The following is a 72,089-nucleotide window of genomic DNA, read 5'->3' as shown; positions in this document are numbered from 1 at the left end:
CAGAAAGGTTCCTGGTAGAGGCTCACAGAGAATGAACTGCCTACAAGAAAGTAGTCATGGGACAGATATGTGCTCTCTGCACATATGTAGTAGTTGTGCAACTTGGTCCTCATGTGGGACTTCTAAGAGCACATGTGTAACCATTGTGCAGATTGGTCTTCATGGGGGTATCTATCAGCAAGATCAAAGCTGTCTCTGACTCTTTTGCCTGCCATTGGATTCTTTTTCCATAATTAGACTGCCTTGTTTAGTCTCAATATCAGAAGTTGTGCATAGTCTTATTGCAACTTTATATGCCAAGGCTGGTTGATATCCAAGGGAGGCTCCTTTTTTTCTGAAAAGAAAGAGAGGAAGGGCACATGGATTGGCAGGTAAGGTGACAGAGAGGGACTAGGAGGAAAAGTGTGATTAGATGCTGCAATAGTACATAAATTAATTAATAATCCATTAAAAAGAAATAGTAAGATTGTAATAGAAATGAATGAAACAGAAACAAAGAAAATGCATAGAGTTAACTAAAGGAAGAACTGGTTCTTTCTGAAGAGAAAATTGACAGACCCATGTCTCAAGTAAATCAAAGAAAGAAATAGAGGACTCAAATTAATAGAATCAGAAGTGATGGAAAAACATTGCTACAGAATCCAAAGAAATTCAGAATATTCTAAGAGAAGATTTAGAAAAATTATATAGCAGAGTGCTTAAAATGCACATGAAATGGGTAAGTTTTAGATTTGCCCAAGCAACCATGACTCAAACATGAATTCAACTTTTATTCAACATCCTAAATAGACCTAAAGAGACCCATGAGGAAATTCAAATGCTCACGAAAGCATCTTACCAAAAAAGAAATTAAGGAAGCTAAAAGATTACAAAAGGAGACTCCAGTATGTTGGAGACCAGGGTGCGCCATAACTGAAGGGTAGAGGATCAGAGTCCCAAAGTCCATTGAGCAGATCCAGGGGTAGCAAACTATGGGCAGCCTGCCCTTCCACATACTGCAGTGAGTTTGGACCCCCAGGGTCTCTCAGCTGTAGCAACCAGACCTCAGATCCCTCCTGCTCCCCTGAGGTCAACATCAGGATTGCTGGGACAGAATCCCAGCCACCAAGCCACAGATTCTCTGGACAACTTGTGGACACCAGGGGAATAAGAGAAACACAGGGATCTCAGATCCAATATGGCAGAGCAGAGAGGAATCTGCATACAAGGAACACAGTTTTAGGCAGGCTTATAAGCTGCAGCCCAGCTTTCTTCAGATTAACCCCCACTGTTGTCACCTTGGCCTGGAGCCCTTTGGGGCACTTGCATATGCTCAGTGTTCATGACCAGCAGCAGCACCTGCACCCTAAACATCGGAGCTCCCATGCATGCACACTCCCTGACCTTCAATTCACCTGCCCCCATCTGTTTTTTTTTTTTTTTTTTTTTTTTTTTTTTTTTTTTTTTTTGCTCACTACCTGGCCTGTTCACTGCCCTCCAAGACACTGGCATCTGAATTACCAGCACCCATTCTTGAGCCACTGCACATTCCTCATCTTCCTGAATGCTACACTAGACTCCAAAGACAGGCTGGTCCAGTCTTTGGTGCAGGTTCCAGGAACAAACAGCTAAGGCTACAGAAAACCACATGGTAAAAGTCTAGCATAAAATAACAATCAACAAAAATCAGGACACCATGGCTCCACCAAACCCCCCCAAAACAATAGATATACTAATGTAGCTGTAACACAAGAAAATGACCTTAAATCTATGCGTATTCAATTATTTGTGGCATATGAAGAGGAAAACAACTAATCTCTCAAAGAAATACAGTCAAATACAACCAAAGAGAGGCCATCATAGACAGGAAACCACAATCAAACAGGTGAAGGAAATAAAATTACTCATGACCTTAGAAAATTAGAATTAATAAAGAAACCACAAAGAAAACTGGGTATGGAACACTTAGAAAAGTGATCAAGTACCATAGAGATAAGCCTCACCAACAGAATACAAGAAATTGGGGAGAGAATCTCAGGCATTGAGGATGTAGTTGAAGTAACTGGTACATCCAGGTTACCATGAAAAGATGAAACCTAAGAATAATAGCAATAAAATAAACAGATGATTCCAGGCTCTAAGGTCCAGAATCTATTTTCAATAAAATCTAGGAGTTTCACCAACCTTAAGAAAGAGATAGCCTTAAACATAAAAGGGGCTTACAGAATACCACATATTCTAGACCAGACAAGAAAATACTTGTGCAACATAATAATCAAAACACTAAATCTACCCAATGGAAAAAAAAAATAAAAGCAGCAAGGAAAAAGGTCAAATAAGATATAAAGGCAGACCTATCAGAATCACACCAGACTTCCCAACAGAGACTATGAAAGCCAGATGGGCCTCAGTGGATATCATGCAGACACTAAAAGAGCACAGATGCCAGCAAAAGTTACCCAGCAAAAGTTATAGTCAACACAGATGGAGGAAAGAAGATATTCCGTGATAAAACTAAATTTAAACAATATCTTTGCAGCTTGCAGATGTAGAGAAGCTACTACATTGGAAGGAAAACTCCAACCAATGCGATCATCTAAACTCAAGAAGCACAGGATATAGATGACATCACAACAAAAAAAATCAAGAGAACACAAGCACACAAACATACTATCAGCACCTGCCCTGACCCGCGGGACCTAGTTATTTGTGGGGGCGAAGGGGGTCAATCCTGGAAAAGATGGGTGAGAGAGAGAAAGGACACAAGCAGATGGTTGCCGGTCAAGTGTCAGCTTTAGTGAGCTTCAGTGTTTCTTTTAAAGCATGGTTCTGGCAGGGCGGGGGAGAGGGTCGAGAAAAGGGAAGTAGTAGTGGAAAAATACCAAGGCCCTTGGTGGGAAGTCCCCAAGATTGAGAAGGTGGGGTAAAAGGTCACAAGTCCCAAAGATAGTATCTGTGGTCACGGATGTGTCCCATAGCAAACAGTTTCGGGAACAATGGGTCGTAAGAAACTATGGCCTGCTGGTGTCCGGTGCTTATTTGGCAGGCCAGGCTCTTAGGGAGGGTCCCAGGGCTTAGTTCCCAACATCTCCTCCCTTTTTATCTCTTTAAAATGAGGGGACCCTTTAGGATTCTCAATGATCATAAAAAAGGCATTTTGGAAGAGCCAATTTGTATAGCCTACTCGGGGTTATCCACACAAGCAAGTTTTGGAGACCGCTTTCCCCAAAGCAGGACGTCACCACCATTGTCGACAGTCTATGCCACTTCTGGTGCAATGGGACAAAACCCTCAGAGTGCCAGGGCCATAGACAGCGTATATCAACAAGTATGGCGGGCATAAGTCCTCATTATGATTAGGGGCACAAACGGGGGTCTGAGCCTGGTGGAAGGCAATGCTTGGCCATTACCTGTCATTGGAGCAACCTCCTCTTATTGCGAGGCTGTCCTGTCTTAGGTGGGCGAAGACTGACTTGCACACAACCATCACTGACTTACCAGACCGCTCAGTTTGTGAAACTGTAACGCATTAACTCTCCTCAGAAAGAATGAGGGCCAACCCCGAGTTAAGAGCTACAAGACATTTGTCAAATATGTTTGAATTAATTTTAACGAAATTGGTCAGCCAATTGTGAGAATCGTAAAGGGTCCAGATCTAGTTGGGAGAGCAGCCCCTGAACTTCCATCTTGGGCCAGGGGATATTAGGGTGGAGAAATCGAGGGGGCGGGAAGCTGAGGCATCAGGTGGAAGCTCTACGGCAGATTCTTCTTCTCCAGCCAGGCGATGGTAATGGACTCCAATGGGCTTGATTGCAGAATCCACCTGACTCTTAACAAAGCTTGTTAATCTATTAAAGGCCCAGGGGCCAAAAGAGAGAAGTAAAAGGATACCTACAAAAGGTCCTAGCAGACTGGGAAGCAAAGTGGTTAGCCCTGGGGATGTGGAAAACCAATTTTGATATTAGGACTCTTGTTTCTCTCTGTTCCATTTTCGTTCCTCCAAAGTGGAGCGAACCTTACGGATACTGCTTTGCACTAAACCTGTTTTGTCAGTGTAAAAGCAGCATTCTTCCTTGAGCGCAGCACAGAGTCCGCCTTCCTGGAGAAAAAACAAATCTAGACCGCGCCTGTTTTGTAAAACTACCTCAGATAAGGATACCATAGAATCTTTTAGGTCCTGTAAGCCTTTTTGCAAATCTTGTAGGTCTTTGTCCACTGCCAGGGAGAGTTGGTTAAATTGTTGCTGGGAGGTAATTAGGGAGGCTATGCCTGTACCAGCTCCAGCAGCTCCAAGTCCTAGAATTACAGTTAGAGTAATGGCAGTTAAGGGCTCACGTTTAACTCGAGATGGACGTACCCCTTTTTCCCAAAACTGAAGGAACTCATCTTTAGAATGTATAGTCAGCCTTGGGAAAAGCCGTACAAGGACGCAGTAATCTCTATGGACTAAAAAGGTGGAGCTTACAAGATTAGGAGTAAGACCAGTGGAGCAGGCAAAATAAATGCCATTAGGTGCAGCAATATATGTAAAGCTTGAATTTACAAGAGTAATACTGCAAATTTCTTGTAAAGCCACCGGGGGAAGCATAGAAGGTCCCAATAGGCATGTTCCAATTCCGGACACCTGTGTTACTGTAAGGCTGACTCCCTCTGGGTCCTGCCACCATAAGGCATTAGAATTATTAGTTGTAATTACTTCTAAGGGTAAGGCTATGCCCTCATAGAAGGGTGGCCGTGGTGAGTAACACACCCAGCATTCCTGAAAATCAGTGGCGTTAATGCGTTAATTTGATGTATGGCCTCTTCATTGAAGGGCAGAAGCAGAAGGAATGTAATTGCCTTTGGCAGGCTTACTAAGTGACTAGAAATCACAGGATGGCCCACCAAGATGTGTTAATAATGGTAATTTGGAAAGTTCCTCAGAAGAGTTACTTAGGAAGCCCTGAGGGAGAGGAGGATTTAGCCTCTGACCTTTTCTCAGGCTTGCTCCTCAGAGAAGACACAGATTGAAGCTAATTGCTCTTCCATCTTTGGCTGTAGCCACATCCCCACTAGCAGGAGATTCTGAACATGAATTAAAGATCAGATATTCCTCAGGTGTCTGGCCAGGACTGACCAGACCTGAAAGTCAGCTACCTAATCCCTCATCCAATTATGAGTAGCCAGGATGGCACCCCTGAACTTCCCTGTGCTTCATCCCCTAACAACCTGAGGCTTATGTCTCTGGGGGCCCACTCTTAAAATTTTGAAAGCATATTTCCAACATAGCCAGGGCCATTATCTGTTTTAAGTTGTGTTGGAAGTTTTAATATAGCAATTTCTGACAGCGTATGAGCAATAACATTTTTTCCAGCTTTACCAGTTTGGAGTGTGGAAAATATAAACCCACTATTATAAGTGTCAACAAACACATGAACATATTTTAAATTACCAAATTTAGGAATATGTGTAACATCCATGTGCCAAATAACATTAGGTACAAGGCCACAGGGATTGACCCCAAGATGGGAAGTAGGCAAAAAGACAACACAAGAAGGACATTGTTTAAACAAGTCCGCTTTATAATTACCTTAGTTAAAGGTCCTGGAAGGTTAAAATGAGCTTGTAAATGTCCAATGTAAAAGGAAAACTTTTCTTTTTGTATCAAATTTTGGATTTGTAAAAATAATTTTAGCAGGAGAAGATGTCTAACTTTAATTTGCAGTCTTTAATCTAGGCAAAGACTAAGCTACATAGACACTATCTGTAAAAATGTTTAAAGACTGTTTATTAAAACTTTAAAACACAGCCAATACTGCAGGTAACTCTGTTATTTGCACAGATGTGCTAGACACTTGAAAAGATGCATCAACAGGTTGGACTTTGTCATAATAAGCTTACATATGTTAAAATGCCATATTTATTAGATTTCTGACAAGCCTGAAGGCCAGCATATTTGAGTTACTCTTTGTTTATCTTTATCATCTGCTCTAAACTGCATCCTATAAAACAGGATGCCATAATTTCTAATTTTGGTATATTTTTGATGCATGTTTTATAGCCAAATTTTAAGTAAATCTATATAGTCAGATTTTATGGTTACCCATTTTAGATTTAACCTTTTTAAAAACAGAACAACAACTTAAACAAAGCGACTAGGTAAATTATACTTAACTTAGTATAAGTTAAGTATACTAAGTGATATACTAAGTTATATACTTATATACTAAGTATAACTAGTTAATTATACTTAACTATAATCTTTAGCATAACTTTAAATATGCTTTTTTTAAACTAAAATCAAAGCAAAACTTTTAATCAGACATAGTTTGGGGGCTACCAAATCTTATTAATCCTACCATATTGCATTAAGACTTAATAGCAAAAAATTAAAGGACAAAAGTTTCAATTTAGCATTAAACAGAGAACTAAACTCAGCTTGTAACCCTCAGCAAAAATAGAGTATTTTGGCCATACCAAATCTATAGGCCAGAAAGAAACCACATTAGTTTATTTATTTAGGCGCTGGCAGCCAGGCATATATTTTATATAATGGTTAACAATGATCTGAAAATAACCCTGCATAACCCTGGACTAACATGGAACTGCAGTTCCTTTTTCCTTTTAAAAAACCACAAGCAAACATTTTGCATTAAAGAGTCTCCGACCTTTTTAAATGAAGAACAACATATTTTACAGTTCTTTCTCAAATCATATTAACTCTCTGGCTTTTTATAACACATTTACTAACCTTCTGCAACATCCTATATACCTTCAGGTTCCTAGCTTCCTTTTTCTGGCTTAACCAGACATTCTTACTTTCTTGCTCTCTCTCTCTTGCTTTTTAGACAACACAAAACTCTCATCAAAATCCTTTCTTTCCTAACATGATCCTGCTGGAGCCCAGCATCTACAATTTGTTTTTTAAAGGCAAAGCAAAAACAAGTTACATTATTACAAAAAGTTCTGAAACTGCCAAATATTTTTTAAATAACTTTCGTGTAGCAGTTAACATAAAGGTAACATAAACAAACTCCAAGGAACTTAGAACAAGTTTTAAGAAACTAGATGAAAACATGTTTTTCCATAAGCAAAGCAGCTTAACAAACAGCTCTCACCAAGATACATTTTAAAAACTGTAATTTTCTCAATTAATGCAAACCACATGGCTGTTGCCTCAGGAGACACTGAGTGGCACTCACTGGGACCAGGTGTACGGATTACCCACCAAAATACTGAAAATACTGATGAAGCTAGGGGTGTTCCCCTGAACTTCAGCAGCTGTGACCACCAGTGCGACCACTTTGATCACGTCTTGCTACCCAGACACAGACACCTTGAGCTCTGAGGAATTTTCAGAACAGAGAACAGAAAGTACTACACGCACAAACATTGCACAGAAACATTTAGACTCTTATGGCCCGCACACAAAAACAAAACACAGAGACAAAGACAAAAAACAACTGCGGTACCTGCTTTTTAAACATTTAAATATATATACAGAGCATAACCATGATTTTAAGTCAGAACTAGAAATATTTAGAATTTATCAGTGAACACAATTTAATCTTTAAAACTAGAAGTGGCTCCATTTTTCTGGTTTCTGTTTGAGAGCTGGCTGAAGCTGACACTGGCTGAAGCTGGTGGGAGGGGGCGAAGTAAATTGCAGTCCTGCTAAGCTCTCCAGCTGGCAGAGGCAGGTCTTAGGCCTCTGAGGGTTTAGGCGTTCTCATCCACCCAGTTCTCCGCAAGCCTGGCCCTTGGTAGGGGAGTGGGAAGGAGACAAGTAGAGTCCCCATTCCTCCTGCTCACCGAGCTATGGCTACGGCTCCAATCCATGCCCTTTGCCCCAGCCCACCTAGGGGCCTTTTTTGTTTTGGGTGGAAGGGAAGCAGCGCAAAGAAAGTAGGCTATGAGACTTAGCAGTTTCTTCCCCTGACTCTGTTTCATCCTCACTTTGTAATGAGATGAGGTCTATCTCTTCTTTAGGAGGCTTTTTGGTACCAGCTCTTTTTTATGTACTAACTCTTAACATTTGCATGCACTGCCAAGTGTAGGTGGCCAATCAGGGTTATGCTACCTGGAAGCCTCTTTCAAATCACTCTCCTCTGAGGGGTCTAATTGGTCAGGGCCTTCTTTGGGAAAAACGGTGGAAAGCTAGGGAATTAACAGTAATGACGGGGGGATAATTATTATCTTTATCTCGACCTCTTTCTCTAAGGTCCTCGAGAGGGCAGGCTCCAACCTGATCCTACTTTTTGGCCTATCTCTGGCCCATCAATAGCAAACCATGGACAAATGTCTGACACAAAAACAAAGAACTTAATTAAATCCTTTTTCTTTTAACCCGTATTCCTCTCTCTGTGAGAGAAGCCTTTAAATCCTTTACAAAAGCAGCTTCTTTAGACAAAGAATGGTCCATCTTTATGGGACGGAAATGTAAAATAGAAACTCACCAGGCATTGCTGCTCCTCGGGTGCCAAAGCAGGAGCCTCAGAAACTGCCTTGATCAAGGTCTTTACTCCGGGGGTCCGTCCGACTTGACCCATACCTCGTGCCCCATGTTGGGCCCCACTTGCCCCAACCCAGAGAAAGGAAGGACTCAAGCAAATGTGCACTTGTCAGGAGTCAAATTTTATTGAACCGAAGTAGGCTTTTAAGGCCAACCTTAGATAGGGGCAGGGCGAGGGAGGAGCGCAGTGCAGAATCCTTTTTACTCAGGGAGGGGTAGGTTGGGAAGGCCTATTTTAGAGCCTCTCAGATCAGGAAGGGGCAGGTTGGAAAGGCCTACTTTAGAGCCTCTAAGATCAGGAAGGGGCAGGGTGGAAGTTACAGAATCTTCTTGGCCCAGGGCCTGGAACACTTTGCAGTTATTTTAGGATGTCAAGGTACAGTTAGCACATTTCTGTAACTGTCAAGCAGGATTTTGGTCAACCAGGTGCAGCTGGGTGGGGGGAATGAGAAAAGGTCAGAAGTTTCTCGGGGCTTGTCTCCAACAGCCTTTCTCCCTGGCCTTTCTGTTCTGGAACCATATGTGGACAGTGTCCTCAGGCAAACCTGTGCTCAGGGCCAGTTGCACCCTCGTGGCATAGTCTGGGGATGGAGAGATCTCAAAAGCTTGCACTAGCATGCTGATCTGCGCTGGACTAAGCCGCGTTCGAGGCCTTCTCCGTTCTGAGGGTGGGCCTCTTGCTTGTTGTACCCTGGCGACAAGCTTTTCAGGAGGCTGTTGGGAGGCTTCAAGGCTGGAGCCTGCGGTGGTCTGTTTTGAGGTCTTCCTCGACACGCCAGTCCTATTTCTGCGGTTTTGAAACCACACGCGGATGCAGGACTCTGGAACCCCAAATTCCCTGGCCAGTTCCTGCCTGGTCCTGAAGCTCGGGTAAGGTGTCTTGGCGAAAACTGAGAGCAAGACCTCCTTCTGCTTGGCCTTCCAAACAGTCTTTCGACGCCGGGATGTCTTTGCCGTGCAGCAGCCACCCACATCTGCCTGATCTTCCATCCTGCCGAGGACACTTTGACAGGAGTTCTTCCTCTCCAGTGTCTACTCAGAACAACTCCCAGGACGGTGCAGGCTATGTCAAATGCGTAAAGGGGCCAGCTACTCCCCTTTAAATACAGACCTGAGGCCCCACCTACTACCCCGAGGCCTCCTATTACAGGCTAAACCGTGGAACACCCTTCTGCTTCCAATCTGTGCAACCCTTCCCTCCTCCTGCGAATTTTCCCATAGCCCACCCTAAAGCAGTCTTTCCAGAAACAGGTGGTCTTGTGTTCTACCTTAATTCCACTGCTTAGCTCACAATATGCACCTGTGTTGGCCCACAGGAGTTTGAGGGGAAAGATCAGGCAAGGAGAAGAGGCTTAAGCCACGAGCAGTCTTTGCCTACTTTAAGAAGGTCATTCATTCAGCTCTGGCTGATGCTCAAGGAGGATCATGGCTAGAACAGATCTTGCATTCTCCGTGTGCTGTCTGCCTTAAGTTCCTTTCAGCTCCAGTCTCCTGGTGTATGATTTCAACAATCTAAATATGGTTAGGACCCTGCAAGTCTAAGCATTTGGGCAGAGAGGAGACTTATCCTGCAGAAAGACACCTGGAATTATTTCTGAATTTCTCCTTCAGTGGCAGGCCACAGAAGGTGTCAACTTTCCTCTTGGCCCCTCTGGTTCCACCTATTTAATCCACCATACACTTTGTCCTACTGGAGAAATTTTACAGATTCCTAGAAACTGTGTATGAACCTCAGAAGCACACATTGTGGATCCCAAGACTTTTGGGAGAGGATACTGAAGTCATCTCCTGCTTTTCAACTAACACTACTTGTTGCTGCCATTAATTTGCATCTCTGATCATTAGGCACTGTTTTCCAGAACACACAATTTCCGGGACTGCCAAATGCGCCTGTCCTTTTAATGATGCGGCTTTGCCCTAGATGGAGGAGAACAGTAACAGCTGAGCAATTCTACCCCTGCCTTATTTTTGCATCTCCTGTTTTACATGCACCATAATTTTAACTTTTTTCTTGCAGTCCCCATCGACAGTACCTGGGCGTCCAATAGATCCTTTAGAAGTTATTCTGCTTCTTTCAGAGATCCTCTTTACCATCTCTGAATACACAGGTCCATAAACAGCTGTATTTCCTTTGTGACATAGAACTCTTGTGGATAGGGTCAGAGGTTTATCTGCAGCCAGATGCAAAGCTGCGCTGCTGCATGCAGTGGTGTGTATCAAATCTGAAATCCTCAGTTGAGATTTTCCTACCTGCCTAGTACCACATGGCTGCCTGATGGGAGACAGCTCATATTTTTGCATGAGGGGTGTAAGCCTGACAGGCCCCTCTGTTTGTTTACTGATGGCAAGAGGTTAGCCTGTATGTCCCTCTCGGAGCTGTGATCCCTAGACCAGTGCTTTCCCTTGCCACAGCTACCATGAATCCCCAGGAACCTTTGCATTCCCTTGGAGCCAGAATCTGCTTGTTCCCTTCTGTGAGGAAAGGGACCAATTGCCTCTGTGTTAACACACCTCCTATTTTGAGTTCTAGAGATTTTAACCTCACTTTTTTCTTTTTTTTTGGTAAATTCCCGCATTCACCCAAAATAGCACAACGGGTGATTTGAGAACTGGGAACTCTAGCTGTAGCTTCTCCTGTGAGGTCGGCATGATGCTCCTGAGAGTCGAAAGCAGTTGTCTCTCTTAATCATTCATTTCTTGGGGCTGCTCCTCCTTTTCATGCTCTAAATGCTCTCCTACATGTGATATTTACAGTATCATGCGCCAAGAATGGCATCAGTGCTTATCTGGTGTCAGTCTGGTACTTCCCTCTTTAGAGCTGAACCCAATCTCTGTGTGAAGTTGGTGAACAGTCTTCTCCAGGGCCTTGAATTACCTTAGTGAATGAGGCGGTTGTTTTCCATAGGCTCCTAAACAGCTCCCTGCACTCTTAACACTGCAACATGACATTATTCAGTGACTTCATCATCAGAACAAATGAGGGACCACCTGGGAATGAGAAAAATAACTGTGATTATTTGAATTGAAGCCAGGTGCAGATAGCTTTTGAAGGGTGGGGTGAACTGTTCTGAAAAACAACCAGCTGTAAAGTATAGAGCAAAAGTTATCTGATTTTCAGGCATAAAAACCCTGTGCTTTGCATGTTCAGGGTCATGTCCTGTCTTTGGAGGTGTGACCCTATCTCGACAGCAATAAAACCTTTTGCTATTGCATCGAGTTGTGGTCTGTGAGTATTCCTCGGAAGGGCACAATCCTGAGCTCCTGAGAAGTGAGACTCCAGGTCTTACATTTTGGTGCATTGCCTGGGAAGCAGCATGCCCTTCCTTATCCCTCAACAGACTGGGCTCAGAGGTCAAGTTTGGAACAGGTTAGTCTGATTTCTGGTATAACACTGTTTCTCTTTATGCACCTATCTGGACCTTTTTGGTCATCTGCTCAGTCACTACAATAGACAGACTTGTCAGAATATCGGTTGACTGGGAACTGGAGGATGCTTCAGATTCCATTTGGGGAGGCTAGGTCCGGGATGGTCCTCCTCCCATCTGTTTCTCTTCAGAGACAGCTGCTGTGAGACAGCCTCTCAATCAGAATTCTGTGGTACCACCCGTAAGGGTGTCCTTGTATAATTGCCTCTCTTGTTCTCTTTGTCTCTATCATTGCTGCGTATATGACTTTCTTGATGGACGACTTTATTATGGGACAGGCTATGACTATCATTTCTTGGAGGTGAGATAAAAGGCACATATTTGTTTGAATCTGTCCTATTCACCAGCCCAGTTGTGATGATTGCCAGAAACTCTTGCAGGCCCTCTTAACTACTGAGGAACGAGACGGATCCTCCTTAGGATGAGAAAGACTGTGCCTGGAATGGGCAGGAGGCCTTTCATCCTCCCTAATGAGATTGATGATGGCTTTTCCCTCACCCATGCCAACTGTGATTACAACACATCTAGAGGTAGGGAATGGCTGAAGGTCTACTGCCAGACTCTAATTGCGGGTCTCCATGGGGCCACTTGAAATCCCACCAATTTGACAAAGGTAAGAGAGACAGTTCAGGGTCCGGTTGAATATCCTGCAGCCTTGCTTGAATGGCTGATAGAGCCATACTGCTGGTTTACGCCCTATGACCCTATCTCAGATGAGCATAAGCCAATGGTGACTATAACCTTTATAGACCTGTCAGCCAGAGATATTTCTAGAAAACTCCAGAAAATAGAGGGTTTATAGGACAAGTCGTTGAAGGATTTAGTGCAGGTAGCAGAAAAGGTTTTCTACAGCCTGGAGATGGAAGAAGAGAAAGAGGAAAGAAAGCAGAAAGAGCAGGAAGTGAGAGAAAGAGAAAGGATAAGAGGCAAGACAGAAAGTTGACTAAGATCCTGGACACTGTAGTGCAGTCATAATGATATGGAGAGAGTTCCTGGAAATCAGAGGGGCCCTCTGTCTAAGGGTCAGTGTGCCTATTGAAAGGAGAAAGGACACTGAATCAAGGATTGTCCCAAAAGGAAGATGAAGCCCTAAACTGGAACCTGGTGCACCTCCGGGCCACCAATCCCCAGGTAACTCTTCTCCAATATATGGATGATATACTATTAGCTGCAGATTGTAAAGAAACCTGTTTTGAGGCCACTGACCAGCTGTTGCAAGAGATGGGTGAGCTCAGCTACAGCGAAAAAGGCCCATCTCTGCAGGAAACAGGTCAGTTATCTGGGATATATATTAAAAGAGGAAAAGAGATGGCCGTCGGAGGTTAGAAAAGAGACTGTATTTCATATTCCCCCTCCACGGACTACTGAAAAACTGAGGGAAATTTTAGGTATAGCAGAGTTTTGCCAGCTGTGGATTCTGGGATTTTCCAAGATGGCAGCCCCCCTGTATGCCTTGCAAAGGGAAATGACTCTTTCATCTGGGGAAAGGATGAACAAACTGCATTTGACAATATCAAACAAGCCTTAATATCGGCCCCAACATTGGGACTCCCTGATGTAACCAAACCCTTCCATCTCTATGTGTCTGAGAATCAGGGAATGGCCAAAGGGGTGATATCACAGAAAATTGAACCCTGGAAGAGACAGGTAGCCTATCTATCCAAAAAGCTTGATTTTGATTCAGCAGCGGCAGGATGCCCAACCTGCCTGTGAATAATAGCAGCAGTGGCGGCACTAGTAAAAGATGCAGACAAACTGACTCTGGGACAGGGCCTCACCATCTATGCGCCTCATGCCCTTGATAGTGTCATAAGGCAGCCACCCGATCGCTGCCTCATGAACACTCACATGACACATTACCAGACTTTGCTCTTGAATAACAAGAGAGTCACCTTTGCCCTGCCTATGGGCTAAACCCTGTCACCTTATTGCAGGATCCAGAAATCCAGCCCCTGGAGCATGATTGTTTGCAGGTTCTAGCAGAGGAACCAGGATGGCTAAAGGACTTGAAAGATCAGCCTCTGTCCTACTGTGAGATGACATACTATATGGATGGGAGCAGTTTGGGGAGAACAGGAAGAGAAAGGCAGGGGCAGCAGTGGTAGAAGGACATAAGGTAATATGGGTCCAGGCATTGCTGGAGGGCACTTCTGCTCAGCGAGCTGAATTGATTGCTTTAACATAGGCATTAACTCTGGGAAAGGGTAAAAAGAATCATCTACTCTGATAGTCAGTACACCTTTGCAACAGCCCATGTGCAAGCAACAATCTATCAGCAGAGAGGCTTGCTAACATCAGCCGGTAAATAGATAAAAAAATAAAATCAAGATTCTGACTTTGCTCAACGCCTTGTTGCTGCCCGACAAGGTAAGCATTATTCATTGCCTGGGACAGCAGAAGGGGACTTCTGAGGCAGAAAAGGGAAATAACATGGCCGATCAGGAGACTAAAGTAGCTGCTAGAGGAAACTCTGTCCAAGTGGTACTAACCACTGAACTTTCCAGAGAAGAACGACTAAACTACTCAGAAACTGACTAAACTTACTATGGCAAAACACAGGGTATATTTGACACCTATGTGGGTGCATGCATTGATTCTAAAGGTAAGATCATTCTACCACATGAAGACGCTGAGAGATTAATTACTCAGATGCATAAGTGGACTCTCTTTTGGGCAAAGAAATTGTCTGAAGTTGCCCACCAATCCCAGTACCGAATACTAAACCTCACCATCCTGACTGAGAGAGTGACTAGGGCATGTGAACCTTGCCAGAGAGTAAACATAGGTAATAATTTCCAGAGCCCAGTAAAGCGGCTGAGAGGAACTAGACCCACAATGCATTGGGAAGTGGATTTCACTGAAAGTAAACCATCCAGGTATGGCAATAAATATCTCCTGTATTTGTGGACACTTTCTCAGGATGGGTGGAAGCTTTTCCCACAAAGAAAGAAACCTCCCTGGTCATGGCCACAAAGATTCTGGAAGACATTTTTCCTCTGTTTGGTATTCCAAAAGTAATTGGGTCAGACAACCTTTGTTGTTCAGGTAAGCCACGAGGTGGTCAGGTTTCTGGGGCTTGATTGGAAGTTACATTGTGCTTATAGACTTCAAAGTTCAGGACAGGTGGAGAGAATGAATAGAACTCTCAAAGAGACTCTCACCAAATTGAGACTGATGGTGACTGGACAGTGATCCTTCCCTTGGCCCTCTTTAGAGTCAGAAATACTCCCTCCATACTAGGCTTAACTCCCTTCAAACTACTATATGGGGTTCCTGCTAACCTGACTCTTCTTGGGGACCCCCTTGACATAACTAATGGTAATTCTGACTTGTTGTCCAGGCTGAAAGGACTGCAACTTAATCAGAAAGAAATTTGGACCCAGTGCATATGCGCCTGGGTCCTTGGATGTGCCCCATCAGTTCCAGGTTGGAGATCTGGTGTATGTGAGATGACACCGCAGCCAGAATCTGGAACCTTGGTGGAAGGGTACTTATTGTGTCCTGCTCACAACCACAACAGATGTCAAAGCAGAGGGCATTGCAGCTTGGATCCATGAGTCACACGTCAAGCCTGCTCTTCATCAACCTGCTGACATGTGGAAATTCCAAGCCTCCAGCAACCTGTTAAAACTGAAACTCATCAGGGACAATGAACTCTTTGACCAGTAAAGTGGACAGACAATGGTACCTCTGGGTGGTGCTGTTTGTACTCAATTGGGTAACTATTGACTGGAGCTTTGGTGATCCTCACCAGGCTCACAAGGCCCTACAAGCAATGCATGCTAAACCCTGTGATTGCAAGGGTGGGTGATGAATGGCAGAGCCTTACTTAATGGTGAGATTTGGAGCCCTAACAAGGCCTATGCTCAAGTTGAGTGTGGCCATACATGAGCATATAGAGCCCTACAAACTTCAGGGGCCACCCCAAGTTTAGAATGGCATTGTGTAACCAAGCCTAAAATGGTTCCTTATGTAAATGGGTGCCCCAGGCCTTGCACTTGTGATACCTATCAACACACTGTGCATAGCAGTTGCTATAGAGTTGTGCAAAATGTTTTGGAAAAGATAACATCACCTATTTCACTGCCATAATGAACCAAGTCAGGGAGGAGATGAGGATAGACAATTGGTCCCACAATGTGCCAACAGGAGGCCATGGATCTAAATTACTCCAAGCCCCTTGTTTGGTGACGGTAGGGAAGCCTGTATGCTGAAGAAAGGTACCTCTCATTCACCTTTCAGATGGAAGAGGGCTGCAGGATCAGGGCAGACAAGAACAGGTTAAACAATGCATTGAAGAGTTAATTGAAAAAAGAATACTCATCCCTTAATTACCACCCTTTGGTTCTTTCTGATAGTAGAGGGAACATTATTTGAGACCCCCAGACTGTAGATGTTATTACTGCCACTCATAGCCTCCTAAATGACACCAATCCTTTGCTTGCAAGTGATTGCTGGCTCCACCTCTGACAAGGGCAGCCTGTTCTTCTGGATCTCCCCCCTCTAATGCCACTTACTCCACTGCTGAGGGGTCCTGCCACTCAGCACCCCCTATGAGAGTGCAGCCTCTCTTCAACCAAAATGTTAACTGTTTGACAAAACCCTACAAAAATGATAGCTCAGATATACCTGTAGGGGATGCTACCTTTGCCATTTGTGATTCAACAATTGACATCTCCACAGCTCTTTGCCCTGACAATAACACCGTGTTCTTACACAGGAATAAAAAAGCCTATACGTTCTTGCCCACAGATTGGACTGGGACCTGTGTACAGGCAACCTTACTCCCTGATATAAGCATCATTCCAGGGGAAAAGACAGTCCCAGTCCCGAGCTGTGACTTAATGGTTGGAAGAACAAAGAGAGCCGTTCATTTCATTCCTCTGTTAGTGGGAATTGGGCTCACTGCTTCCATAGGCACTGGGTCAGCTGGTTTGGGTTTTTTATTATATAAATACAACAAACTGTCTCAACAGTTAATTAGTGATGTACAATTGCTTTTGAGCATCATCAATGAACTCCAAGACCAGCTCAATTCCTTAGCAGAAGTAGTTCTCCAGAACCAGAGGGGATTAGACCTCCTTACAGCCAAAAAAGGAGGAATCTGCTTAGCCCTACAGGAGAAATGCTGTTTTTACACTAATAAATCAGGCATTGTTAAAGGAAAGATTACAAAAATTACAAAAAGATCTTGAAAAGAGGAGATGAGAATTAATAGAATCTCTTCTTTGGAATGGGTTTAATGGTCTGCTCCCCTATGTGCTTCTCTTACTGGGACCTTTTGCTACCCTTTTGCTCCTTGTCACAATAGTACCCTGTATTGTTAACTGATTACTCGCCTTCGTTAGGGAATGTGTAAGTGTGGTTCAGGTCCTGATGCTCCAGAGGAAGTATCAATCTCTCTCTGAGGTTGATCCACAATTTTAGGGTTAAAATTGGAGCACAAAGAAAAGGGGGGATGAGAACCCACCCTAGAATGAAAACAACTGTAAAAGAAAAACAGCTGTGACTATTCCTGTCCTTGAATTAAAGCCAGAGGCACATAGCTCTCAAATGGCAGGATGAACTGCTCCAAGATAGCCTTGAATTAAAGCCAGAAGCAGGCAGCTCTTGAAGGGCAGGGTGAGTTGTTTTGAGAAAAGTGACAAACAGCCAAAAACTGCAAACAACTAGCTGTGAACTATCTTCATGCTATTCTTGCTGACCAACCAATGTATAGAGCAAAAGTGGCCAGAATTTTAAGTATAAAAACCATGTGCTTTGCATGCTCGGGGTCATTTCCTGCCTTTGGAGGGATGACCCTATCCCGATTGAAATAATTAAAAAAAAAAAAAAAAAAACTCTTGCTTTTGCATCGAGTTGTGGTCTCTGGGAATTCCTGAGAAGGGCGTGATCTTGAACTCCTGAGCTATGAAACCCCAGGTACTACAGGATAAATATAAAAGAAGTGAGTCGGTGAAATAACAGTAAATTTTTGAAAGAGTTTTAAGCAATCATACTTTGAAATATCTACACAAAATCCCTATAATACATGTAAGTACATGCATGAATATAAACATGTTGCAACCTAAATAACTAATGCACATAGATATGTATAGTTCAACACTGATCAAGGAAGCTTTTCCTTGAACCACAATCATGACTGAAAACCACAACCAATCACAAGGCAGAATTCTGGAGAACAATCACATCTGATACATCTACAGAACAATTCCCAGATCTAAGACTAAGTGAGCATGCATAACAGGGGGTAATATATATATATATATATATATATATATATATATATATATATGTCAGAGGATCAGAGTATGTTCTGGTAATGTGTCTCCTAATAATATCAGAAGGTACACCCATAAGATATACCAATATAAAAAATAAAGACAAAAAAAGGCTTAGCAATATACCTGTATAAAAATGAGCTGAAAATTGGAAATACTAATAGATATGCAAAAGTGGTCTAGGAAGAAACCATTGTCCTTAATCCTATGAAAAAATATACAGCGAACTAATAAATGCTGAGAGTGTGAGAAAAATAAAAAACTATTTCCAGGAAAGTGCATAAAATCAGTTAGTTATCCAATACCAAGCAATCAACCCTGAAAACATGCATGGAAGTAACAGTATTAAACTGAGCAACTTATATTAAGAGCATAATACCAATTTGAAAAAAGAAGATGAATTTGAAAGAGAAATAAGAGAGGTCTGTGGGAAGGTTTGGAGGGAAGAAAAGAGAAGGCACAAAATGATGTAATTATTAAATAACCTTAAAAATGAATTAAATATTAGCTCTTTAGGTCATGATTTTAAAATGAATCACTATTGAGTAGTATAAAACATAAAACTTGCAGGTAGATAGATAGAACTAGAAAAAAATCATGTAATCCAAACACAGAAAGACAAACTTCACATATTCTCTCTTCTAAGTTTCCCAGCTCTAAACTGAATATGTGTGTACTCATATGTGAGTCTATATTCGGCAATAATTAAAAGACCAAGAATGAAATAGTGACCATTTCCAAGGTGAGAATGGAAGTGTGGGGGTTGCAGTAGAAAGTAGAAGGGTATAGAGATTTGAAAAAGTAAATGGGAAAAACTTGAAGGGGGTATAATAATTTTGGAGGTAAGACAGAAAGAAATACAAAAGGGAAGATGGTAAAATAACAGTAAGGATGTCTGAAAAAGTATTATGGAATCATACTAGTAACTATGTATAATCCATGTAAGCTGTTGTATAAAACTAAAATTTAGTTTAAATGAAATTTTGCCATCTGTGATGACAATTGTCCCTCCATTTAACAAAAAACTCCAACACCAGGCATGAGAAGTCAACTTTTGAGTTACTGGGAAGGGTTTTCTAAGAGAATCCTCAAAAATTATATGCTACTACCTATCTGAACTTAAAACTACAGTCCATTTCCAGCCTGAAAAGATGCTGTTTGATCGGTCTGAAATACCTGAAAATAACAGGATGCAGAATGAGGAACTTGGAAATTGAAGAGGTGCCATGCTAACTCTTGAACTTTGAATTTCCACCAACTGCCAGCTTCTTGGAATATAACCTTATAGTTTTCCTCAAGTGCCTGCTTTTTCAACAGTACATAACGCATTGAAGACATGGCATGTATGCTTATGGGTGCTCGCCTTCCACTTAACATTCAGCACAGTTCTGTCCAAAAGCTCCAATACCCCATCCACCCTCTTAAGAGCTGTCCAGGCTTTAAATCTATCTACCGCATTTCGGCTCCACATCTGGCCACTCACGTTGTATTATAGGTGTCTCATAGAGAAAAAAAAAAGGAAAAAAATCTGTTTTATGTCGTAGGACTGTGAACATCCTTACGAAAGAGCACTGAACTCATGAGGAAATGTCCCATACACGGAGAATTCTTAGAGCCAAGCACTCCATAGCCAGGGAACTACAAATAATCGCAGAGTGCATTGTGCCGGCTGGGAGCTTCTGTGAGAACTGCTTCAGAGCAAAGACTTCTGGGATTGTTTGTAGTAACATAGCCGGGGTCTCACTGTATTGTCCGCTTTGCCGAGTCGCAGACATAGAAATACAATTCCCAGAATGCTGTACGGACTGCATTACACCCTCACAAGGCATCCTCCTCCTCCTTACTTAGCCTAGAGCTTTGTCAGGACCCAGAAGTATCCCCCGGGAAGCGCTTTCCTCGCGCCACAACGCACACAGCGTTTTCCCTGGTCCCTTGTGTTCTGTAAATGTCCCCGTCCTGCGCCCCTCGGAGTCTACTGGATCAGGAGCCTTTCGGAGACAATTTGTGGCGTCATCTCCCCATCCCCTGGTACCGGAAGTAAACACACAGGGCTGCAGGAAGCCACTTGTGTGCAGGAAAAATGTGCGCTTTGAATTCTCCTGATTAGACGCAGTCCAGCTGGTCCCTGGTCTCTGAAGAAGGGATCCTGGGGTCGCACCCCCTTTTTAAAATTAATTTCGAGTCTCCCAGTCAAAGCAGGACTAGTCTTGGTAAGGCAGAAACTCGGCTTACATCAAAAATAAATCTTTTTTAAGATTAAAAAAAAAAAAAAAACTAGAGGCAAGAGAGATGGCTCAGAGGTTAACAATGCTGTCTGCTCTTCTAGAGGTCCTGAATTCAATTCCCAGCAACCACATGGTGGCTCACAGCCATCTGTAATGTGATCTGGTGCCCTCTTCTGGTGCACAGACAGAATGCTGTAAAATAAATGACTAGATGAATGAATGGATGGATGGATGAATCTTTAAAAAAAAAGCCGACCTTTTTCATCGCAACAGCCAGGGCTCTGTGACACAGAGAATCCCTCTCTCACCAAGGTGCCAGGTTTCATCCTATGGACCACACGGTGGCTATCAAACCATCTGTCAAGGAATCTTGTGCCCTCTGGTGGCACACACGTGTCACTTAATAACTAGATTTATATATATATAGCTTTATATATATATATATATATATATATATATATGTATACATATATATATGATGTTTTCATTTAATACTATGTATTTATTTCAATTTAATAAGAACAGACGAAGGTGTGTCTTGAGAGCAGGCTTCCCAGAGTCCTGTGGAGTAGGGACACAGGGGGTCTCTGTGCTAGAACAAAGCAGGGCCTGGGGTCATCCAACCTGTGTCCATCCTCCAGTGCTCTCCCCAACTTGATGGTAAGATTCTGTTGCTGAGGAAAACACCTTCACAAGTCATTGGATACAGCGAATCCCAGCTGGCACCTACCAAGAACTTTCACCCTTATAGATTGCTGTTTGCAATACGGGAACATATGCTGCATGCCACCAGAAAAGTACACACCAACCCAGCCATACACCCTTCACTCTCCAACAGTGACCTGCCTACAAAATTTGCTGGTGTGCTTGTGGCATAAAGGTCACGGAAGAGACAAACTAATATCTAGTTGGGTTTCAGGAGGCCCACTCCATGAGAAGGAACCTTGATCCAATACTGCTTGAGTGGCCAGGAACTTGAGTCTACAGAGGTCAAGGACATAAAAGAAATCTCAATGGTACAGTTGTGCTAAAGGAGCACAGCCATACTCACAGATTGGTGCATTGCTAGGCCATCATTGGAAACATCCTCCTGTGGCAGATGGGAATAAATACAAAGACCCACATCTAGTCAATATGCAAACAGTGAGATGCCTTGGACCATTCCACACTAGATGAGAAGTCTCCTAGAAACCTATGCCCCTAAGGGCTCAAGAAACTCTGTGTGCAGAGTGTAAGCACCAGAGTGGATGAAGGACACAAGGGTAACAAGGCCTTGTAAACACAGCAGGACCAACACACATATGAATTCACCCCGACCCACAAGCTAGCTCTTCTTTCACTTTCCCCTGTTGGGGTTGCCTCGCCAGGCAATGAGTATGGGCTCAGTCCTGATGCCACTTGATATGCTGGGGTGGGTGGGTGTGCACAGGAGAGGCAGGGTGATCCCCTCTCTGAGGAGCCAGGTGAGGGATGATAGGGAAGACAGGGAGGGTAGGACTGGGAGGAGAAGAGGGAGGGGTCTAAAACAGAGATGTAAAATGAATAAATAATAATTTAAAAAATAAAAATAAGAAATGAGGGGGCAGGAGAGATGGCACAGAGTTTAAGATCACAAGCTGCTCTTCCAGAGGTCCTGAGCTCAATTCCCAGCACCCACATGGTGGCTCATAACAATCTATTGTGAGACCTGGCACCCTCCTCTGGTGTGCAGACAGAATAGTGTACAAATAATAAACAAAGCTTCCATAATAAAAAGAGCTACACCATGAATCATAAATAAATAGTTTCCTCCAAAAAGAACACTCATTACCTTTTTAATAATGATAATAATAATTTAATAATAATAATAACCGATTCCCTTTTAATAATAATAATAATATTTATTATATTATATATTTAATAATAATTTAATATTAATACTAATAATATTTAATGATACTTAATTTAATAATTTAAAAATAATTTAATAATGGTTTGATAATAATTTAATGATAATAACTCATTCCCTTTTTAATAATAATAGTTTAATAATAATAATTCATTCCCTTTTTAATAATAATACTTTAATAATAATGATAATAATAATAATAATTTATACTTCTTAGAAGAGGGGGAAAAAGCACAAGGGTCCCTTAGTAAGTAAAGCTAGTCCATTGCACACACAGCCTCAGCTTAAATTTATGTATTCCCAGTTTACATGTGTCCAGTTTTAGTTCCCCTGCTCAGCCAGGGCCCAGCCAGTCCCTGCTCACTGCAGAAGGAATCCTGGGCTCCCTCCCCCCCTTTCTTTTAGTGAGTGCTGACTCTCCCAGTCAAAACAGGACTGGTCCCAGGAAGGCAGACTGAGATTATAAATCATTTCTAAAGACTATAACAAGAAGCCAGGTGTGGTGTCGCATGCCTGTGGCTGTCAGTGGAGCAAGCAGAGGCTGGTGTGAGTTCCAGACCGTCTGGGTTTGCAAAACGAGTTCAGGACATGCAAGGCCACAAGAGAAACCCTGTCTCCAAAAGCACAAGTTTGCACCCCTGCCAGCTCTTCACACTCACTTGTCTAGACATGTCCTAAGTCATAAAATATGACTTCAACCAGGCTATAAGAAAGTCCTGCCAAGCACAGTGCACACACCTTTAATCCCAGCACTCGGGAGTCAGAGGCAGGTAGATGTCTGTGAGTATTTCTGGGAGTTCGAGGCCGGCCTGGTATACAAAGAGGCCTGGACAGCCAGGGCTACACAGAGAAACCCTGTCTCAAAAACCCAAATTAATAATAATAATGATAATAATAATAAGATTGAAATAAAAAAAATCAGAGCCAGGCCTGCTGGCACATTGTCAGAACCAGGTTCCTTTCCCAAGGAAGGCACACAGTAGAGTTTATGGGAAAAATAGCAGATGGAAGAAAGATTTGAAACTTCATTTTATTTCATTTTTAAAATCTCAATTACATTAATTCTTAGTGGATTTGAGAGAGCAAAGACTTATAATCAGTGGGTATTGTTTTAAAGTTTAAAGCATAAGCATGAATAAAGCCTAGTTAGTTGGAAACATGTCCAGCCTCCTTTGGGGAAGAACTAGCCTTAAGGGGACAAATTAACCTTACTGCATTCTTTCCTGCCCACTAATTATACAGTTGCTAGGAAACTGGCCCATAGGACCAGGCAAGAACTGTTTGTGGTCTTGATGCCCAAAGTAACAAATCATTTCAAACTCAGTTTCCATTACACAATCATGTAAAGCCAAAGCTTTACATGATTATGTAAGTCCCTGCTTGCAGTTTTGCCCCATAAAAACCTTGCTTCCCTAGATCTCAGGGCTACATTCCTGTCCTGTGTCCACAGGAAGTTTGTGTCCCATGTCTGAACACGTATACAATTTTAAAAACCTCATGTATTTACAGCAGAGTGTATCCCAGGTCTTTTGGGGTTCCCAAAATGACATAACAGTTTCACTCTGAATAATACCATTATTAATTTATAAACATCTCCCAATGACAATAAACACTTGTTGCCACAGAAAACAACCAAAAACCTACCCAATCCCCCTTAAGGAAAATATGACATCATTCTCATTGATTTCTTCTAGCTGACATTTTGGACATGCAGAAATCCTGTTGGGGGCCCAAAGAAAATTGGAAAAATGTTTAATTAAGTAAGCAATATTTGTGGTCCAGTCTTTGAATGTTGAGAAAATAATAAAAGTCCTGTTTAGAACAGTTTAAAATGCTGGACCAATTAAGATTTGTAGCTTTCTTCAAAGCTCTCTTGGGAGCAGGCCGTGATGAGAAACAGCAATTGAAGTTGTTGAGTCAGGAACAAGCACAATTCTGGAACATGCAAGATACAAACAGATGTGTCAATGTCTCAGCATGCTGGAAGAAAAATTCTGTCAGGTTTGGTCCAGCATCTCCGGTATTCACTCCTTTTGTTCTAAACACATATAATTTCTCACAAGCATTACACAGTTCTAAAATTATAAATGTATGAGATGTTCAGAATAAAATTGAACTGTGAACCAATTTTGTCAATGCCAATTAAAAGAATGGCATAATAAATTTTGAGGATATTATAGCCAAGGATTTATTGGCCATGTACTGCTGAAGTTCTTGTTAGAGACTTTTTTTTATGTCTCAGTCAGTTTTAGAGTTGTTCCCATGTGAAGGGATAATCAATTTATATTACCTGTTCTGTTTCGTCTTCTTGATTTCTCTCTTCTTGTGTGTGGCCAAGGTCTTCAGGTGGTCTTCCTCTGTGATAGCTGATTTTTATTAGTTTTGAAGGAACCCATAATTTCTATCCTCCCGTGTGAACATATGCAAAACCTCTTCCCCAGTGTAACACATTCCCTACTGTCTATTGTGAAGTTGGGGTATCTTTGAAATATATAGGCTGAAATGATTCAGCAGTTTTTTTTTTTCTATAACCCAGTGTTTTTGTGCAGCTGTTGTTTGTTGTTTATTAACATTTAAGAAATTTAAGGTCAATAAAGCATTATGTAATCTATCTCTGTGGTGTTTTAATACCCTTCTCTGTTGGTTAAGCATGTCCCTTAAAGTACGTTTCGATTTTTCAATGACTGCTTGACTGGCAGGATTGTGATGTATACCTGCTACATGCTTTATCTTATAATATGTAAAAAAAAAACCTTCCATTTTATTAGAGACATATGCTGTAGCATTATCAGTCTTAAATTGTGTAGGCATAACCATAACTTCCATCATTTCTAATAAATGTGTAATAACTGAATCAGCCTTCTCAGAACTTATGGCTTTTGCTCATTGGAACCCTGAATATGTGTCTATAGTATGGTGCACATATTTCAGTTTACCAAACTCTATAAAATAAAATACGTGATTTGCCAAATTTCATTTTTTTGGTTACCATTAGGGTTACTTTCTGCAGTTAGTGGAGTTTAGTAACATAATGAACAAGTGGGACATTTTCACACAATTTCTTTGGCTTGTTGCCAAGTGTTAGAAAACTCTCTTTTGAAACCTTTGCTGTTAACATGGTGTTTTAATGAAATTCTGAGGCCTCTAACACACTTCCTATCAATAGTTGATCAATTTCATCATTGTCTTGTGCTAGAGGGCCTTGTGGACCCATATCATATCTGATCTATGTTATATACAGTGGATTATTACTATTTCTGATTACTCGTTGTAATTGAAGAAACAGTGAAGTTAAGTCCAAATTATCCTGAATTAGATCAGCAGTTTCTATTTGCAGAAAAACTCTTTCTCATATTGTGAGTCAGTGACTATATTAAGAGATTCTTGAAAATTTGATAACACCAAGAGAATTGTATATAATTTTGATTTTTGAACTGAATCATAAGGATTCAGTTTTTAAGTTTTTATTTTGTTTGTGTGTCAAAATATCCATTCTAAGACAGTCCTCCCTCTGCATAAGAATTCCTGTGGTGAATGAGTAGAAAACAAGATAACCAAAATACAGGCCCTCTTTGGATTAATATGGTCTATATATTCATCTTGTAATTTCCTTTCTGCCTGAGCCAATTCATTTTCATCTTCAGTTGATAACATTCTTGGACTTTTAAAGTCCTTATCATCCTGTAAGTTTTGAAATAAGTTATTTAGCTTTTGAGTAGCTAAATCAAATGTAGGTTATAGCCAGTTAATATCTCACAGCAATTTTTGAAAATCATTGAGAGTTTTAATTGGGTTCTTCTAATTTATACTTTTTGTGGTCGAGTTTTCTGTAGACCCATTTTGCATCCTAGTTAATTAATAGAATCTCATTTTTTACTTTTTTGGGCGCAATCTCTAAACCCCAACAAGGCAAAGTTCTATTTATTTCATGAAAAATATTTTCTAATGTTTTTCTATCTGAATCAGTTAATAAGATATCATCCATATAGTGGTAAATTATGGATTGAGGAAACTGCTTATGAATTATCTCCAACATCTGTTGTACAAAATATTGGCACAAAGTAGGACTGTTCAACATCCCCTGTGCTAAGACCCTCGAGTGATATCTTTTTATTGGACAGCTTCTATTCAAAGTGGGTGCTGAGAAAGCAAACCTTTCCCTATCATGCTCTTGTAAAGGAATTGTGAAAAAGCAATCCTTTAAATCAATCACTATAATAGGCCATTCTTTATGTAACACGGAAGGCAATGGGATTCCGGATTGTAATGACCCCATTGCCGGAATAATTTTGTTAATGGCTCTGAGATCTGTTAACATCCTCCATTTGCCAGATTTCTTTTTGATGACAAATATAGGAGAATTCCAAGGGCTCTTGGACTCCTCTATATGTTGAGCATCCAGCTGTTCCAGGACTAACTGTTCTAGTGCCAGTAATTTTTCTTTACTCGTAGACCATTGTTCCATCCAAATAGGTTGGTCAGCCAACCACCTTGGTAAGGTTGTGGGATTTTTACTAGCAGTGGCTTCCCAACATGAAGTTGAAAAGACAGCCTCTGTTGTATTTTGTTTATGGACAGCCTATAACTGTTTTTGATGGCATTTTAAAATAATTTTAACTTCTTTATCAGGAGTATTACCTGTTTTGCCTCTGAAATTGGGGGTTGTTAATTTGGGTCTCCCATTGTTGTAACAGATCTCTTCCCCATAAGTTTATGGCTATCTCAGCCACATATGGTCTTAGTTTTCTAATTTGACCTTCTGGTCCTGTACATTTAAACCATCTAACACTTTATTTCACTTTAGATAAAGTTCCAACTCCTTGGAATTGGATATCCACCTCTTGAATTGGCTAATTTGGGGGTCAGAATTTAGGAGTGATAACTGTGAATTCAGCCCCAGTATCCACCATGCCTTCAATTTCAATATTATTTAAAATTATCTTTAACTTTGGCCTATGATCATTTATAGAGGTTTGCCAATATATTTGTTTTTTTTGTTCCCTTCCTGTTTTTTTTTTTTAACCTATAAAACCTGCCCTGGCCTCACTGTTGAAGTTTTTAATGTTTATTCCCAGAGCAGTGGTGTTTAACTTTCTTGTGTAGGAGGATCCTGTTCTGCATTGGCGCCTGAGAAAGACCCCTCAGGCATTTTTGATAAAGGATTACCCCTTTTATCTGTGCTATACATTCACTAATCCAATGTCAACCCTTGCCACATCTTCTGCATATTCTAGAAATTATAGACTCCCTTTTTGAATTACATTGTTCTTTCTCATAACTCCGTTTGCAGCAACCTTGTCCATCAAAATTAAGACATTTCCCAATGTATTTAGGGGTAGCTTCTCCTATCAAGGCCAAATTGGGTGATTGAGGTCTGGTGTCAATCGTATTCATAACCCATTCATCTATTTGTGCACACATTGCTTTTAATGTCTGTACTACCTCTTTGCATTCAAAATCTTTGCATTTTCAAAAGCTTTTATAGCTAGTGGATCTGATATATTTGTATCCCCAGCTGAAGTCAATCTTTGCAAAACATTAATGAATGTTTCACATGGAGCTTGTATGACCTGAGAGAATGGCTCAAGCCGTTTTCCTGATTCCTCAACCTTGTCCAAAGTATTTAAGGCTGCTAGATGACATAATGCTAAGGTTTCTTCATTATATACAGCTTGTATCTCTGTGTCAGCCTATTGGCCATCACTAAGCAGCTGTTCCTTAGAAACACCAACAGCCCTGGCTCTATTTTTGTATGCTATCTCTCTAGTCTCTTCTCCTCATCATGATAGCCATTGTAAATATGGCTCAGGTTCTTTTATTGCCTTTGCCATATCCTCCTAGTCCTTTGGGATTACTCTACTGATTGACCAGAAACTCAGCATTTGTTTAAAAAAATGGTGAATGCATTCCAAAATTGGTGACACTTTCTTTAAATTTTCTCAGGTCTAGCACTTTCACAGGGTGCCATTCAGCCCCATGGTAATCATGTGGGTGATCATCATCTGCTGGTCTCTGTTGTACACTGAATGGATAAGCTAACATTTGTTTTTTAACTTATATAGACCTATAAGATATGATAAACATAATGAAATCTATACACCTAAAAAAGATAATCAATTGAGCGGACATGGGGTAAGATGATCAATCCTTGTTTAGAAAGACAGATGGGATGTGCATTGAACGTATGACAGGAGTCTACTGAGCGCATCTGAAAGACTCTAACTAGCAGTGTTTTCAAAGCAAAGACTCATGACCAACCCTTTGGCAGAGTACAGGGAATCATAAGAAAGAAGGGGAGTTAGTCTGATGGGGAAAGGATAGGAGCTCCACAAGGACCAAATATATCTGGGCACAGGGTCTTTTCTGAGACTGACAATCAACCAAGGACCATGTATGGATATAACCTAGAACCTCCACTCAGATGTAGCCTGTGGTAGCTCAGTAACCAATTGGTTTCCCAAAGTGAGGGGAACAGGGACTATTTCTGACAGGAACTCAATGACTGGCTCTTTGGTCTCCCCACCCCCGAAGGGAGGAGCAGTCCTGTTAGGCCACAGAGGAGGGCTTTGCAGCCAGTCCTGAAGATACCTGATAAAACAGGATCAGATGAATGGGGAGGAGGTCCCCCCCATCAGTGGACTTGGAAAGGGGCACGGTGGAGATGAGGGAGGGAGGGAAGGAGGGACTGGGAGGGAATGAGGGATCGGGACACAGCTGGGATACAGAGTTAATAAAATGTAACTGATAAAAAAGAATAAAATAAATAAAAAAAAATGAAAAAAAAGAAAAAAAAATTCAAAACAAGCACAAGAGGCAGGAAGAATGTCACATACCTGAAATCCAATAACTCAGAAGTCTCAAGCAATATTAATGTCATGAATACATGACATCCGGAGACTAAGAATATACTCTCTGGCAAATATTAAAACATAAATGTAGATGTGGATCAGCACAATAACATATGCTAGGCCATGATTGCATGGAGACTAACTATATATGGGGGATCTTCCCCAATATCTTTGTTAATTGAAACCCAATTCTAAGAAACTTCCCTAGTGCTCCAAATGAACACATGTGGCTCCTTCCCCTCCATTCCATCCCGCAAACATGAACACCCTAGCCAAGCAGGTCATTAAAATAGCAACACTCATCCAACACACTTTCTGAAACTTCAGAGTGCTAACAGAACCCTAAGAACAAAACTCCCACACATTAGATCAGCACTTAGACCTATAATCGCACCAAACCCAGATGCCTAGACAGCAGATTAGGTATAGATTTTGAACAGTCAGGCAATATGCCACCACCTGAGCTCAGCTATATTACCAAAGCAGGGACTAACTATCTGAAAATTACAAAACTTTTTACAGAAACATAAAGAAATACATCTCATCATTTCATGAAACATCCTCTATAATTGACCACATACTCAGACACAATGTAAGTCCTTAGAGCAAATTGAAATAACATCCTGTATCCTATCAGACCACCCTGGCTTAAAGCTGGATATATATAGCATCAGAAAGAACACAAAGCTTACAAACTCATGGAAAGTGAATAACCTTCAACCAAGTGAAAAAAAATGGTTTCAAATAGAAATAAAGCGCTAAATTCATATATATGTATATATATGAAAATATATATAGATCAGAGAATTCGGACAGCACAAACCATCTCAGCTCTGCCCTTCCATTCTAGAGGCAGACAGAGCCTTGGCCTGGTAAAGTAGTAGTTTAGTAAAGTTTTCCACTCTCCCAGGGTACATGTTTATTTTACAAGTCACAGGGTGCTGCATGTACACATTTCATTACCCTCTCAGTGTCCAGTGTAGTCATCTCTACCTCACAGCTGAGAATTCCTGCAGCAACCCTCAGTCTAACACAAACAGTAACAACAACTGAAGCCTAAAGGAGCTTTGAATTTGAAAGAAAGGAGTGGCAAATGGGAGGTGAATGAAAAAATAAAAATTAAGTGACATGACTCTTCATAGATATGGTGGGGAGAAAATTTATTATAGATAGAAATACACACCCACCCGGAACATCTGGAAGAGCCCAAGGTAAACATACCTGTGAGCCATGTGAGGACAGGGAGGAGAGGAGAGGGGCACGTCATACAATGAGATTATGACAGTAAATATTAGATGAAATAGAGCAGGTAACCAAATTGGGTAGATAACAGAAAGAAGGGCAGCTGGGTTGAGGGCCCGAGCCCTGGGCTAGAGGGCAGTGTATGCCAGCCATAGCCTGTAAACAGGTAGGGACTCAGCGATGTTCGGCAAACCTGGTAGCTAATTCTGCTCTGAATTGCTAAATAGGCACCTCAGCCATTTGTCCCAGGATTTCATTCTTAACAGTGCCCAGGTCCCCACATGCAGTCTGCTCACAGTCCATCCCACTTTTAACACGTGGGACTCAGTCAGCTCAGCATTCCTAAGGCCAGGACAAAGGACCTCACAAGCAGCTGATGGCTGCCGGGTTCCATCCAGCCCAGGAAGGAACAACCACACCAGCTCCTGCTGATCAGCCTCCTACTCCACCACCACGTTGGCGGCGGCGGCCACACACTCACCATGTCGCCACTTTGAAATCGCCTGAAATCCCCTCAGAAGACCCAGCAGCTGAGCTCAGACCACTGGATGCCAAACACTCCGGAGAGCTCAGCTTCCAAAGCGAACCTGTAACAAACCGCCAGGAAAAATCCTCCCCTTCCTCTGATTACAGGCCTTGCCTGGAAGTCCTGAGCTGAGCTCAGACCACTGCAGCCAAACATTCCACACACCTCAGCTACTGATATGAACCTGCAACATGGCGCCCGGAAGAAGCCTCCCCTTCCTCTGATTCATGGATTTGTCTGGAAGTCCTGATTGGCCAGTGAGTCTTGAGCGACATGAGCACCTCCCCTAGGCTCACAGTGTACTGAAGAGACAAAGCATAGTGCTTCCTCGCCCAGGAGGAATGAATGCATGTTGGCTAATTACAAAAGCAATGAGGACCTGGCTTAGGGAAGAAGCTGACTCGGGAGAAGCCTATGCTCTGCGCAGACACCTTGGATCCATGACTTGAACTTTGGGTCCATATGTGGAGAATCAGGGCCACACCTTTTCCAGATATGCAGACATTTCTTTGTCAATCGACTTGTACCTGATAGCCTACCCTTCTGTCTTCTAGCACTCAGTAGGCACTTCCTCTACTCTTGGAATCAAGGTGGATAATTTGAACAGCTTATATTCAACTTGCAGTGGAGTGAACAATCTGCCCACAGGAGGAAGGCCACTAAGGATATCAACAGTTAAAGAGCGATTCTAGGAAACAAAATGAGATGGTTGTTCTGTCACTTCACAATGGAGTCAGCTAAACTGCAGCTACTTTTCACCTGGTAGATATCAGAAAACCCTGGGAGAAAAGCAGGAAACAGGTGATACACAATTTGGAGCAGGCATGTCTTCCTCTGTGGATTCTGAAATAAAAGGAAATGAAAAACACAATGGTATCAGCAAAGGCAGTGCAGATGAACACCGCAGACACAATGATTCTCTCTATGGATGTAGAAAGGAGATCTTTTAAGAATGGTCAGAAGGCTCTTATATAACTAGTCCAACAATGCCTGTTAGCAAAGGGGAAGTTGAAGAATCCAGTAGCTCTGCTCAGACCATATGGCAGGTTTTCTCAGCTGGTCTTCAGTAGATACAGAATTCTAAAGAAGTAGGCTCCTTTGTGTGTGTTTCCATGGTCACAGTGTGTTTTTACAGCCGCAAAACTCTGAATCAGCTCACCTTCATGGAAAGGTGAGTTCACCTCTCTTAAGACACAAGGCCCTGTGGAATGCATGGGTTAGATGTGCACTATTAGACTCACTTTTCTTTATAAAAGCATGTTAGTTCGGCCTGGATACAGGAGGAGAAGATTCCTATGGTTGGGGTCGTTAGGCAAGGAACAAAGGAAAGAATTCCATTGTCTCAACCAGAGACTGTGGAGAGCAAATATCTTAGCACAGGAACTGCAACTGTGGAAGCAAAGCCTTCTCATCCAGGGACTGTACCTCCTCAGTCCCCAGGCACAAGAGGTTTCTTGACCCCATGGTGCTGTGATTGACTATGCTTTGGGCTGAGATCAGATGGATCTGAGACCTTCTATATAAACTGGAATTTAATATTGTTGGAAACACACTTTCTGAAATAGTTTATCATCAGTAAAATATTGGCAGTTCCTGTGTGTGTATGTCACTTTTCCTCAGGAAAGCATTGTCCTATGGCATTGAAGGCAGTCAAAATTAAGCACCCCAAGAGACTGCCATTGACCGCAGAGCTGACCTAAATGTTCCCACCTTTTTCTGTGGGGACTGGTAGGGAGGGAAATTACAGATAATGACACACACAGAGAGGATAGAGACTTGAACCAAAGTTTGAAGCCTGGATTGAAACCTAAGTTGGAAGCCTTGCAGTGTTCAATCTCTCCCTAGTAAGGGTAGGGCAGGTGATATGAAGGAAGCCTGTCACACAGCAAGAGAGGAGTTGGCTGCCCTGTGCTAACAGGATATGATTTCTCTCTTCAGTTTATCTGTTTCTACTTTCTTTTTCTCTAGAGCTATCTCTACCTTGGTGGCTCACCCATGTTGGTTTACGATTTGCTCAATGTCTTTTTATGAGATTTCTTGCACCCAAATATCATATCAAACACATGTCTCAACCCTGAGATGACCTCAACTTTTGGCCAGTGCTGGTTAAGAAAACATACAGAGAAGTAGACAGTGACATTGTAAAAGAACATAGCAACAAATAGTGTTCCACCATAATCCATGCCTTCATTTGATAGCCTGAGATTCTTTTTTGAGCTCCCTCAATGTTTGGGGCCTGCCAGCATCAGCCAAAGAAGCCAATTTATCACCTGAGTCGTTTTTGGTTATTGGCGTTAATGACAGCAACAGAGAAGAAAGGCAGAACAAAACTTATACCCTCAAAATATGCTTGTCATTGTCAGAAAATCTGAATATTGTTGTTTGGATCAATACACAATATATAAGAAATCTAGATATCAAAAGCCACTTTATGCTTACATGGCTGCTTAATGTTGCATTCCAGGAAGTACTGAAAGAAGAGAGTGGCGAGAGAAATACAGGCCATGGAGGTCAAGGTATGGAAAATTCAGTGGAAAATAGACTCTGTGAAAAGTTGGCTAGAGGTTACACGATGATTTTAATGATGATGGCTCAATATGCTTATGTAATTGAAAGCTTTGTGCTCAGCTAATGGAACTGACTGAGGAAATTTAAAGAGATAATGGAATCATTGGATGGGGTGTGTCACCCTCTGAGGTCTAAATGTGGCCCCATTTCAAAAAGAATACAGTTAGAGGGACAACCTTGTGAAAGAGGTGTCACCACACAATCTTCTATTTTCTGAGTTATGGGGCCAGTTGAGGACACTGTGCTGGCGGAGTTCATGGAGATGTGTGCATGTGTGAATGTGCATTTGTGTGTGTGAGAGACAGAGAGAGAACAAGAGAACAAGTACCCAAAGGGCCTGGGACTGTGTTGAGCCCCTAGGATGATGTATGTGTTACAGGTATCTAAGTGGACCCAGTCTGTGTGTGAATCTCTCAGTCAGAAGAATGGGGAGGCTGTGTCCATGAAAGGTAAGATTCAATATTATCTTTTGTGAGGTCCTGAGTGAGTTTTCCTAAACACAGAGCCATCTCCTCAGCCCTGAAAAATCAATTTCTTAAAGTTTTGTATGTCTTTCATATATTTGGATGTTTTTCATTCACGTGTCCATGTGTCATACTTGCAAAGGCCAAGGAGTACATCAGATCCTTTTGGGATTCATTTACAGGGTATACTTAGCTAGCTTGTGATTCCTGAAATGGAACCTGTCTTCTATAACAACACCCAGTGCTAGTAACTCCCATGCCCTCTATAGCCAATTTTTATTTATATTTAATTTTACAGATGTTAATTAAAATATATCATTTCCCCTGTTCTTGTCCTTTCTCCATCCTATTCTAAATTCTTTTCTTTCAATGTCTTAAAAAAAGAATGTGTGAATAAGTATGGACCGATATACTTAAAAAAAAAAAAACTTACTGAGTCCATTTATATGGCTTGTGTGGGTAAGGGTTTGTGTGATTAACCCTTTATACAGGATATATAAATATGGAACTCATCACTGCCTGAGACAAATACTCCCACTTCCAAGAGTGTTCTAATCTTCAATGCCCAAAATGAGTCTGACTCTGAAGTGACCTGGGCTGTCTTGGACAGGAAACATTAGCAAGCAAGGGGTGGCATATTCCTTAGGTAATACGCGGTGCTGGAATGGCCTGGAAGTGCTCGGGCTTATCCAATGGACATTGCTCTTATCCAATCAGTCTCCCTTTGGAATGTGGACCTCCCATTATACCATTGACCTTGGATATTTGCTTGGATGACATTGAAATCTTCAAGTTTCTTCCTCCTCTTTCTGAACACCCTGACTACAGGCCTGTGTTACCAAGCCTGGCTTAGGCGGTTTTAACCTCCGTGATTTAATATAATGTTGGGATGAGTGTAACACATAGTTACACTTAACTATATTGAGAACTTATTTATGTCTGTGAGGATGGTTTTCACTATCTGTTGCATAACGATAGAACTCCAATATACTATGATGAGTATTAAAAACTCAATGATAAAAAAAGTAATTTTCTTTGAAATTAAAGGAGAGGATTTCAAGACAATAAACTGCAATTGAAGAACACTTTCTTTCTAATACTGTACTTAGGACCAGAGTCTGTTTCCTAGCTACCATGACTGTTTGGACTCAGTGACTCATTCTCAATAATCCCATTGAAAGAACTAAGTTATCGAGGTAGACAATGCCCAAATATCCTCTAGACACTAGGGAGGCAAGGTAAGCAGATCTAGTATGTACATTGAGTTCCAGGAGAGCCTGAGAATCATACAGAGACTATCCGTTTAACTAAAAGAGAGAGAGAGAGAGAGAGAGAGAGAGAGAGAGAGAGAGAGAGAACAATGTTTGAAAATAAAATTATTTTTAATTATTTTTTATTACAATTTATTCATTTTGTATCCTGGCTGTATTCCCTTCCATCTCCACTCATTCCCACGCACCCTCTCCATTTCCCCCTGTGCACCTTCCCTAGTCCTCTGATAGGGGGTTAAGGAAAAAAGAGAACATAATGGTTAAAACACAAATTATTAATTAATTATTAATTAAAAAATATTAATTAATATATTTATTCAGTGTTACTAATTTTGACCATTGATGAATACATAGGTCATACTTTATCTTTCTTCCCACAGGTGAAATTTGCTATTTGAAGACATGATAAAGCATTTAAATGCAGGCTTCTTGGAAACAGTTCACAGAGGGTTCTCAGTCCCTAAGGAACAGGGCCAGGGAAGCTCCCATGAAGGAGACATAAGTGTGGGCAAAGGAAAGTGTATGTAGAGAGAAGGAGAGAGAACAGAGAGAAAAGAGACAGGAAGAGAAGAAACACAGAAAGAAAGAGGGAGAGAAGAAAAACACATAGAAGAAAACAAAAAAAATCTGGCTCTACAGGAAAGAGCCTCTGGGAGAGGGCAAGCCCAATCTACTGGACTGGAAAGTTAAGGGTAGAGGTGGGGTATGCCAATCATGCCCTTTAGAATGTAGGGACTGAGGGATGCTTTCAAAGAGGTAACTCAGAAGATTGTCATGGGTGTGAGGCACTACATATGATACGTAAGTCATCCTTTAGGTTTAATAGGTTTACATAGAAGGCCAGAGATGCACACAACTAAGTAATCTCACAGGGCCATATATTAAAAACTTCCCATCTATAAATTCCTCCCCCATTCTCAGATTATTTCTTTCCTGCAAGATATTCACATGACATAATGTTACTGAGCAGAAAATATCTCATCTAGGGGAATATGTCTATTCAACAATGACATTCCTGAGGAGAATAGAATTACATGGAGTCCATTGATTGACTAGATGTCAACCTAATAGAGATATAGGAATGTTTATTCAGAATATTGTTATTCCTGCCAGATAGAGATGTTACAGGGATGACAGAGTTGGGACTGAGGAGATTTAAAGTCTTATTCCAGACCACCAAGTGGCCACCTGCATGGTATTCTGACTGACACTTACAGGTCTCTGAAAAGACAAGGAAACAGTGGAAGAACTGGAGAATTGACCCACCACAACTGAGTAGATACAGAGAATATAATAGAAGGCTGCTTGTCCTCAGGTACAACCCAAGAATTAACTGCTCTCTGGGACTTTAATCCTTTCTTTAACATCCAAATTTTCTTCCCTTATAGTTCTTCCAGGCTCCATAGGTCTGTAAATGCCTGATTTCTCTAGCCTTCTATTGACATCTGTTTGAATCTCAGGATCCCCTGACAATAATCTCTACAACATCTGGAGTTTTCACCACTTAGGGCTCCTAAATGAATGTTTGCATGCATCAGGGAAGCAGAATACAATTCACTTCAGAAAAGTTGTCTTCATGACTTCAAGTTTTTTCTCTTGTTACATTAGGTATAATCTCAAGACGGGGTACACCTGACACATGTCTTTGTGGGCTCCCATTGCTGCTTATGTGAGATAAACTCAGTCTGGTGGCTTTGGTCACATAGTCAAGCACTTTTTAAACACGTGTATTGTCAGATTCTGTCCTGATCATTTTTGGATACTTCCATATTTTTGTAAAGATATTGGATTAGAAACTTCTTTCAGCACCAAGCCTAAGTTACTTTTTATGCTCTCAGTCTTCTCTTTCTTCTGGGTCTTCAGGGCTGAGTTAAAGATGAACTTAGGATTAACCTTTCACACCTAAAAATGCTATTCATGACACGTTTATGGGGCTAAATACATGGCTCAGCACCTAGGAGAACTGGCTGCACACTCTCATTTTCAAACAAATTTTATCATTCAAGTTGCCCTGAATCCCTCAATTATTACATGACAATATGTTTACAATGTAAAAAGACTATATTTTATTGATGTAATATCTCCCCTAATCTAGTTTGAGCATCAGGGAAACAGACTTGTAGGAAAGGTTTTTGGTGTCCAAAGCTGGCAATCAGTCCTCAATCATGATATTAAGTAGGCCAACGGAGATCCAACAAACTTGTGTCCCACTCTGTACATATCTGTAATGGCCTAAAAACCTATAATCATGTTACTTACAGGTACACACTAGAAGTGTTTCTTTTTAAGTAAATATCCTTTCTGTTACATTATCTACAATCTTTATACTATATATTTCCTATAGAATGCAGCACTTCAAGATGAAATGACAAATGGATGAGTAGGAGGAACATACAGAATCACAGAACGTCCAATCATATATACATGTTCATATCACATCAAGCTATGTAGTGAGTTGCAGTTGATTACTGATTAGACCCCTTCATTACATCTCTATGAAACATGAAAACAGAAAGCCTTGAATTACCATATTAAACACATTCATAGGGCTTCTCTTCAGTCTGATTCATTCATGAACAGGAAGCCTATAGAAATGTACAAAGGTTTCGTTATACTAAAAACATTCACAAGGTTTTCTCTCCAGTATACTTTCTTTCAACACTTTGAAAAGATGTGACATGCAAAGGGTTTACTAGTTATATACATAGGGTTTCACTCCAGTATGAAATCTTTCATCCATATGGAGATCACAGCAATGTGCAAAGGACTTACAACATTGAGTATATTCATTGGGTTTCACTCCAGTATGAAATCTTTCATGCCTTTCGACATCACTGCAATGTTTGAAGGCTTTGCCACCATGATTACATTCACAGGATTTCTCCCCATATGTGTTCTTTTATTATTTTGGAGATTTCTGTTTCATGAAAAGGCTTTCCCACACAGATTACATTTTTATGGATTTCCCTCCAGTATGTGTTCTTTTATGCAATTTGAGACAACTGGGTTGTGAAAAGCATTTAACACACTGATTACATTCAAAAGGTTTCTTTGCAGTGTGAATTCTTTCATGTCTCTGAAGACCACTACAAAATGCAATGGCTTTACCGTTTTGATTACATTCATAGGATATCTCTCCATTATGTGTTCCTTTATGCCTTTGAAGACCACTGGGTTTTGAAAAGGCTTTTCCACATTGATTATATTCCTAGGGTTTCTCTCCAGTATGTGTCCTTTTGTGCACTCGGAGACTACTGGATTGTGAAAAGGCTTTATCACAGTGATTACATTTGTAGGGTTTCTCTCCAGTATGTGTCCTTTTGTGCGCTTGGAGAACATTTGACTGTGTAAAGGCTTTCCCACACTGATTACATTCGTAGGGTTTCTCTCCAGTATGAATTCTTTCATATCTCTGGAGACCACTACAACATGCAAAGGATTTACCATAATGATTACATTTATAGGGTTTCTCTCCACTATGCGTTCTTTTATGCACTTGGAGATTTCCGTGTTGAGAAAAGGCTTTGCCGCACTGAATACATTCATAGGGTTTCTCTCCAGTATGTGTTCTTTTATGAATGTGGAGATTAATCAATTGTGAAAAGGCTTTCCCACACTGATAACATTCGTAGGGCTTCTCTCCAGTATGTGTTCTTTCATGCTTTTTGAGATTTCCGCGTTGTGAAAAGGCTTTCCCACATGATTACATTCATAGGGTTTTTTTCCAGTATGTGTTCTTTTGTGCATTAGGATACCACTGGGTTGGGAAAAGGCTTTACCATACTGCTTACATTCATGCTTCTCAAAAATATGTCCTCTTTCATTCCTGTAAAGATAATTGGGTATCTGTAAGATTTACCATAGTCATTACACTGATGAATTTATTTGTTGGTATAAATTAAGTTTGCAATTTCGTCTAATTGTAAAATGAAGTTGACTCTTAACCTTTTATCACTTTGCTTACATTGATAGTTACCCCCTTGACTGTGGGTGTTTTGTACCTTCCAAGATATCTTTGGTGGTAAGAAACTTTATTACATGTCTCACTTATAGCATCATTTTTATGTAAGTGGGTTTTCACATATTTAAAAAAGACCTAGGATTCAGCTTTACCACAGTGACTGAATTCATAAAATTTTCTGTAGTTCAAGTCATACTACATTTGCAAATGAACCATAATAGATGCAACAGTTTCCACAGGGCCAGAAATTATATGGATTTTCTGTACTGAGAGGTTTTTTTTGGCTGTATTCCCAATGAGTTTGGAAAACTATTTAAGTATATTAGTATAATTTATTAATAGTCCCCTGCTTTGCCTAGACTTTCTGAATGTGATACAAGTTTAAGATTCATTTTTTTATTAATAATGAATGAATGAACACATGAACAAATATAAACTTATAGTCTTGTCACCATCATGCTTTCTGTTGTATACATGTATAGGATAGTTTAGAATGCAATAGGATAATTTAGAAGCACATGGTGATATGCTTCTGGAAAATGCCTACTCAGGAAAAGCAGGCTTTGCTGGATCCTCCCAAAATGTATATCAACAAAGATGTAATGTTGGAGATGTACAAGAACATCAAAGCTATGGAGGACACACTGAATATTCTTTAACAATTAACTAATAATTGTATTATTAATAAGTATTAATAAATTAATGTAAAATTACACTACATTCAGAAAGTCTACTCAAAGTAAGGACTACTACATATATTCTAATTGTTCTGGGAGAGTGAGTTATGTTTCTTCTTTCCATATCCTTACCCTCACATGACTTGTATGAATTATGACAAAGAATATACCTATTAAAAGAAGAATAACAAATGAAAGATTACCAAATCCACAGAGTTTGACTCTTTGCTTGTCAAAGACATGTGCTATTGTGATTATGGTTCCTCCACAACAATATTCTTGACTCTCCTACCTTCTGTGTAAATTAGCTTAGCAACTTCCAGGATTTGAGTAAAATCACCTTTGCTATGGAATAGTTTCTCACAAGGAGGTTTTGAACATTAAATTATCACCTATTCAATGAATATGCCTTTTGCAGTATAAGTGGTATGATACTCAACAGATAGGAAATTTAGAGTATCAATAAATTAGAAACAAATAAATTAGAAACAAATAAAACAATTTAAATAATCAATAAAACCAAGAGCTGTTTTTTGTTTTTTTGTGAAAATCAACAAGATAAACAAACTCTTAGCCAAATTAACTGAAAGGCAGAGAAAAACTATCCAAATCAGCAAAATCAGAAACAAAAATGGAGACATAACAACAAACACAGAGGAAATCCAAACTATCATTACGTCTTAGTACAAAAATGGACACATAACAAACACAGAGGAAATCCAAACTATCATTACATCTGAGTACAAAAGCGTATATGCCAGAAAATTTGAAAATCTAAATGAAATGTACACTTTTCTTGATAGACTCCATTTGCCAAAATTAAATCAAGATCAGGTAAATAGACTGAATAGTCCTATATTCAACCCCACCCCAAAAAGAAGTAGTCATCAAAAGTCTCCCTTCCACAAAGAGCCCAGGGTCTGATGGTTTCAGTGCAGAATTCTAGCAGACCTTCAAAGAAGAGGTAACTCCAGTTCTCTTCAAACTATCCCATAAAATAGAAAAAGAAGGAACATTACCAAACTCATTCTGTGACACCAGAGTCACATTGATACCTAAACTACACAAGGACCCTCCAAAAAAGAGAACCTCAGTCCTATCTCTTTTATGAAATTAAAAGCAAAAATACTAAATAATATACTTGCAAACTGAATCCAAGAACACATAAAAGATATCATCCACTAAGACAGAGTAGGCTTCACCCTAGGTATGCAAGGGTGGTTCAAAAGAGGGAAACCCATCAATGTAATCCACCATATAAACAAAGTGAAAGAGAAAAACCACATGATCATCTCTTTAGTTGAAGAAAAAGCATTTGACAAAATCCAGCACCCATTCATGTTTAAAGTGTTGGAGAGATCAGAAATACAAGGCACCTAAAGAAACATAGTAAAGGCAATATACAACAAGCCAATAGCCAACATCAAACTCAATTGAAAGAAATTTAAATCAATCCCGCTGAACTCAGGGACCAGGCAAGGCTGCCCACTCATTTCATATGTCTTCAACATAGTACTTGAGGTCCTAGTTAGAGCAATAAGACAATTAAGGGAGATCAAGAGGATACAAATAAGAAAGGAAGAAGTCAAAGTATCACTATTCACAGACAATATGATAGTATACATGACTGATCCCAAAAATTTCAACCAGAGAACCCCTTCAGCTGATAAACCCCTTCAACAAAGTGGCTGGATAGAAAATTAATTCAAAATAATCAGAAGCCCTCCTGTATACCAAAGACAAAAGGGTTGAGAAAGAAATTAGTGAAACAACACCCTTCATAATAGCCACTAATAACATGAAGTACCTTGGTGTGACTCTAAACAAGCAAGTAAAAGACCTGTTTGAAAAAAAAAAAAAAACAACAAAAAACAGAAAACAAAAAAACAACTTCAAGTTCCCGAAGAAAGAAATTGAAAAAGATGACAGAAGATGGAAAGATCTCCCATGCTCATGGATCCATGGGATTAACACAGTGAAAATGGCCACCCTGCCAAAAGCAATCTACAGATTCTATGCAATTCCCTTCAAAATAGCAATATAAATCTTTGTATACCTGCAAAGAACAAATCTCAACTACATATGGAAAAAGAAAAAACCCAAATTGCCCAAATGATCCTGTACAACAACAGTTTGTCTGTAAGTATCTGCATCCCTGATCTCAAGCTATACTACACCACCATAGTAATAAAAACTACATGGTACTGGCATAAGAACAGAATGGTGGATCAATGGAACCAAATAGAAGACTCAGAAAAAAACCCACACACCTATGATCACTTGATGTTTGACAAAGAATCCAAAACCATACAATGTAAAAAAGACCAGCACCTTCACCAAATGGTGCTGGTCTAACTGGATATCTAACTGCAGGAAAATGCAAATAGATCCATACTACTCAGTCTGCACAAAAGGAAAGTCCAAGTATATCAAAGACCTCAACATAAAACCAGACACACTAAATCAGAAGAAAAAGTAGTGGCAGAAAAGCTGACAGAATCAGGAAAATATTTGGCAGAAAATGATACATGCATCTCTCACCAGACAAGAACAGAAATGAGCTTCTAAAGGGGTACTACATGGAGATGGAGGGAGTTTTACTGGGACAGTAATAGAAAGACAGGTTGGAAGGAGAGAACTGAGGTTAAGATCAAATGAGCCAGAGAATAAAAAAGAGCCTGAAGATTGGAAAAGACAGATGGAGTTAGTTTGAGACTATACAAAGGAAGTAGGTGACAGTAGAAAAGCCAGATTTAATAAGGAAGCTAGGAGAGGAGTTTGAGCCAGAAAAGCTGAATTGAATCAGTCATCTATGAGCTCAGAAAGAACAAGATAGGGTGTGTCTATTGAGCAGTAATTCTCAGAGGCCAAAAAACTCGTAGGCCTAAGGTAGGTTGTATGGAACCTAGAATCTGCCCTGCCCAGGCCTAGGGTAGCAGACAGAGGGGCAGTAATCTTTGGACATCATGATTTCTAGATTGAATAAAAGTCCTTTTTACAGTAAGATCTGTTTAGCAAAGGTTTCACTGTCTTCATTCATAAACTTTCTTACTCATGAAAACATATGTAAGATAGCTTACATTGAGGAACATGGGTTTGGGAGAATATTCCTTAATACTCTAGAATATTGGATTCTTTACACTATTGCTTTTCTTTAAAACTCCTGGGACACATTGAAAATTTTTCACAGGCATATTAATATCAGCTTCCATGAGATAGTTACCTTCCATATCTTCTAGAACGTTGACACTGTTCTTCAATATTCTGGTCTTCCAAATTGTAGCCTAAAATATATACCAGAAAGAGTTGATATTTTTTTGAAAATTAGGGGAAATTTAACTTTCTCTCTTTAGTGACCTTAGAAACATGATTGATTTATTCTTCCTCATTCCAACTGAAATTACATAAGCGCATCATTGAGAAAAATCAAGAAAAGATGTCCAGTTTACCTTAATAATGAAAGAAAATTCACTGTCTTACCTATGGCTGTAAGGTGCTTGTAGGTGTCTATCATCACATCTTTGTAGAGACTCTTCTGGGAAGGATCCAGCAAAGCCCACTCTTCCTGAGTGAAGTACACATTCACATCATCATAGGTGACAGAATTCTAAATTATCCCAAATATGAGTATAAGAGAAAACACAGTAGTGGCAACAATGTAAAAGTATACTTCATTGACAATATAGTCATATAATTCTGGAACTTCCCTGAGTGTTATCTCCTGACAGAGAAGTTCTGATGTACTCACCTGGTCATTTTAGAAGTAAACTAAATGAGGAGGTTCATCTCATTCGGAACCCCTTGAATAGAATTTAGCCTTACAAGAGAAATGTCAAGTAACAGACATAAAGTAAGAAAGTCAAGGATGTTGATGAACAGTACAGACCGCAGATCACAGAAATTGTATGCACAAATACTAACTACAATAATTATGGACAAACAGGATGTATTGCCTCATGACTTTAATTCCAGTAGTCAGGAAGCAGAGGTATGTGTATTTCATTGTGCTGCAAGCCTGTCTGGCCTCCAAAACAAATTTCATGACATCCAGATGAGGTAGAGTTAAGGCCTTTATCCACTGCAAAAAAACATTCAATTAAGAAAGATACAAAGAACTCCATGGTATTTCTGAAGTTCCTACAAAGAATTGTATATTCAATACAGTTCTGTATCTATCTTCCAGAAACCTGAAGTGTCCCAGTTTAAACTCTAATACTAATGAGAGTTTACTAAAAGGGAATGGGTGTTCAAACAGGTACAAAAGGATGGATGAAAACATTAGTCCTGGAATAGTTGTCCATTAATGAGCAACATAAGACGGTTGAAGTGGATCAACATGGAAAAGCTCTTTTGGTCTTGACAATAACTGGCCTCAATTGCCAGTGCTTACATTCAGGCTCACAACTACCCATTACTCCAAATTTTGAACTTCTGAGGCCATCAGCTAACTATTGTGAGGATCAGGTACAGAAAAGGTGCATAGTCACACAAACAGGGAAAATACCTCATTTAAAAACTCAAAACAAACACAAGAGGCAGGAAGAATGTCACATACCTGAAATCCAATAACTCAGAAGTCTCAGGCAGTATTAACGTCATGAATACATGACATCCTGAGACTAAGAATATACTCTCTGGCAAATATTAAAACATAAATGTGGATGTGGATCAGCACAATAACATATGCTAGGCCATGATTGCATGGAGACTAGCTGTATATGGGGGATCTTCCCCAATATCTTTGTTAATTGAAACCCAATTCTAAGAAACTTCCCTAGTGCTCCAAATGAACATATGTGGCTCCTTCCCCTCCGTACCATCCCGCAAACATGAACACCCTAGCCAAGCAGGTCATTAAAATAGCAACACTCATCCAACACACTTTCTGAAACTTCAGAGTGCTAACAGAACCCCAAAAACAAAACTCGCACACCTCAATATAGCACGTAGACCTAGAATTGCACCAAACCCAGATGCCTAGACACCATATTAGGAATAGATTTTGAACAGTCAGGCAATATGTCACCACCTGAGCTCAGCTATATTACCAAAGCAGGGACTAACTATCTGAAAATTACAAAACTTTTTACAGAAACATAAAGGAATATATCTTCTCATCATTTCATGAAACATCCTCTATAATTGACCACATACTCAGACACAATGTAAGTCCTTAGAGCAAATTGAAATAACATCCTGTATCCTATCAGACCACCCTGGCTTAAAGCTGGATATATATAGCATCAGAAGGAACACAAAGCTTACAAACTCATGGAAAGTGAATAACCTTCAACCAAGTGAAAAAAATGGTTTCAAATAGAAATAAAGTGTTAAATTCATAGAAAATAAATACAGATCAGGGAATTCGGACAGCACAAACCATCTCAGCTCTGCCCTTCCATTCTAGAGGCAGACAGAGCCTTAGCCTGGTAAAGTAGTAGATTAGTAAAATTTTCCACTCTCCCAGGGTACATTTTTCTTTTACAAGTCACAGGGTGCTGCATGTACACATTTCATTACCCTCTCAGTGTCCAGTGTAGTCATCTCTACCTCACAGCTGAGAATTCCTGCAGCAACCCTCAGTCTAACACAAACAGTAACAACAACTGAAGCCTAAAGGAGCTTTGAATTTGAAAGAAAGGAGTGGCAAATGGGAGGTGAATGAAAAAATAAAAATTAAGTGACATGACTCTTCCTACGTAAGGCGGGGAGAAAGTTTATTATAGATAGAAAGGCACACCCATAGGCCAGAACGTCTGGGAGAGCCCAAGGTTAACACAGCCTTGAGCCATAGAAGGACAGGGAGGAGAGGAGAGGGGCACGCCAAGAAATGAGACTATGACAGTAAATAGATGAAACAGATCAGGTAACCAAATTGGGTAGATAACAGAAAGAAAGGCAGCTGGGTTAAGGGCCCGAGCCCTGGGCTAGAGGGCAGTGTATGCCAGCCATAGCCTGTGAACAGGTAGGGACTCGGCGATGCTGGGAAACCTGGTAGCTAATTCTGCTCTGAACTGTTAAATAGGCAACTCAGCCATTTGTCCCAGGATTTGAGTCTTAACAGTGCCCAGGTCCCCACATTGCAGTCTGGCTCACAGTCCATCCCACTTCTAACACGTGGGACTGAGATAGCTCAGCATTCCTAAGGCCAGGACAAAGGACCTCACAAGCAGCTGATGGCTGCCCGTTTCTGTCCAGCACAGGAAGGACAAACGACACCAGCTCCTGCTGCTCAGCCTCCTGCTCCACCACCACGTTAGGGGCGGCAGCCACACACTCACCATGTCGCTGCTTTGGAAGTCGAATGAAATCCCCTCACAGGACCCAGCAGCTGAGCTCAGACCACTGGATGCCAAATACTCCGCAGAGCTCAGCTTCCAAAGCAAACCTGCAACAAACCGCCAGGAAAAACTCTCCCCTTCCTCTGATTACAGGCCTCGCCTGGAAGTCCTGAGCTGAGCTCAAACCACTGCACGCCAAACATTCCACACACCTCAGGTACTGATCTGAACCTGCAACATGGCGCCCGGAAGAACCCTCCCCTTTCGCGCCCGGAAGAACCCGCCCCTTCCTCTGATTCATGGATTTGTCTGGAAGTCCTGATTGGCGAGTGAGTCTTGAGCGACATGAGCACCTCCCCTAGGCTCACAGTGTACTGAAGAGACAAAGCATAGTGCTTCCTCACCCAGGAGGAATGAATGCATGTTGGCTAATTACAAAAGCAGTGAGGACCTGGCTTAGGAAAGAAGCTGACTCGGGAGAAGCCTATGCTCTGCGCAGACACCTTGGATCCATGACTTGAACTTTGGGTCCATATGTGGAGAATCAGGGCCACACCTTTTCCAGATCTGCGGACATTTCTTTGTCAGTAGACTTGTGCCTGTTGTCTAATAGCCTATCCTTCTGTCTTCCAGCACTCAGGAATCACTTTCCCTTCTCCTCCTCCTGAAATCAAGGTGGATAGCTTGATCAACCCATTACTCAACTTGCAGTGGAGTAAACAATCTTCCCACATTTTGAAGGCTGCCCAAAATACTAACAATTTAGAAAGATTTCAGAAAACAAAATGAGATTTTTCTGTGACTTCACTCTGGGTTCTGCTAAACTGCAGCTACTCTTCCCCTGGTAGGTATCAGACAACCTTGGGACAAAAGCAGGAAACAGATGATACACAATTTGGAGCAAGCATGTCTTCCTCTGTGAGACTGTGAAAACAAACAAACAAGAAACTGGAAAAACACAGTGGTATTAGCAAAGGATGTGTAGGTGAACCGAACAGATAGACTGAATCTCTCTATGGATGTAGCAACTGGATCTATAAGAATTACCCGCAGTTTTTGGTCTACCTAATCCAACAACCCCTGTCTGCAAATGGAAATTTGAAGAATCCAGTAGCCACTCAGACCATGTAGCTGGATGTCTCAGCTGGTCTTCAGCAGATCCCAGAATGCCAAAGATTAGGCTTTTCTCCCAGTTCCAAAAAATATGACCTTGATAGCCAGAGTTTGAGGAAGCAGAAAACAAGAAAGGGCTATCATTTTCAATGGAGTTCATATGTGTACACTGCTATCAGAATGTGGTTTAGAAGAAAGAGATATCTTTTCACCTCAAATAATACAGATTAATTGCCAGGCAGTGGTGGTACATGCCTTTAATTCCAGCAATCCAGAGACAGAGACAGGCAGATCTCTGTGAATGAAAGGCCCACCAGGTATACAGAGGGAGTTTGAAGACATGCATGGCTACACAGAGAAACCCTCCCTTAAAAAAGCAAAATAAAAAATAAATATGAATAAAACAAAATCAAGATTAAGGAAGGGGTTTCCTACTTCACAATACCCAACTGCTTGGGATTTAGTTAACAGAGTTAGCATAAGTAGTGACCCCTACAACCAACTTGGATGGTCTTATCCAACCTCTACCCAAATTTCTCCTGGGAAACAGTGATCCTCTTTGGGACACTATGATCAGTAACAATCAGGTTTTAAAAGAATCAAGATCAGATCGACTGAATCCTGTTGGCTATGCTACAATTCACACCCCCTAATTATGAATGGATTGGTTTAATTGATATTTTTACCATTGAAGATGATTCCAGCAATGCCGAGGGCACTGTGCTGGGACATAACTGACTCTTTAATCAGTGTCAGGACAAGGAGTTTATTTGCAACAAGTACCATCGTCCAACTGGCATCTATGTAAAATTACCTTGAGTGTTCCATCCTATCAGACCAACACATACTTGAGTCTACCCAGCCAGGGATGGTGGGATTGTGCCACTGGGCTCACTCCTTGCTTTACAGCAGCATTCTGAACAATGCCTAAGATTTTTGTATTCTAGTTCAACTGGTTCCATAGATTATACATCATTCAGAACATAAAATAACTAATGTCCTTTTGAGAACACCAGGAACACTGACTCAGTTCAAATGAGAACCCATGTCCTTTACTCTGGCTCTGATCCTAGATGTGGTCTCTCCTGGGGCAGGAACAGAAGTTGCAGTTTTATTGGGTCAGAGTAAAAGTTGTAATGCTTAAAGGGCTGATATAGACCAAGATATTCAATGCCTGGAAAATTCAATCTCCCAACATGAAAGAAGCGTTGACTCTTTGGCTGAAGTGGTTCCAAAAATAGAAGAGGGTTAGACTTTCTATTTTTACAACAAGGGAGTTCCCCAGATGAGAATCATTTGTGGCTATGTTTGTGGGTGATACAGTGTTTGTGAATTCAGTGGCAAACTCCAGGCACTGATGGTGGAAATTTACCTCAACTTGTGGCCTGGGCTGGTTAAGAAAACTTACAGAGAAATAGACAGTGACCTTGTAAAAGAACGTAGCGACAAACAGAGTCCCACCATAATCTGTGCCTTCAATTGATATCCTAAGTTTCTTTTCTGAGCTCCTTCAATGTGTGGGTCATGCCAGCATCAGCCAAAGAAGCCGATTCATCACCTGTGTCATTTTTATTTATTGGCATTAATGACAGCAACAGAGAATAAAGGTAGAACAAAATTTGTACCCTCAAAATGGCCTTGTTACCGTCAAAAGTCAGAATATCGTTATTTGGACCAATACACAATATGTAAAATATCTAAATATCAAAAGCCATTGCATACTCAACATGGACCTTAATGTTGCTTTCCAGGAAGAACTGAACTGAAAAAAGAGTGGTGAGAGTAATACAGGCAATGGAGGTCAAGGTAATGAGGATTCAGTGGAAAATAGTCACCGTGAAAAATTTGGCTACAGGTCTTGTGGTAGTTTGATGATGATGGCCTTATATATGATTATATAATTGAAGTCTTGGGCTCAGTTAATGGAACTGACTGAGGAAAATTAAAAGATATGGCAGCATTGGCTGAGGTGTGTATCTCTCTGCAGTCTAAGTATTCTCAAAGAGAATATTGTAGTAGGGACAAGAAGGTGAGAGAGCTTTTACCTCACAATCTTCTGTCTATTGTCTGAGGTAGTGGGCCAGTAGAGGGCACTGTGCTGGTGGAGTTCATGAAGGTGTGTTTCTGAGAGAGAAAGAAACAGACAGACACAGCGAAAGAGAGAGAGACATACCGAGAGACAGACTGAGAGAGAGAGAGAGAGAGAGAGAAAGAGAGAGAGAGAAAGAGTACTCAGCAGGTCTATGTCTGTGTTGAGCAGGTAGGATGATGTATGTGTTACAGGTATCTAAGTGGCCCCAGTCTGTGTGTGAATCTCTCAGTCAGAAGAAAGGGGAGGCTGTGTCCATGGAAGATAGGATTCAGCATTATCTTTTGTGAAGTCCTGAGTTTCTACAATAACACAGAGCCATCTCCTCAGCCCTGAGAAAGCCACATTTTAAAGCTTTGTATGTCTTTCATTTATATGGATGTTTTGCATTCAAGTGTCAATGTGTCATACCTGCAAAAGCCAAAGAGGACATCAGATCCCTTGGGAATGCATTTACAGGATATACTTAGCTAGCTTGGGATTCCTGAAATGGAACCTGTCTCCTATAACAACACCCAGAGCTATTAACTCCTATGCCCTCTATAGCCTCTTTTTAGTAAATTTATATTTACAGATGTTAATTAAAATAAATTACACCAAGTCCCCTTTTCTTGTCCTTTCTCCATCCCATTTCAAATTCTCTCCTTCCAATGTCTTAAAAATTGTGTGAATAATTATGGACCTATATATATAAGCTGAATCCATTTCATTGATTGTGTGTGTAAGGTGTGTGTGCTGAACCCTTTCTATAGGATATATAATTAAGGAGCATATCCCTGTCTGTGGCAAATTCCCACACTTGCAGGAGAGTTCGAGTGTTCAATGCCCAACAGGAGCCTGACCAGAAATGACCTAACCTGTACTGGACAGGAAACATTGCCAAGCATTGGTTGGCAAATTGCTTAGATAACATATAATACTGGCATAGCCTTGAAATTCTGGAGCTGTAAGGAGGACTATGCACATTGATCTTAACCAATCAGTCTCTCTTTGTTCTGTGGACCTCCCATTATATTATTGACCTAGGATGTTTCCTTGGATGACTTTGACATCTTGAAGTTCCTGCCTCCTTTTTCTGAACACCCTGACTACAGGCCTGTGTTACCATGCCTGGCTTAGGTGGTTTTAACCTCAGTGATTTAATAGAATCTTGGGATGAGTGTAATACGTAGTTACACTTAACTATATTGAGAACTTATGTCTGTGAGGCTGGTTTTCACTATCTGTTGCATAACGTTAGAACTCCAATCTACTGTGATGAGTATTAAAAACTCAATGTTAAAGAAAAACAATTTTCTTTAAAATTAAAGGAGAGGATTTCAAGACAATCAATGGCAATTGAAGAACACTTTCTTTCTATTCCTGTAGTTAGGACCAGAGCCTGTTCCCTAGCTACCATGACTATTTGGACTCAGTGACTCATTCTTAATAATCCCATTGAAAGAACTATGTTATCGTGGTAGACAATGCCCAAATATCCTGCAGACACTAGGGAGGCATGGTAAGCAGATCTAGTATGTACACTAAGTTCCAGGAGAGCCTGAGAATCATACTGAGACTATTTGTTCAACCAAAAAAAAAGAGAGAGAACAATGTTTGAAAATAAAATTATTTTTAATTATTTATTTATCACATTTTGTATCCTGGCTGTATCCCTTTCCATCTCCACTCATTCCCACCCACCCTCTCCATTTCCCCCTGTGCACCTTCCCTAGTCCTCTGATAGGGGGTTAAGGAAAAAAGAGAACATAATGGTTAAAACACAAATTATTAATTAAAACTGGAAACATATTAATATATTTATTCAGTGTTACTAATTTTGACCATTGATGAATAAATAGGTTATACTTTATCTTTCTTCCCACAGGTGAAATTTGCTAATTGAATACATGATAAAACATTTGAATGCAGCCTTGTTGAAAACAATTCACAGACGGTTCTCAGTCCTTAAGGAACAGGGCCAGGGAAGCTCCCATGAAGGAAACATAAGTGTTGGCAAAGGAAAGTGTATGTAGAGAGAGGGAGAGAGAACAGAGAGAAAAAAGGCAGGAAGAGAAGAAACACAGAAAGAAAGAGGGAGAGAAGAAAAGCATATATAAGAAAACAAAAAAAAAATCTGGCTCTACAGGGAATAGCCTCTGGGAGAGGGCAAGCCCATTCTACTGGACTGGAAAGTTAAGGGTAGAGGTGGGGTACGCCAATCATGCCCTTTAGAATGTAGGGACTGAGGGATGCTTTCAAAGAGGTAACTCAGAAGATTGTCATGGGTGTGAGGCACTACATATGATACGTAAGTCATCTTTTAGGTTTAATAGGTTTACATAGAAGGCCAGAGATGCACACAACTAAGTAATCTCACAGGGCCATATATTAAAAACTTCCCATCTATAAATTCCTCCCCAATTCTCAGATTATTTCTTTCCTGCAAGATATTCACATGGCATAATGTTATTGGGCAGAAAATATCTCATCTAGGGGAATAGGTCTATTCAACAATGACATTCCTGAAGAGAATGGAATTTCATGGAGTCCATTGATTGATTAGATGTCAACCTAATAGAGATATAGTAATGTTTATTCAGAATATTGTTATTCCTGCCAGATAGAGATGTTACAGGGATGACAGAGTTGGGACTGAGGAGATTTAAAGTCTTATTTGAGACCACCAAGTGGCCACCTGCATGGTATTCTGACTGACACTTACAGGTATCTGAAAAGACAAGGAAACAGTGGAAGAACTGGAGAATTGACCCACCACAGCTGAGTAGATACAGCGAATACAATAGAAGGCAACTTGTCCTCACATACAACCCAAGAATTAATTGCTCTCTGGGACTTTAATAGTTTCTTTAAAATACAAATTTCCTTCCTTTATAGTTCGTCCAAACTCCACAGGTATGTAAATGCCTGATTTCTGAAGCCTTCTGTTGACATCTGTTGGAATCTCAGGATCCACAGACAACAATCTCTACATCATATGGAGTCTTCACCACTCAGGGCTCCTAACTGAATATTTGCATGCATCAGGGAAGCAGAATACAATTCACTTCAGAAAAGTTGTCTTCATGCCTTCAAGTTTTTTCTCTCCTTACATTAGGCATAATCTCAAGAAGGGGTACACCTGACACATGTCTTGTGGACTCACATTGCTGCCTATGTGAGATAAACTCAGTTTGTGGCTTTGGAAATGTGGTCAAGCAATTTTTAAACACGTGTACTTTCAGATTCTGGCCTGAATTTTTGGATACTTCCATACTGAATTTTGGATCCAAAACCATTTTTGGATACTTCCATATTTTTGTGAAGATATTGGATTAGAAACTTCTTTCAGCACCAAGCCTAAGTTACTTTTTATGCTCTCAATCTTCTCTTTCTTCTGGGTCATCAGGGCTGAGTTAAAGGTGAATTTAGGATTGACTTGTCACACCTAAAAATGCTATTCAAGACACATTTATGGGACTAAATACATGACTCAGTGTCTAGGAGAACTGGCTGCACACTCTCATTTTCAAACAAATTTTATCCTTCAAATTGCCCTGAATCCCTCAATTATTACATGACAGTATGTTTACAATGTAAAAAGAAGACTATTTTATTGATGTAATATCTCAACTAATCTAATTTGAGTATCAGGGAAACAGTGCTGTAGGAAAAGATTTTGGTGTCCAAAGCTGGCAATCACTCCTCAATCATCATATTAAGATGGCCAAAGGAGATCCAACAAACTCGTCTCCCACTCTGTACATATCAGTCATGGCTTAAAAGCCCATAATCACCTTACACACACACATGAAGTGTTTCTTTTTTAGTCCATATTCTTGCTGTTACTTTATCTATAACCTGTATATTACATATTTTCTATAGAATGCAGTACTTTTAGATGAAATGACATGGCTAATTTGGAGGAACATATGGATTCACAGAACATCCAATTTTATGTATATATTCATATCACATCAAGCTATGTAGTGAGATGCAGTTGATGGATGATTAGACCACTTCATTATATCTCTAGGATACTTGAAAACACAAAGCTTTGAGTTAACAAAATGAACACATTCATAGGTTTTTCTTCAGTATGTTTCATTCATGAAAGTGAACTCTATAGAAATTTCCAAAGGCTTCATCACAGTGAATATATTCATATTTTTTTTTCTCTTGAGTATGATTTCTTTTATGGCTTTGAAAATTTGTGACATGCAAAGGCTTTACTAGTTATATTCATATCTTTTCACTCCAGTATGAAATCTTTCATGCCTTCAGAGATGACATCAATGTTCAGAGGCTTTACCACACTGCTTATATTCTTAGGGTTTCTCTCCAGTATGTGTTCTTTTATGTACTTGAAGACTACTGGATTGTGAAAAGGATTTACCACGTTGATTACCTTCATAATGTTTCTCTCCAGTATGAAGTCTTTCATGCCTCTGGAGATTGCTACAACGTACAAAGGCTTTACCACATTGATTACATTCATAGGGTTTCTCTCCAGTATGTGTTATTTTATGCGTTTGGAGATGTCCGTGTTGTGAAAAGGCTTTCCCACACTGATTACATTTGTAGGGTTTCTCTCCACTATGTGTTCTTTTATGTATTTGAAGACTACTGGGGTTTGAAAAGGCTTTACCACACTGAATACATTCACAGGGTTTCTTTGCAGTATGAATACTTTCATGCCTCTGGAGACCACTACAAAATGCAAAGGCTTTACCACATTGATTACATTCATACAATTTCTCTCTAGTATGTGTTCTTTTATGCTTTTTGAGATTTCCGTGTTATGAGAAGGCTTTCCCACACTGATTACATTCATAGGGTTTGGCTCCAGTATGAATCCTTTCATGTCTCTGGAGGTTGCACCAACGTGCAAAGGCTTTACCACATTGATTACATTCATGGGGTTTCTCTCCAGTATGTATTCTTTTATGCGTTTGGAGATGTCCATGTTGAGAAAAGACTTTCCCACACTGATCACATTCATAGGGTTTGGCTCCAGGATGTATTCTTTCATGCTTTTGTAGATTACTGAGTTGTGAAAAGGCTTTACCACAATGAATACATGCATAGGGTTTCACTCCAGTATGAAGTCTTTTATGCCTCTGGAGACTGTTACAATGTGCAAAGGCTTCACCACATTCATTACATTCATAGGGTTTCTCTCCAGTATGTATTCTTTTATGCTCTTGGAGATTTCCTTTTTTTGAAAAGGCTTTTCCACACTGATTACATTCGTAGGGTTTCTCTCCAGTATGTGTTCTTTTATGTACTTGGAGACTACTGAGGTGTGAAAAGGCTTTCCCACACTGATTACATTCGTAGGGTTTCTCTCCAGTATGTGTTCTTTTATGCGTCTGGAGATGTCCATATTGTGAAAAGGCTTTCCCACACTGATTACATTCATAGGGTTTCTCTCCAGTATGTGTTCTTTTATGCAGGTGGAGACCACTGGGTTGTGAAAAGGCTTTCCCACACTGATTACATTCATAGGGTTTCTCTCCAGTATGTGTTCTTTTATGCAGTTGGAGACTACTGGGTTGTGAAAAGGCTTTCCCACACTGATTACATTCATAGGGTTTCTCTCCAGTATGTGTTCTTTTATGCAGTTGCAGACTACTGGGATTGGAAAAGGCTTTACCACACTGTTTACATTCATAGGGTTTCTCATGAACATGTATTCTTTTCTTTCTGCAAAGAAAATTCAGATATGTGTAAGCTTTACCCTATTCATTACTCTGATGAATCTTTTTTTAAATGATTTATTTACTTATTATTATTTACTTATTATACTGTGTTCTGCCTGCATGCTACATGAGGACACCATATCTTGGTATAGATAATTATGAGCCACCATGTTGTTGGCTGAGAAATTAACTCAGGATCTTTGGAAGAACAGCCAGTGCTCTTAACCTCTGAGCCATCTCTTCAGCCACTGATGAATCTTTATGTCAGTGTAAATTAAGTTTTCAATTTGCTTTAATCTTAAAATGAAGTTACATCTTAACCTTTTATCACTTTCTTTACACTCATAGTTTCCCTCTTTATTGTCGGGTTCTATAACTTACAAGATACCTTTGATGGTAAGAAACTTCATTACATGGATCACTGGTAGCATCATTTTTCTATAAGTGGTATTTCACATATTTAAAGACCTAGAAGGAGTTAGCTTTACCACAGGGACTGCATTCATAATTTTTTCTATAGTTGTAATCACACTGCATTTATAAATTAACCAAAATAAACACAGTAATTTCCACAGGGCCAGTTATCACAGGGAATTTCTGTAACGTGATTTCTTTGGACAGCATAGGGTACATGTGTCTCTCATGAGAAGAGACAGGAAATGAAGCTCCCTTAAGGGGCACTACATGGAAAGCAAAGGGAGTTTTACTGGGATGGTAATATAAAGACAGGTTGGAGAGAGAGAACTAAGGTCAAGATCAAATGAGCCAGAGAATAAAAAGAGCCTGAAGATTAGAAAAGACTGATGGAGTTAAGTATGAGACTAAAGAAAGCAATTTACAGGACAGTAGAAAAGCCAGATGTAATAAGTAAAGTAGGAGAGAATTTTGAGCCAGAACAGCTGAATTGAATCAGCCATCCATGAGCTCAGAAAGAACAAGATAGGGTGTGCATATTAAGCAGTCATTCTAGGAGGCAGAAAATCTTCTAGGCCTAAGATAGATTGTATGTAACCTAGCAACTGCCCTGTCCATGCCTACGGTAGCAGACAGAGAGGCAGTAATCTTCGGAGACCATAATTTCGAGATTGAATAAAAGTCGTTTTTACTTTAATATCTGTTTACCAAGGTTTTCACTCTCCTTTTTTGCATTGAAATGCCCAGGAAACAAACAATATACCTGACAGTGAGGAACATGGATTTGGGATAATTTGATGTTCCTTAATATTCTTAAAATGGTATTCGTTTTTCCACTGTTGTTTTTCTTTAAAACCTCTGGGACACATACAAATTTCTTCACAGGGCTGGTGAGATGACTCGGAGGTTAAAAGCAGTGGCTGTTCTTCCTGAGGTCCTGAGTTCAATTCGCAAAAACCTCAACATGGCCCACAATCATCTATAATGAGATCCCATGCCCTCTTCTGGTGTGCAGGTATACATGCAGGCAGAATAATATATAAATAATGAACAAATAAATCATCTTTAAATATTTTTTCCTGGCATATTTATATAAGCTTCCAAGAGATCATTACCTTCCATATCTTCTAAAAAGTTGATAATGTTCTTCAATTTTATGCTCTTCCCAATTGTAGCCTGAAATACGTACCAAAAAGTGAATCATTGATTATTAAAAATTAAGCAAAATATAAGTTACTCTCTTCAGTAAACTTTAGAAACATGCCTGATTTATTCTTTCTCATTCCAAGTGAACTTATATAAGAGCATTAATAAGAACAGTCCACAATAACAACAGATGTCCCTTTTACCTTAATAGCGAAAGAAAATTCACTGTCTTACCTATAGCTGTAAGGTGCTGGCAGGTTTCCAGCATCACATCTTTGTAGAGACTCTTCTGGGAAGGATCCAGCATGGCCCACTCTTCCTGAGTGAAGTTCACATCCACATCGTCATAGGTTACCGAACTCTAAAGGATCCCGACATGAGTATAACAGAAAGCACAATAGTTGACAACAGTATAAATGTATACTTTATTGATAATATATTCATATAATTCTGGTGCTTCCCTGATATGTCCTGGCACAGAGGTTTCAATGAATTCACCAAGCCATTTTAGAAGGAAAGTAATTGAGGAGGTTCACCTCATTTTTGCACCCTTTGTATAGAATACAGCCTTACAAGAGAAATGCCAATTAACAGATATAAAGAAAGCAAAACAAGGAAGTCAATGAACACTACAGACCGCAGATCACAGAAATTGTATGCACAATTACTAACTAAAAAATTATGGGCAAACAGGAAGTATTGGCTCACGATTTTAATTCCAGCACTCAGGAAGCAAATGTATGTGTATCTCATTAAGACAGAAGCCAGCCCAGCCTCTGAAACAAGTTTCCTGACATCCAGTAGTACATTTAAGACCTGTATTCACAGCAAAAATCAATCAAATAAGAAAGATACAAAGAACTCAATAGTTTTTACTTAAGATCCTACAAAGAATTATATATTCACTACAGTTCTGTATCTACTAGGAAGCAGAAGTGGCCCAGTTTAAACTGTAATATTAATGAGAGCTTACTAAAAGGGAATTCATCTTCAAATATGTACAAATGGACAGATGAAAACATTAGACCTGGAATAGTTGGTAGTAAATGAGCAACATAAGGCAGTTGAGGTGGCTTAGCAATGAAAACCTCTTGTTGGTGTTGCAAATAACTGGGCTCAATTAACAGTGCTTACATGGAGGCTCACAACTATCCATAACTCCAAATTCAGGAGATCTGAGGTCAGCTGCTGACTATTGTGAAAACCAGTACACAAGAGGTGCATAGTCACACATACAGGCAAAATACTACTCATATTCACTTATTTAAAATAATCAACACAAACACAAGAGGCAGGAAAAACGTCACCACCTGTAATCCAATGACTCAGAAGTCTCAGGCAGTATCAGGATGTCATGTATTCATGTATGACATCCTGAGAAATAGAATATACTCTCTGATGAATACCAAAATTCAAGTGTGGATGTGGATGAAGACCAGCATAACAGCATATGCTTGATATGTGCATAAACCCACCTATCAGGCCCATCAGCCTATATTTCAAAACAAAAATGCCATGCATACTAGGCCTCATTTAATGCTAGCCCTCTAGAGCCACTATGAGATGCACCTCTAAGTTTGAGGCCTACCTGGATTGCATACCTACATTCTGCACAGCCAAAGTTATACAAAGAAACTTAGTCTTCAAAAACACCAGAAGTAAAAATGTAAAAACCTCAGGATACAAAATTACATTAGCACTGAATATCAATTGCTTTGACTCTTTCTTACGTGCCTTAGAGTTAGAGTCGATGAGGGTGAAGGCATGAGATCATGAGAAGGAATCAGAATGATCAGTTTCAATCCCAACACAGTAGATAGTAACAACAGGAAATCAGTTGAGACTATAGAAACTCAAAGCCAATCCCCAATAAGGAATGTAGACAAATTCCTCCACAAAAGCTTTCATAACTTCCCCCAAAGAAACACACCAAAAAGAACACCAACACAGGCTCTAAGATCAACAATGAATAAATAGGATTTAATGAAACTGAAAAGCTTCTGTAAAGGAAAGGACACTGTCACCAGAACAAAATGGCAGCCTGCAGAATGGGAAAGAATCTTCAACTACCATACATGTGACTGAGGGCTGATATCCAGAAATATATTAAAGAACTCAAGAAAGTAAACACTGACAAACCAATTAATCAAATTTAAAAAATGGGGTGCACTGCTAAACAGAGAATTCTCAAGAGAATAATATGGAAAAGCAGACAAACACTTAAGGCATGCTCAGCATCTTTAGTCATGTGCAGAGACTGATGAATCAAGCAAGCATGTCAATCCAAAAAAACTCACAGGAAGACACATGCTGGAGATGTTCTAGAGAAAGGGGAACCTTCCTCCATTGATGGTGGGAAGGTAACCTTGTATAACCACTTTGGCAATCAATCTGGTGCTTTCTCAGAAAATTAGGAATAGTGTTACCTCAAGAACCAGCTAGACCATTCCTGAACATATATATGAAAGATACTCAATCATTCAACAAGGACATTTGCTCAACTGTGTTCACAGCATCTTTATTCATAATAGCCAGAACCTGGAAACAACTTATTTGTCAGTCTACCAAGGAATGGATGAAGAAATTGTGGTACGTTTGCACAATGGAATACTACTTAGCCTCTAAAAACAAGAAATCATGAAAATGGCAGGCAAATGAATGGCACTAGAAGAAATCATCCTGAGTGAGGGATCCCAGAAGCAGAAAGACACACATGGTATATACTCACTTATAAGTGGATATTAAACATATTATGTAGATAAACATACTAAAATCCATAGTTCTAAAAAAGGGAAACAGCAAGGAGGACCCTAGGAAAAAGGCTTAATCCTCATTCAGAAGGGGAAACAGAACAGGATACGCATCAGAAGTGGGAGAAGACAGAGAACAGGACAGGAGGCTTCCACAGAGGGCCTCTTAAGGACTCTATCCAGCAAGATATCACAGGAGATGCTAAGACTCATAGCCAAATTTGGGCAGAGTGCAGAGAATCTTTTAGAAGAAGGGGAGATAGAAAGACCTGGAGGAAACAGTAGCTCCATCAGGAGACCAATAGAGATAAATTGGGCCTGTGGAGAATGATGAATATAGCAAGCCTTATAACTGTGGAGGACCTAGAACTCCTGTTCTGATGTAGCATCAGAAGCAGGGGCTGTCTCTGACATGTACTCAGTGGTTGGCTGTTTGATCACCTCCCCATGATTTGGGGCGGGAATCCTTGCCAGGCCACAGAGAAAGACAATGCAGTCAGTCCTGATGGTACCTGATAGGCTAGGGTCAGATGGAAGGGGAGGAGGACATCCCCTATCAGTGAACTTGTGGAGAGTCATAGGGAAAAAAATGGGAAGGGGGAAGGAGAGTGCAACTGGGAGGAGAAAAGGGAGGAGGCTAGAGCTGGGATACAAAGTAAATGAATTGTAATACATGTTAAGTAAAATTAAGGGGGGAAAAAAGACCTCCACGTAAAGTCAGAGGAAATCTGCTAGAGGAGAAAGTGGGTAACAATCTTGAACTCACTGGCATAAGAGACAACTTCCTAAACAGAACACCAACAGAACAAGCTCTAAGATCTACAATTAATAAATGGGCCATCATGAATCTGAAAAGCTTTTGTAAAGCAATGGACACTATCAATAGGAGGTGATTGCCATCTACAGATTGAGAAAGATCCTCACCAATCCTACATATGACAAAGGGTCAATATCCAAAATTATATTAAAGAACTCCTGAAAATAAACAGCAACAAAATAATCCAATTATAAAATGAGACACAGGGTAAGAGAATTCTCAACAGAGGAATCTTGAATGGTGCATAAGCAGTTAAAGAAGTTCTCAACATCCTTAGTCATTGGGGAAATGCAAATCAAAATGACTTGAGTTTCCATCTTATACCTGTAAGAATGGCCAAGATCAAAAACTCAAGTGAAAACACATGCTGGCAAAGATATGTAGAAAGAGGGACACTCCTCCATTGCTGGCTGGGGTGTAAACTTGTATAACCCCTTAGGAAATCAATCTGGTACTTTCTTAGTAAAGTGGGAATAGCCATACCACGAGACCCAGCTATACCGCTTCTAGGTATACACTTGAAAGATACTGCACTCACAACAAGGACATCTGCTCAACTCACTCACAACAAGGACATCTGCTCAACTATGTTCATAGCTGTTTTATTTGTACTAACCAGAAACTGGAAACAACCTAGCTATGTCTCAACCAAAGAAAGGGTAAAGAATCTGTGTAACATTTACCCAATGGAATGTTACTCAGCCTTTACAAACAAGGAAATCATGAAATTTTGCAGGCAAATTGATGCAACTAGAAAAGGTCATCCTCAGTGACATAACAGAGACCCACAAAGACACACAAGCTATAAACACACTTATTAGTGCATTTTAGTCATTTACTACAGGATAGACCTACTACAATGCACAGACCACAAGAACATGAGAACAATGGGCATCTTAAGCTTCATGTCAGCCCACTAGTTAGTGGAGTGGGGGATATATCTGACATGGACTATGATGAGACTTCCCTACCAGGACATACAGGAGGAAGATGAACTCCATCCTCTGTGAATAGATGAGATGGGCTCTCTGATTAGGAGGACTTCTCTATTCTGAGGAATAGTGGAGAATCAGAAGGGATTTGGGAAATGTAAGGAAAGGAGGGAGGGACCTACAACTGAGATTTCAATTTAATAAATTAATAAAAAAACTAGTGTTTTAACTGCCTCTTACATAATCTGATTGGCCTGCTCTTTGATCACCTCCCCCTGAGGGGGGAGCAGCCTTACCAGGCCACAGAAGATGACAATGCAGCCACTTCTGATGAGGACTGATAGACTAAGATCAGAAAGAAGGAGAGGAAGACCTCCCCTATCAGTGGCCTTGGGGAGGGGCATGCATGCAGAAAGGGGAGGGAGGGTGGAATTGGGAGGGGAGGAGGGAGGGGCTTATGGGGGGATACAAAATGAATAAAGTGTAATTAATGAAAGTTAAATAAAAAAGAAAAAAACTAGTGTTTTAATAAGTATTCACAAAAATCCGTATGTAATGATATCATCATTACTATATTATTTATATAATACATAAAACATAAACTGATGTGTAAAAATATTAAATCTTTAAACACATTCTCCAAAGCAAAAGTGAAAAGGTTACAATCTAAGACATGGTATTTAATCAGAAGAAAAAAGTGAGATGAGAGAATTTTCTAAGACTAATACATTTTTCTTAAAGTATAATTTATTGTTATTTATATTGAAACAAAATGGGTAAGTCTATTTCCTAACCTCATTTTTCCTTTTTCATGCTGTATGACACATTTGCAGGAAGCTTTCATACCTTTCAAATAAAATGGCTTTCTGCATTTAGACAGTACACTAAAATAGCAATTTGCTTCTCATAACAAATCTTGCTACAAAAATCTTGGTATTTAAATTTTCTTCTGCATACACCAATTAAAAAGTTAAAAAATCTTTTAGTACTTAATTGCCTCTATTAGCTTCCGTGCTTTCTGCTCTTCATTTTTTATTACTACCTCTAGACAAGATAGCAGAAGCTCTCACATAATCATGACAAAAAAGAGCCCAAGAAACATGAACATCAGTCAGGAAAAAGGAGGTGAACACTTTTTTTGTGCTAAATAAGTGAGTAGTGAATAGTATTTTTACCCTTTCATACAACTGTAAACAACACCATTAATATGATGTATTTTCAAAATAAGGGTTCAGTATGTTCAATTTGCAGCATAAATCAATACATTCCAAATCACGTTCCTAACAACTTAGAACAAGAAAGCTGATTTCAAAACTATGTGCTATGTGAAATAGTATACAGGTAGGTACAATATGACTTCTGTACTTACCATGAAGCTAAAACTACCAAGAAAGTGCATATTTGTGAAGAAATAAACAGATATAGAAAAAAAAGACCAAAAAATTATACTTAATTTTTATCAAAATTCCTAAGGAAAATAAGCCAGGAAAAATGTGAACTTGACCAATGTTACCTATGATTGTATGTGTATAAAAATGAAACAAACACAGAGGTCATCACTCCTACAAAAAAAAACCCAAATAGGCAGTTTGTAGCCAGTTTTTAAACATAAGTTTGTAAACAGAAGCACCATGTTTGAAAGCAATGTTTAATTGAGTGGCAGAAAGAGTGTCCAATCAGGGAAAAAGACTTGACAGACTAGCCTAAGCCCAACTTTCAGGAGAGGAGAGAGGAAAGGCAAGCTACTTCAGGGGCAATGCATAGAGACAGGAGACAGTTTTACAGATGTTTACACAGAGAGGTTCACTAAGAGAACAAGCTAGTCAACAGTGAAAACAGTAAGAGCCAGAGAATGAGAAGGAGCCAGAAGATTAGAGCAGATTGCTGGAGTTAGTTTGAGGCCAAGAAAAACAACTCAGAGACTGAGAGAGAAACCAGATTGAATCACTAAGCATAGAGAGGAGTCTGAGCCAGAGCAGCTCAAATGAACCAGTCAGCCAGAACTCAGAAATAACTAGAGAGTGTGAGTTTATTAAGCAGTAAGGCTCAGGGGCTGAAAACATTCCAGGCCTAGATTACAGTATATGGAAGCTAGATTCATCCAGGACTAGATCTTGTTATACCCAGTTCGAGAGCCCCCAAAAGATCTCCAGGAATCGACTCCGTTGCAAAACACATGAGGGTCTTTTTTTATTGAAAATTATAAGCTGCAGCTTGGGCTACACAGCCTCACCGCCAAAGCGGTGGGAGCTGAGCACGCCGCCCCAGGTTAGTTGGGTGATATATAGATTCTGGTTCTTCCCAGCATGCCCAAGGCAGGGGCGATTCCTTCCTGGCAAGCATCTATTGGTCAAAATGCTACACTCTGATTTGATTGGCTATATGAAGGTCCCCAGACCATAATGACCTGGTGTCCCTCCCTAGAAGGATGGGCCAGTTTCCTAGCAACTGTTATCTCTAGTAGGTGGGGAAAGAATGCAGTAAGGCGGTCCTACCCCTCAGGGCATCAACAGACTTCTCCACCCACATAGTTTAGCCCTTAATAATAGCTGCTAATTTTAATTTTTTTGGTCTCTCAATCTAGGTAAGCAGGAGATGGTACCAAGCCTCAAAGACAACTAAAACAGGAGAATAAAAGTCCCTTTTAGAGGCCAGTGCTGCAGAGTCTCCTCCTCTCCAGGGAATCCCCAGTCACAGAGGCTGACAGGGCAAAGGCCTCTGCCCAGGTCGCTACATGCAGTCTGGCTCACACTCCATCCCACTGCTAACACGTGGGATTCAGATAGCTCAGCATTCCTAACGCCAGGACAAAGGACCTCACAAGAAGCTGATGGCTGCAGGTTCTCACCAAGCCCGGGAGAGACCAACCACACCAGCTCCTGCTCTTCAGCCTCCAGCTCCACCACCACCTTGGGGTGGCAGCCAAACACTCACCATGTCGCCACTTTGTAACACGCTTGAAATCCCCTCACAGGACTCAGCAGCTGAGCTCAGACCACAGCACGCCAAACATTCCACACACCTCAGCTATGGATCTGAACCCGCAACATGGCGTCCGGAAGAACCCGCCTCTTCCTCTGAGTACAGGCCTCGTCTGGAAGTCCTGATTGGCCAGTGAGTCTTGAGCGACATGAGCACTTCCCCTAGGATCACCGTGTACTGAAGAGAAAAAGCATTGTGCTTCCTGGCCCAGGAGGGATGATTGCATGTTTTGCTAATTACAAAAGTAATGAGGGCCTGGCTTAGGGAGAAACCTGACCCTGGAGAAGCCTATGCTCCAGGCAGGGACCTTGGATCCATGACTTGGGCCACACCTTTTCTTGATCTGCAGAGATTTGTGTTTCAGCAGACTTGTGCCTGTTGTTTAATAGCCTACCCTTCTGTCTTCCAGCACTCAGGATGGCACTTCCTCTCCTCCTCCTGGAATCAAGGTGGATAGTTTGAACAATTCAATATTCAACTTGCAGTGGAGTGAACCATCTGTCCACTGGAGAAAGGCCACCAACGATATCAACAATTAAACAGCGATCGATTTTAGGAAACAAAATGAGATTGTTCTGTCACTTCACATTGGGGTCAGCTAAACTGCAGCTACTTTTCACCTGGTAGATATCAGAAAACCCTGAGAGAGAAGCAGTAAACAGGTGATACACAATTTGGAGCAGGTATGTCTTCCTCTATGGATTCTGGAATAATAAGAAATGAAAACCACAATGGTATCAGCAAAGGCAGTGCAGATGAACACAGCAGACAGAATGACTCTCTCTATGGATGTAGAATGGAGATCTTTTAAGAATGGTCGGAAGGCTCTTATATAACTAGTCCAACAATGCCCGTTAGCAAAGGGGAAGTTGAAGAAGTAGCTCTGCTCAGACCATATGGCAGGTTTTCTCAGCTGGTCATCAGTAGATACCAGAATTCCAAAGAAGTAGGCTCCTTTGTGTGTGTTTCCATGGTCACAGTGGGTTTTTACAGCCACAAAACTCTAAATTAGCTCACCTTCATGGAAAGGTGAGTTCACCTCTCCTAAGGCACAAGGCCCTGTGGGATGCATAAGTTAGATGTGCACTATCAGACTTCCTTTTCTTTATAAAAATATGTTAGTTTGGCCTGGATAAAGGAGGAGAATATTCCTATGGTTGGGGTAGTTAGACAAGGAACAAAGGAAAGAATTCCATTGTCTCATCCAGAGACTGTGGAGTGCAAATATCTTAGCACAGGAACTGCAACTGTCGAAGCAAAGCCTTGTCATCCAGGGATTCTACCTCCTCAGTCCCCAGACACAAGAAGTTGAATGACCCCATTGTATTGTGGTTGACTGTGATGGGGCTGAGCTCAGATGGATCTGGGACCTTTTATATGAGCTGGGATTTAGTACTTTGGGAAACACACTTTCTGAAATAGTGTATCATAAGTAAAAGATTGGCAGTTTGTGTGTGTGTATGTGTCACTTTTCCTCAGGAAAGCATTGTCTTATGGCATTGAAGACAGTCAAAATTAACCACCCCAAGAGACTGCCATTGACTGCAGAGCTGACCTAAATGTTGCCATCTTTTTCTGTGGAGACTGATAGGGAGGGAAACTACAGAAACTACACACACTCAGAGGCTAGAGAATTGAACCAAAGTCTGAAGCCTGGATGGAAATCTAAGTTGGAAGCCTTGCAGTGTTCAATCTCTCCCTAGTCAGAGAAGGGCAGGTGAGATGAAAGAAGCCTGTCACATAACAAGAGAGTAGTTGGCTGCCCTGTGCTAACAGGAAATAATTTCTCTCTTCAGTTTATCTGTTTCTACTTTCTTTTTCTCTAGAGCTATCTCTACCTAGGTGGCTCACCCATGTTGGTTTACATTTTGCTCAATGTCTTTTATGACATTTCTTGCACCCAAATATCATATCAAACACATATCTCAACCCTGAGATGACCCAATTATCAAAGCAGTACTTTTTGGTTCTCCACAGCTTTTCTTAATTTTGGTGTATGCACAGATGGTTCTTGCTGCCCTGGTAATTTCCTTGAACCACAGTCACTGTAATGTCTAGAGACCTGCACCCTCAGATTCCTTTACTCAGTGGGAGAATAGTTAAGGTACAAGGCCATTAAAGAAGCAGGTGGGAGGCATTTATCTTCAGAGGATGATTCAGGTGGTTCTTTAACTGACTTACCTTCTGAGACTAAAATATGAATTACTACAAATAATTGCCAGACAAAACTACCTTTTCTCTTCATCATGAGGTTGTGCTTCTAAAAAGGGAACTTACCTAGTTGGGAGAAGAGCAGTTCCTCAATAGCAACTGCCTTTGGTTTTATCCTAAGGAATGTGGTGGTGACTGAGTTTTTTCTCCAAAATTTGTGGTCAGAACTCACAATCTCCTTCACAATGTGAGTATGAAAGGAACTGGCGCATATGGAAAGAAGGAGGAAGGGGAAGGAAGACACTGCTCCAAGGAAAAAATAGTTCACTGATCCTGGTGATCAAACACCTAGAATTCAGACATGTTCCTGGGAAGGAAGAATATTATGCTGGATGGAGGACATGTTGAGATTTGAATTCCATATGTTAAACATAAGTTGTACACTCTTTGAGCAAAAAGACTTATGGTTGACATTTCTTTTTATATTTCTTTTTAATTTTTATATTCATTTTACATCCCAATCACAGTCCTCTCCCTCCTCTCCTTCCTGTGCCTCCTTCTCACCCTATTTGTACCACCCCTTGTCCTCAAAAAAAGGAGCCCCTTTCCACCAATGACACATCAATTCATATCAAGAGTGAACTCTTCTTCATTCTCAGGCCAGGCAAAGAAGCCTGGTAAAGATGAAGTAGTGAAAATCAGGCCACACAGTCTATGACATAGACAGCACTTATTTCTTACAAGCATCTGTGTAGCTGCATCTGTAGAAACCAGAGATTAACAGGAGGAGCATAGAAGGCTATTCTGATCTGCCCCATGTCTGGAGAAAACTCTAGAGATGAATGCCTCTCTATCTAGGAAAAAAAATCTCAGTTCCTGAAAAGTCAGTAACCCATTTCTTGGCATATCTGTGTTTTTCAATTGTTGCTGTGTTAGCTTGTGGTTTTCCTACTAAGATGACTGAGATGGCTAATACATTGGTTTTAAATTAAAAATTCTTATACCTTGTCTGTGTGTGCTTGTTGGCTTTAGCTGTCAATGTTACATAGCTTAGCATGATCTGAGGTAGTACCAACTGGAGGTTCCCCAGATGACAATCACTTGTGGCTATGTTTGTGGGTGAATACAGTGGTTGTGAATTCAGTGGCAAACCCCAGGCACTGATGGTCAAAATTTATCTCAACACGTGGCCTGGGCTGGTTAAGAAAATTTACATAGAAGTAGACAGTGACCTTGTAAAAGAACATAGCAACAAAAGTGTTCCACCATAATCCATGCCTTCATTTGATAGCCTGAGTTTCTTTCCTGAGCTCCCTCAATGTTTGGGGCCTGCCAGCATCAGCCAAAGTAGCCAACTTATTACCTGAGTCATTTTCCATTAGTGGAGTTAATGACAGCAACAGAGAAGAAAGGAAGAACAAAATTTATACCCTCAAAATATGCTTGTCATTGTCAGAAAATCCAAGTATTGTTGTTTTTACCAATACACAATATAAAGGAAATCTAGATATCAAAAGCCACTTTATGTTTAACATGGAGCTTAATGTTTTATTCCAGGAAGTACTGAAAGAAGGGAGTGGCGAGAGAAATACAGGTCATGGAGGTCAAGGTAAGGAAGATTCAGTGGAAAATAGACTCAATGAAAAGTTGGCTAGAGGTTACATGATGATTTGAATGATGATGGCCCAATATGCTTATGTAATTGAAAGTTTGGTACTCAGCTAATGGAACTGACTGAGGAAAATTAAGAGATAATGGAATCATTGGATGGGGTGTGTCACTCTCTGGAGTCTAAGTATGGCACCATTTCAAAAAGAATATGGTGAGAAGGACAACCTGTTCACCACACAATCTTCTATTTTCTGAGTTATGGGGCCATGTGAGGGCACTGTGCTGGTGGAGTTCATGGAGATATGTGCATGTTTGAATGTATATGTATGTGTGTGAGAGACAGAGAGAGAACAATCACCCAAAGGGTCTGGGACTGTGTTGAGCCCCTTGGAAGATGTATATGTTACAGGTATATAAGGGCCCCAGTCTGTGTGTGAATCTCTCAGTCAGAAGAACAGGGAAGCTGTGTCTATGGGAGATAGGATTCAGCCTTATCTTTTGTGAAGTCCTGAGTGAGTTTTCCTAAATAGAGAGCCATCTCATCAGCCCTTAGAAAGCAACATTTTAAAGCTTTGTATGTGTTTCTTTTATTTGGATGTTTTGCATTCACCTGTCTGTGTGTCTTAACTGCAAAGGCCAAAGAGGACATCAGATCCCTTGGGGATGCATTTACAGCTTATGCTTAGCTAGCTTGTGATTCCTGAAATGGACCCTGTCTTCTATAACAACACCCAGAGCTATTAACTCCTATGCCCTCTATAACCAATTTTTATTTGAATTTAATTTTACAGATTTTAATTAAAATATATTACATCATTTCCCTTATTTTTGTCCTTTCTCCACAACATTTCAAATTCTTTCCTTCCAATGTCTTAAAAAAGAATGTGTGAATAAGTATGGATCGATGTATATAAACAAAACTTAGTCCATTTATATGGCATGTGTGGGTAAGGGTTTTTGTGCTTAACCCTTTCCATAGGGTATATAAATAAGGAACTCACCACTTCCTGAGGCTAATTCTCCCACTTCCAAGAGTATTCTAATCTTCAATGCCCAAAATAAGTCTAACTCTGAAGTGACCTGACCTGTCTTGGAAAGGAAACATTAGCAAGCAAGGGGTGGCAAATTCCTTAGGTAACACATGGTGCTGGCATGGCCTGGATGTTATGGGGCTGTAGGAAGGACTATGGACATTGGTCTTATCCAATCAGTCTCCGTTTCCATTATGGACCTCCCATTATATCATTGACCTTGGATATTTGCTAGGATGACATTGAAATCTTCAAGTTCCTGCCTCCTCTTTCTAAACACCATGACTATAGGTCTGTGTTACCAAGCCTGGCTTAGGTGGTTTCAACCTCAGTGATTTAGTAGAATGTTGGGATGAGTGTTATGAGTGTTGACACATAGGTATACATACTTATGTCTGTGAGGCAACTGTTCACTATATGTTGACTAAGGACAGAACTCCGATTTACTATGATGAATGATAAAAAATCAATGTTAAAGAAAAAAATATTTTTCTTTATAATTGTAGGAGAGGATTTTAAGCCAAACAACTGTAACTGAAGAAAGATTTTTTTTTCTCTTACTGGAGTTAAGACCAGAGCCTGTGTCCTGCCTACCATGACCATTTGAACTCAGCGATTCATTCTCTATAAGCCCATTGAAAGAACTCAGTTACTGAGGAAGACCGTACCCAACTATACTGCAGGCACTAAGAAGGCAAGGTAAGCAGATCTAGTATGTATACTAAGTTCCATGTAGGCCTGAGATTCATGTTGAGACTATTCTTTTAAATGAAAAAAAAAGAAATCAATGATTGAAAATGAAATCATCTTTAATTACTTATTTATTACAATTTATTCATTTTGTGTCCTGCCTGTATCCCCTTCCAAACCACCCATTCTCACCCACTTTCCATCTTCCCATATGCACTTTCCCTACTTCACTGATAAGGAGCTAGAGAAAAAAGAAAAAAAACATTGGTTAAAACACAAATTATTAATGAAAACTGGAAACATATTAACATATTTCTTCATTGTGACTAATTTTGACCAGTGATGAATATATAAGGTTTCACTTTATCTTTCTTCCCACAGGTGAAATTTGCTAATTGAAGACATGATGAAGCATTTAAACACAGGCTTATCGCAAACAGTTCTCAGAGGCTTCGCAGTTCCAAAGGAACTGCAGGGAAGCTCTCATGCAGAAAACATAAGTGTGGCCAGAGAAGTATGTGTAGAGAGAAAGAGAGACAGAAGGAGCAAAAGAAATAGAGAGAGAACACACAGAGAGTAAACAGAAAGCAGAGAAGAAACAAAGAAAGGAAGAGTGAGAGAAGAAAAGCATATAGAAGAAAACAAAATATCTAGCTATATGGGGAAGAGCCTCTGGGAGAGCTGAAGCCTATTCTACAGGACTGGAAAGTTAACGGTAGTGGTTGAGTATGGCAATCATGCCTTTTAGAAGGTAGAGACTGAGGGATGCTGGGAGAACCTGGAAGCCAGATCCCCTTCTGTCAAAAAGGCACCTCAGCAGCTTTTCTCAGGTGTGAAGTACAACATATAGTACCTAATTCACCCTTTAGGTTTAATATGTTTAGACAGCAGGTAAGAGATACACAACTCAGTAATATAACCACGCCATGTATTAAAAACTTCCCATCTGTAAATTTCTCCTCCATGCTCAGCTTATGTCTCTCCTGCAAGGTATTCAAAGAATGACATAATGTTATTGAGCAGAAAATACCTCATCTACAGGAATAGGTCTTTTGAACAATGACATTTCAGAGGAGATCAGAATTTCATGGAGTTCATTGATTGACTAGATATTCGCCCAAGGGAGATATAGGAATGTTTATTCAGAATATCCTTATTCCTGCTAGGCAGAGAGATTACAGGGATGACAGAGTGGGGACTGAGGAGATTTAAACTCCTATTTGAGACCACAAAGTGGTGGCCTGCTTGGTATTCTGACTAACAAGTACACATGTCTGAGAAGACAAAAGAAGAGGGGAAGAACTGGAGAATCCACCATAGCAGAGTAGATACAGAGAATACAGTAGGAGGTAGCTTGCCCTCAGGTTGTCTAAAGCAGGTAACCAGACTTCAATCATCATATTTAGATGGCCAAAGGAGATGAAACAAAGTTGTGTCCCACTCTGTACATATCTGCCATGGCCTCAAACCCCATGAACCTTACACACACACACACACCAGAAGTGGTTCTTTTTTAGTAATTATCCTTGCTGTTACATTATCTAGAACCTTTTATATATTTCCTATAGAACATAGTACGTCAAGATGAAATGACAAACGGATAATTAGCAGAAACATACAGAATCATGGAACATCAAATTATAAATACATATTCATATCACATCATGCTATGTAGTGAGATGCAGTCAATTGCTAATTATACCACATTCATCAGCTTTCTTTTCGGTATCAATCATTCATGAAAGTGAAGCCTATAGAAAAGAACAAAGATTTTATCATACTAAATACATTCATAAGGTTTTCTCTCTAGTAGGATTTTTTCCTGGCTTTGAAAAAAAAAATGTGACATGCAAAGGCTTTACTGGTAATATTCAGAGAGTTTCACTCCAGTATGAAATCTTTCAAGCTTTTGGAGATCACAGCAATATTCAAATGCTTTACCACATTGAGTACATTCCTAGGGTTTCTCTGAAGTATGAATTCTTTTATGCCTCTGGAGACCACTACAACTTGCAAAGGCTATATCACATTGATTACATTCGTAGGGTTTCTCTCCAGTATGTGTTCTTTTATGCACCTGAAGATTACTGTAGTGTGAAAAGGCTTTCCCACACTGATTACATCCATAGGGTTTCTCTCCAGTATGTGTTCTTTTATGCACATGGAGACTACCGGGGTATAAAAAGGCTTTATCACACTGATTGCATTTGTAGGGTTTCTCTCCAGTATGTGTTCTTTTATGCACATGGAGAGTACTGGGGTGTGAAAAGGCTTTACCATACTCATTACATTTGTAAGGTTTCTCTCCAGTATGTGTTCTTTTATGCCTTTGGAGACTACTGGGTTGTGAAAAGGCTTTCCCACACTGATTACATTTGTAGGGTTTCTCTCCAGTATGTGTTCTTTTATGCTTTTTGAGACTACTGGGTTGTGAAAAGACTTTCCCACACTGATTACATTTGTAGGGTTTCTCTCCAGTATGTGTTCTTTTATGCACATGGAAACCACTAGGTTGAGAAAAGGCTTTACCACACTGATTACATTTGTAGGGTTTC

At 40.3% G+C, this 72,089-nt stretch overlaps 1 protein-coding gene and 1 pseudogene across 1 annotated transcript in view; both read right to left on the bottom strand.

Annotated features, from left to right (window-relative positions):
- Nucleotides 1-38,182: 38,182 nt before the first annotated feature.
- Nucleotides 38,183-62,468, bottom strand: LOC110543986 (zinc finger protein 431-like; annotated as a pseudogene).
- Nucleotides 62,469-71,491: 9,023 nt separating this feature from the next.
- LOC132650888 (zinc finger protein 431-like) overlaps nt 71,492-72,089 on the bottom strand; it is a 7,640-nt gene continuing 7,042 nt past the window's right edge. Inside the window, exon 4 of the mRNA XM_060376228.1 lies at nt 71,492-72,089. This exon is cut by the window's right edge and continues 780 nt beyond it. Coding sequence (XP_060232211.1) covers nt 71,492-72,089 — 598 coding nt within the window.

Source organism: Meriones unguiculatus, assembly GCF_030254825.1.
Source record: "Meriones unguiculatus strain TT.TT164.6M chromosome 13 unlocalized genomic scaffold, Bangor_MerUng_6.1 Chr13_unordered_Scaffold_34, whole genome shotgun sequence".
NCBI lineage: Eukaryota > Metazoa > Chordata > Mammalia > Rodentia > Muridae > Meriones > Meriones unguiculatus.
This window is presented reverse-complemented; position numbering and strand designations above follow the sequence as displayed.